Below are 62,113 nucleotides of genomic sequence, written 5' to 3' on the forward strand. Positions count from 1 at the left end.
CTTCAACTTCCATGGGCAGTAAAGCGAGTTTGGGAATTGGGCGCTTAATGGTGCCCGCCTTGATTGCCACGTCTGCCACACGTACCTTGCCGTCTTGGCCGCCACTTGTTGCGTTCCTGAAGGCCCGTCATGTAGGTTTTGGACCACTGTCGCCAAAACTGTTGCTTGAGACAGCAAACAAGTTGCCATCTCTCGCAGCAAAGAATTGGGTCCGTTGGCACTTGTGCTGGTGGCAGTGCTCGCAGAAGGCAAACGATTAGAAGGTGCGCTGGAGATAGTGCTTCTCCGTCGTTAGGGTCCTGTCCCAACGGTGCTAGGGAACGAGAATTCAAAATGGCCTCCACTTCGGCCAGTAGTCTTGAGAGCTCCTCCGTCGTGAGGAGAGCGTTGCCGAGTGCGCGAGCGATCAGATGCTTGGCGGACTTCACGGCCGCCTCCTATAATCCGCCGAAGTGCGGCGCCCTGGGTGGTATAAAGCCGAAGCTGAATCCTTCTTCGGCCGCAAACCCCATTAGTTCTGGGGCTTGCGCTAGGAACGCCTCCTTCAGCTCGCGCAGCTTGCGGTCGACGCCGACAAAGTGGGTTGCGTTGTCGCTAAATACTTTCTGTGGCATCCCTCGGCGACCAATGAACCTTTTGAGGGCGAAAATAAAAGAATTAGTAGATTGGTCCGAGACGAGTTCTAAATGTACTGCTTTTGAAGTGAAGCAAACGAAAACTGCTATGGGTGGTCGACCAGGTATTTTTAACGTTGTATATATGGGACCACAAAAATCTACGCCACATATCAGAAAGGGTCGTAAAGCTCGAAGTCTTTCAACTGGCAAATTTCCCAACAACTTCGGCTTGTAATGAAAGTAGTGTGTACAATTTCTTACGGTTCTACTGTAAGCTTCTCTGGCATTAATTAGCCATATGCGTTCTCGAAGAAGCGCAACCAACGGTTTTGCCCCAGCGTGGTGATTTCGAAAGTGCAGGAACCGTAAGTAAGTGATAACGAAATGCGAATTTTTATTCAGTAATAATGGGAATTTGGCATCGTATTGGAGAGGGGCATTTAATAGGCGACCTCCTACTCGGATTAATTTAAAAGAAAGCGACGTATCCGAGTACTCATGCAAGAGCGGGTTGAATTTTTGCAAGTTGGCGGGTGCGTCGTGCCTTTAGTCAGTTTTTTGAATTTCGCTCGCAAACTCAGAATGTTGAATCACCTGGACCATTTTCAAAAAACTCAATTTTAATTCGTCTACAGTCAGAGCTCTTCCCACAGTAGGCATTTTGGGTCGTCTGATCCATCGTAATAAATATGCGACCACACGAAGCAACTTTTGATGAGAAGAGAATTTTTCAATCAGCTCCATTATAGTGTTATCCTTCACATTTGCGGAAAATGTGGCAGCGTTTTTCTTCTTCTCTAAGTCTTCGTTTTCTGGGGAGAGTTGGAAGTGAGCGTTAATTGGCCATAAAACAGGGTCTTCTAGGAGGAACTGTGGACCGCCAACCCATATAGAATTATTCAATTCGTCCACGTTACAACCCCGAGACACTTGATCCGCAGGATTTTATTTTGTTGGCACATGTCGACAATGCACATTTTCAGTCAATTCTTGGATTTCGGACACTCTATTTGCGACAAAGGTTTGTAATGAAGATGGATGCGTTTTTACCCAATACAATTTCAGAGTCTGTCCAAAATGTAATTTTCTCGAATCGTCGACTCAACATTGGTGCAACTCGTGACCATAATTTGGCAAGAAGATGTGCTGCCGAGAGCTCGAGACGCGGAAGAGACTAGGTATTCAGCAGAGCCACTCTAGACTTTGCAGTAAGAAGCATACATTTAACACCACTAGCAGATTGGCTTCGTATGTATATGCAGCATCCGTACGCTCTTATTGAAGCGTGGGAGAAGCCATGGATTTGGCATGTAGCTGTCGACTCTAGGTTTACATACCGAGGAATGCTAATTGACGAGAGCTGCAGTAGGTTGGCTTTGAAATTCTGCCAGCTAGTGTTGAGGCGCAATGGAATCGACTCATCCCAATCTAGTTTTTGAATCCAAAGCTCTTGCAATATGATTTTTGCTTTGGTAACTAGTGGGTCTAATAATCCAAGAGGATCGAAGGCGAGCGGAGACTGACAATATGTTCCGTTTAGTGGCTCGCAGATCATTAAAGTTGGCATCCAAAACAAATCGAAACAAATCCTCTTTCGGCAACCAGTGGATTCCTAGTGTTTTAGTTGAATTTTTGTTATTGAAACTTAATGACTTTTCAGTGCAATCACTGTCGAAAAATTTAGGGTGGTTCGAAAACCACTTTGTTAAAGTGAATCCTGCCGAGTTTAATATTTTAATTACTTCACTTGTTATAAGATCTAGAGACTCAAAATTTTCACATCCTGTCAATAAGTCATCGACGTAAAAGTCTCTTTTAATGGCGAATGAACCGAGTGGGTATTTACAGTGGCGTGCACAAATGAGTACATAATTCATTTCTTTACTTTTCTGAACGATAAAATAAGTAATAACAAAGAAAATAATAACAAATATTTTTCCGTTTATTCTTTGTTCCATTCTAAATAAAAAAACAAAAAATTCAAAACATAAAGCAACAAATGCATAGAGATAAAAAACCATAACAAGAATAACTCGCATGTACTCAATTTTGCACTTTTGTATGTACTCAGCATAAAGCCAGTTTATACCGTTAGTTTTGAATTGTTTGCTATCGTTTACGACCAGTAATCCAAATTTATGTGTAAAAACGTGTGATTAGTAATTAATAAAGTGTTATATCAAGTGTACCGCAATAATATTCTGTATTTTAAAAAAATGAAAAAGTTATCGCGTGATGTGGAGAATAATGTAGTTTCCTTAACAAATAATGGTGCTTCATTTTGGGAAATAGCCAAGGAGTTAAATATTAGTCAATCTGTGGTCATTCGCTTTCAAAAAAGACGACATATTGCTCCCAAAGAGCAAACCAAAGGCCACCGCAAACTGTTGGACCGACGCGGATGCACGTCTTATGATGGCAATAATGAGGCAGAACAAGACCATCACACCGAAAAATATTTTAGTTGCCAAAAATAAGCACGTTAGTGAATGGACAGCACTACGAGCGCTCCACAACATTGGCTATATTTCAGCCGTTAAAAAAAATAAACCTGCATTGTTCAAAAAGAACCAAAAGGCGCCAATGAAATTTGCAAGAGAGCATAAAAATTGGACGATAAATGACTGGCAACGAGTTATTTGGTCAGATGAATCAAAATTTAATCGTTTCCAATCGGACGGTAAGCAGTACTGCTGGTGTCACCCTGGTGGTACCATTCAACGCCACCACGTCAAGCAAACTGTGAAGCATGGTGGTGGAAACATCATGGTTTGGAGATGCTTTAGTTGGTGGCATATTGGGCCATTACACAGAATTGAAGGTATAATGAAGAAGAAAGACTACCTCACCATTTTGCAGACTCATCTACCCGAGTTCGTTGACAAGTGTGCCTATCCTGAAGAAGAAGTCGTGTTTCAGCAGGATGGTGACCCAAAGCATACTGCGAAAATAGTGAAAAAATGGTTGAGTGAGCAAAATTTTCATCTGATGAATTGGCCAGCCCAAAGCCCCGACCTCAACCCGATTGAGAATTTATGGTCAATCGTGGGAAGACGGCTGGGGTTGTACCAATCAGCTCCATCAAACCTAGAAGAGCTGTGGGCACGAGTACAGCTAGAGTGGCAGAATGTACCAAAAGAAATAATACAGGAACTGGTTGAAAGCATGCCAAAGCGTATTAATATGGTACTAAAAAATAAAGGGTTATGGACCAAGTACTAAAAAAGTGCTCCACTAACAACTTTATTGAAAAGTGCAAAATTGAGTACATGCGAGTTATTTTTGTTATGGTTTTTTATCTCTATGAATTTGTTGCTTTATGTTTTGAATTTTTTGTTGTTTTATTTAGAATGGAACAACGAATAAATATTTGTTTTTATTTTCTTTGTTATTACTTATTTTATCGTTCAGAAAAGTGAAGAAATGAATTATGTACTCATTTGTGCACGCCACTGTAGTTGCATTAGCATCGCTGAGCATTTGTAAACACCGTGTTGCGAGAAATGGTGCAGGCGCAGTGCCGTAAGTGACGGTGTTAAGTCGAAAAATTTTAATATGCTCTGAGGGATGCTCTCTCCACACAATAAGCTGACAATTTCTGTCTTCGTGCACCAATATTTGGCGGTACATTTTAGTAATGCCTGCCGTTAAAGCGTACTTGTGTAGACGAAAACGAAGAAGAGTTGAGTACAATTCTTCTCGGATGGTTGGGCCTACCATCAAAAGTTCATTCAATGAAATTTGAGATGAAGTACGACTCGAAGCGTCAAAAACAACACGTAATTTGGTTGTTGTGCTTCCGGGTCTTAAAACGCATTGATGCGGAATGAAATAGTGTGGCTCACTCGGGATCTTATTGTTTGTTGGGCTCATGTGACCCAGCGCTCTGTATTCATTCATAAAGTCCAGATACATTTTACGAAGTTGTGGATCCTTCAACGTTCTTCTCTCCAGGGCCTGAAACCGCCGAACTGCGGTTCATAAGAGTGACCGAGTAACTTACGGTCAGCTTTAAATGGCATTCTGACTTGAAGCCGTCCTGAAGGCAATACTTGAGTTGTTTTCACGAAAAATTTTTCACACTCTTTTTGCTCTTGTGTGAATTTGATGCCATTTGTTTCTGAAGGTAATTCTTCTAAAGCCCAGAACTTTTGGACCACCGAATTAATTGACGTTAAGTCATCTTCAGATTGGCATAATGTGCTAGTTGCAGAAGGAGGAGGACGTACATAGATTGCTGGCATATTTGCCAGACACAACCCACCCTAAAAGGGTTTTCTGTAGCGTTGGTTGATTAGGGCCACTTTTAATTTGGCCATCACAAATCGAAAAAGGTTTCTGCACCCAATAAGATATCAATCTTTTTTGATTTATGGAATTCTGGATCCGCCAATTTATTATTATGCGGAATTTTCCAGCCATTAACATTTATGTTATGATCTGGATGATTAGCCGAAATGCAACGCATTATCCAGAATTCCGCCGAAAATTCGTAATTATTTACCCGCGACTTAACAAACGCGCTTAGTTTTGTCCCCACTTTCGTGTTGGAATTTCCAATTCCTATTATATTCAACATTTTGTGTTGGCGACGAATCTGCAACTTTTGTGCCAAGTCCTCCGTCATAAAGTTGACTTGGGAGCCTGAGTCCAATAACGATCTCGCAGGCAGGTATTCACCATAACTGGTCCTCACTTGAAGAACAGCTGTCGCCAACATTACCCGATCCGGCATACTCGCTGTATGCATGGCATGTGTGGTTTATGGTTGCGGATGAGATGCAGCGAAGAAGGAAACCGGGTACTGGTGCAACAATGTGTGATGCGATCGATTGCATACACGACATCGATCCGCTCTGCACTTGGATACCGTATGCCCCTTACGCAAGCAATTTATGCATAAGGGCACCGATTTCACAAACTCGAACCTCTGTTGTACCGGAAGTGCCTTGAAAGTGGAGCAGGCAGTTAAAGGATGTTCCTTTGACTTGCATTTTTGACAAGTTGGCTGCTTTGCCTCTGCAGCAACTAAAACTGATTTTGTTCTGTCCATGTGTGGCTGCTTCAAGTGGCTCCGGATTTCGTCCTCGAACAAGATGCTCCTTCCGCTGCTAACTGCTGAAATCTTCTATTTAAAGTTGCTTCGCAATCCTTCCATAATGGTAAGTGATCATAGTCAAGTTTCTCTTCCCACTTGGATCGGGTGGCAGAGTCAACCTTTGTCATAACTATATGTATTATAATGGCGTTTATTATTTGCTTCTCATCGCCCAGAGATAGCAAAGAGTCATAAACAGCAGACACTTCATCAATCATTGATCGCAATGAAGGCGCGGATGGCTTTGGGATGGTTGGCAGCTCAAAAAGTTTAGATATTGTATTGAAAAATATTAAACATTTATTATCATAAACTTTCTCGAGACTTGCCAACGCTTTCGGATAATTTTCATCCGACATCTGAAACGCTTTAACTGTTCCCAGAGCCTCTCCAGATAGACAATTTACCAAATGGTTAAATTTTTCTATATCTGGGATATTTGGATCATTATGAACCAAGCTCTCAAACAAACTCATAAAATTTTTAAACTCTGAATATTCTCCCTTGATTTTCGGCAAATTCATTTTAGGGAGCTTTGAGCTGTGAGAAGCTACGAAAGATGTTTCAGCAATTGATGTTCTATTTTTGGCTAAAATATTTTTAATTATTGATTTCGTTTCAACTATTATCTCTAACTCCCCTCGGGCCATGTCGTCTTCATCAATCTCTTCAATTTTAGATTGGCATTTCGTTAGCTTTTCGCCACGGGAATTTAAAATGTTAAATTCAATTGGATCTAACGACACGGTTTTTTCTAAAAGGCCCGTCTTTATTCGCAAAATACTTTTTTTTGCCACCGTCCTTTGACGCTTTAATGACTTTAAGTCGATTAACTCCTTACTTGGAGAGAGGTTGGCGATAGTTGGCTTTAGCTTGCTCATTTTGCGTGTTTAAATTGAATTTCCGAAAAAAAAGACTACAATGGTTGGCAACAGATATATTAAGAATCGATAACGAAAGCGAAAAAATATATATAAATCGATTCCCAAATATACGAAAGCCAAACCAATAGCAATAAAGGTTGGCAACAAATATATTTGGAATCGGTTACGAAAACGAGAAAGAATAATATCGATTCCCAAGTATACGAAAGCCAAACCAATGAGTTATGCAAATGAGCAAGAGCAAGCACAATTGAAAATTTAACGCTAATATGCGAAAAAACTGACCGAATTAAAATTTCAAAATTATGCGATTTGCAACAAGATCGCACCTTAATGTAGGCGAATCCGCAATCCCAAAATCCCTTCACATTCACTTCAATATACCCTGCAAACCGTCAGCGGGTAAAAAACCAGATAATCAGTGGGTAACATGGTGGTAAACGAGGGGATAAACATATAGAGTGTGTCTTAGGCCGAGTGAATATTTTACCCACTCACGTACGTATACATGTGATCATACAACAAAAAATAACCCGAAAATGTGCGTTGGTGTTAGTGCATAGAGAAAAAATGTGTAGTTGTATTGAAATATTTGTCACAAGCGGGTAGCCGTGGTTGGCTGGGTATGTATAGTATATAATACGTATATGTATAATACATTTAGAATATATGTATATGTATAAGTAAATAGGCGTGTAATGTGAAAAGGAAGAGCCAAAAACGGAAAGTGTGCGTTTGCAGTTTTATTATTATAGTTTGTTTTACTTTTTTTTTTGTTTGCACCACTTTCAATAATTCGCTCTCGTTACCTGGTGCGTCGGCTGTTTGCCGACGCTTATGTCCCTCTGGCACAGGATGCAGCGGCAGCTCATTCCCACAATGACTTAAGCAGTAGCGGATAGACGGCAGCAACGAAGTTATACCAGCAGCGGAGTTATAACAGCAGCGGAGCAATGACAGCAGCAGCAGAGTGACGACAGCAGCAGCGATACTAGCAGTGGCGGGATGGGAGCAGCGATGCGATGATTCAACGGATGAAAACGGTTTGTCTTTTTTACCGGCACTTTGGGTTTTACCGGTTTTTTAGCTTTGCGGCACTTTAAACAGTTCATAAAAATGTTTTTTTTTAAACTGTAACGTAATTATTATTTTTTTGGTATTTCAAAAACTTTTGAGCTTTTATTTGCGCCCACCACTGTTCCGCATAAATAATTCACCTTGCACTGTACTTATCAAGTACCACCTTTTATTTTAATTCGTTATTCTTCGCTTTGGTGAATTTTTCACTTTACACTACGCACACACTTCACAATTTTTCTCCTTTTTTCTTCTTTTGATTTTTTCTTTAGGCTGAGGTAAGTATACGAGTAAGTATTTCAGCACTCGATTTTACACTGTCTGTGTGTATATATATATTTTTTTTTCACAGATTTCCACTGCACTTATATTATATACATATGTATGTAAATGTATATTTTGTGTCCACTGCACGCACTATATATACATGTCGGTATATATTTTTGTGTTGGAAGTTTTCACTGTACGCACTTCAAATATATGTATGTATATGTAAAATATATGTTTGTATATTTGGATTTTTAATTCTTTTTATAATATTTTTTTTAACTTGGTTTCTTAGCTTGTCACTTTACTTAACCGTGAGAACCGAAGATCCGAAAACCGAAAACGGTATTTGGCAATTGGTTGCGAAAAAGATATTTTGTATTGTATTATAATTGTATGTAGTTATTTTAATTTTTTAATCACGCTCATGTCCCTGCTGGGGCGCCATGAAAATTCTCAAGAGGTTTTGAGATAAAAAATAATAATCGGGACACGTGAATTCACTAGAATTAAAATTCAACCAATTGCCTGCACCGAAAACTTAAACTTACGATATTGCGACGAAAAATTAGCGAAAGAAAGAAAACGCGTGCGATCTCGATGGCGGTCAAATAACAATTCTTTCTTTATTCTAGTTCATCTAGTTGCTTAGCCTAAATCTTAAAACTAACGGAATAAAACAGTTGGAATGGAAGTATACAGGTATGTACAAAAAGAGGTGAGTAATTCATTTTGTATAGTAATAGATTAAGGTAAGTATGTTTCATATTATTAGAGTAAGTAAATGAAAAGAAAACTTTTTATTTCAAATATAAGTAATATTTCAAAAATATATTTAAATTTAACTTAATTAAAATGTCTTAGCTGTGGACATAAGTCACTTGACGCAACACCCCCCCTGCTCGTTGATGCATGTGCGGCATCTTACCAAAAAGTTGTTCATTACTGCTTGGAGAGTTGAGACAGGAATAGCCGCAATTGTTTCTCGAATGGATTGCCTTAGTTCATTCAAATTTGTTGGTTTTGCTTTGTAGACTTCCTGTTTGCAATAACCCCACAAGAAAAAGTCAGGTGCAGTAAGGTCAGGCGACCTGGGTGGCCAACGGAATGTGGAGTTTCTGGATATCAGCTTATTGGGAAATTTTCGTCGCAATTCTGTCATAACAGGTTGGGCTATGTGAGGAGCTGCACCATCTTGCTGAAACCACACAGAGTTGAAAGAAATTCTCATTCGGCGTAATTCTGGATAGAAAAACTCTCTCAACATGCTCAAGTAACGGTCTCCAGTAACCGTAACGGTGTGACCGTTTTCTTCGAAGAAGTAGGGCCCGACAATGCAGCGTGATGAAACTGCACACCACACTGTGACACGAAGTGGATACAATTCCGTCTCATGGAGTATCTGTGGGTTGGAAGCACTCCATATTCGACAATTTTCTTTGTTTATGTTGCCATTTAAATCGAAATGGGCCTCGTCAGACATGAAAAGACAGTTCAACATGTTTCCATCCTCTTCCACCATTTGAAGCATCTTCTGGCAAAATTCCCAGCGAATTGGCAAGTCTGCAGCGTTCAGTTTGTTGGCCATTTGAGTTTTATATGGGAATAAGTCCAAATCTTTGTGCATAATCGACTGTAATAACTGTCTGCTTACACCCATTTGAGCAGATAAGCTTGTTGTCGAAACACATGGATTGTTTTGTATGGCAGCAGCTACGGCAGCGTTTGTTTCCTCCGTTCGAGCTGAAGGGTTTCGATGGTAAGGTCTTCTGTTGACTGTCCCATGCTTGGCAAAATTGTTTACAAGTCTCATTATGGTCCATCTGCTCGGGGGATTGCCGCCAAACGTGCGCCTATACTCTCTTTGAACCGAAACTACGGACTCCAGTGCGTGATAGCGGCGGACAATCCAAATTCTTGTTTCAGTGTACCAGTTATCCATTTTTGTTAAATGTAAAAGTTGGAGGATGGAGTCATATGTAGAAGTTCACGCAAGTGAGGAAAGTTCTCTGATCGCCATTCACTTGGGAGTGGCCAGAAACGATTCTTTTACATATGACTCAAGCAGCTCACGACTTCCGGTCTTTGACCAAGTATCCTCTGGGTAGCCTAAGAACATCCGTTTGAAGGCGAGCTAACGTGAGAAGGCGAAATATCCCCTACATAGGGTTGTGCGCTGGGTTTGGGACCCGCCACGTAAAAAAACAACCCCAGCGAATAGCAACAACCAGGCTCGGATGAGAGACCCCCCTTTTGATGACGACCATGGAAAACGAAATAAGGACTACGAATTGAGGGCATGCACCTGGAATGTCCGGTCCCTTAATTGGGAAGGTGCCGCTGCCCAGCTGGTTGATGTCCTCGTGAAAATAAAGGCTGACATCACCGCCGTCCAAGAAATGCGATGGACGGGACAAGGACAAAGACGAGTAGGTCCTTGTGGCATTTACTACAGTGGCCATATAAAGGAGCGCAAGTTTGGTGTTGGATTCGTGGTGGGAGAGAGACTCCGTCGCCGAGTACTATCATTCACTCCGGTGAATGAACGTCTAGCCACAATCCGCATCAAAGCGAGGTTCTTCAACATATCGCTGATTTGCGCCCACGCCCCGACGGAAGAGAAGGACGATGTGACCAAAGATGACTTTTATGAGCGCTTGGAGCTCGCTTATGAGAGCTGCCCCCGCCACGATGTCAAAATCGTGCTTGGCGACTTCAACGCCAGGGTGGGCAAAGAAGGTATCTTTGGCACTACGGTCGGTAAATTCAGCCTCCACGAGGAAACATCCCCAAATGGGTTGAGGCTGATCGACTTCGCCGGGGCCCGAAATATGGTTATCTGTAGTACTAGATTCCAGAATAAGAAGATTCATCAAGCTACCTGGCTGTATCCGGATCGAAAAACTACCAACCAGATCGATCATGTTGTGATAGACGGAAGACACGACTCCAGTGTTTTAGATGTGCGTGCGCTCCGAGGTCCTAACATCGACTCGGACCACTATCTTGTTGCAGCTAAGATTCGCACCCGCCTCTGTGCAGCAAAAAACGCACTCCAACAAGCACAAGGAAGGTTCGACGTCGAGAAGCTGCAATTACAACAGACAGCCGAAAGATTTTCCACTCGGCTTGCACTCCTGCTCTCTGAGAGTACTCGTCAACAACTCGGTATAAGGGAACTATGGGACGGCATTTCAAACTCTTTACGTGCAGCTGCAAGCGAAACCATTGGTTTTCGGAAAGTGCAAAAGAACAGCCGGTACGACGAGGAGTGCCATGTCGCAGTGGAGAGAAAACAGGCTGCCTACCTCGCAACGTTACGATCGACCACAACACGTGCGGGATGGGACAGATACCGAGAGTTGAAGAGGGAAGCGAGACGCATTTGTTGACAGAAAAAGAAGGAGACCGAAATGCGTGAGTATGAACAGCTTGATAAGCTGGCCGTCAGGGGTAATGCTCGAAAATTCTACGAAAAGATGCGGCGGCTTACAGAAGGTTTCAAGACCGGAGCATACTCATGTAGAACCCCCCAAGGTGATCTAGTCACCGATGCCCAGAGCATACTTAAATTATGCAGGGAACACTTCTCCAGCCTGCTGAATGGCAGTGAACACACAACGCCAGGAGAAGACGAACCCGATTCCCTAATCGATGACGTTGGAAAAGACGTTCCATTGCCCGACCAAGAAGAAGTTCGAATAGCAATTACCCGCCTGAAGAACAACAAAGCGGCGGGGGCGGATGGATTGCCAGCCGAGCTATTCAAACACGGCGGCGAAGAACTGATAAGGAGCATGCATCAGCTTCTTTGTAAAATATGGTCGGACGAAAGCATGCCCAACGATTGGAATTTAAGTGTGCTATGCCCAATCCATAAAAAAGGAGACCCCACAATCTGCGCCAACTACCGTGGGATTAGCCTCCTTAATATCGCGTATAAGGTTCTATCGAGCGTATTGTGTGAAAGATTAAAGCCCACCGTCAACAAACTGATTGGACCTTATCAGTGTGGCTTCAGACCTGGTAAATCAACAACCGACCAGATATTCACCATGCGCCAAATCTTGGAAAAGACCCGTGAAAGGAGAATCGACACACATCACCTCTTCGTCGATTTTAAAGCTGCTTTCGACAGTACGAAAAGGAGCTGCCTTTATGCCGCAATGTCTGAATTTGGTATCCCCGCAAAACTAATACGGCTGTGTAAACTGACATTGAGCGGGACCAAAAGCTCCGTCAGGATCGGGAAGGACCTCTCCGAGCCGTTCGATACCAAACGAGGTTTCAGACAAGGCGACTCCCTATCGTGCGATTTCTTCAATCTGCTGCTGGAGAAAATAGTTCGAGCTGCAGAACTTAATCGAGCAGGTACAATCTTTTATAAGAGTGTACAGCTGCTGGCGTATGCCGATGATATTGATATCATCGGTCTCAACACCCGCGCCGTTAGTTCTGCTTTCTCCAGACTGAACAAGGAAGCAACGCAAATGGGTCTGGCAGTGAACGAGGGCAAGACGAAATATCTCCTGTCATCAAACAAACAGTCGTCGCACTCGCGACTTGGCACTCACGTCACTGTTGACAGTCATAACTTTGAAGTTGTAGATAATTTCGTCTATCTTGGAACCAGCGTAAACACCACCAACAATGTCAGCTTTGAAATCCAACGCAGGATAACTCTTGCCAACAGGTGCTACTTCGGACTAAGTAGGCAATTGAGAAGCAAAGTCCTCTCTCGACGAACAAAAACCAAACTCTATAAGTCACTCATAATACCCGTCCTGTTATATGGTGCAGAGGCTTGGACGATGACAACATCTGATGAGTCGACGTTGCGAGTTTTCGAGAGAAAAGTTCTGCGAAAGATTTATGGTCCTTTGCGCGTTGGCCACGGCGAATATCGCATTCGATGGAACGATGAGCTGTACGAGATATACGGCGACATTGACATAGTTCAGCGAATTAAAAGACAGCGGCTACGCTGGCTAGGTCATGTTGTCCGAATGGACGAAAACACTCCAGCTCTGAAAGTATTCGACGCTGTACCCGCCGGGGGAAGCAGAGGAAGAGGAAGACCTCCACTCCGTTGGAAGGACCAAGTGGAGAAGGACCTGGCTTCGCTTGGAATATCCAATTGGCGCCACGTAGCGAAGAGAAGAAACGACTGGCGCGCTGTTGTTGACTCGGCTATAATCGCGTAAGCGGTGTCTACGCCAGTAAAGAAGAAGAAAAGTCAATCTGCAAAATAAAAAAAATTAACCAGATTCATTAAATAGAAAAAAAGTTATTTAATTTTTTTTGGTAGCGGCTTTTATCAGCCACCCTGTAGTTTAAATTACATTTAAATTTGAGTTCGCTGCAAGTATTACCCTATAAATTAGCAACTTATTCTTCAGAGTAAGGCGGGATCTTGACATGAGGAACCAGCATAGCGGCATCAACTTTGATCTTAGCTGAGTTCTTTTATATTTTACTGATCTTTCCAAGTCCGCCTCTTATCAATTGTAATCCCCAAATATTGTATTTTGCGCTTGTGTTTGCTGTTAACAACTGACCACATTAAGCCACTTGAGGGCGATTTTGGTACTAGAGGGTATATATTACTTTCGGACTTTTCGGTAGTGATACCAATGTTCCATTTGGTGAGTCACGGTTCTAAAGCATTCAGTGGCCTCTGCAGTTTTTTGGAAGCTGTATTAGGGTTGCTAGCAGTGCAGTATCATCAGCATACGTTTCCGTTATTGTGGAGTCACCACTGGAAGGTCTGCTTTAAAGTGCCCATACACGACACACAAGTGCGTTCGATCGGCATGTGTGCGCATGCGGTTTACTCGTGTATGGGATTGTGCGCGTACCGATCCATGTTCGCGAAAATGTTTGATTTTTTACGATCGGTGCGCGCACATGTGTGTCGTGTATGGCGTTAAGTGCGCACAAAATCTCATTTCCCTAGTGTCGCCGAACATTGAAGATCGCGGACGAACAAGGCAAGTTGGCAAGTGTTAAGGGGAGCCTGCTTTAGAGGCTTCAAAAAATCGATTTTTTGAGGGTTTTTTTGAGAGGGAAAGAAATAATTGAGTCAAGCGAAATTTCTAGGCTTTATAGTTATATATTTGAACATCTTTTACAAATTTTTTGGATACGAAATCTTTGATATTCTGCCTTTGGGCAGCAATTGCTCGGTGCGTCTCGCATGTGCATTTTTCGGACGGCGCGCAGGATACAGGTCGCATTTGACAAAAAAAATTGTACTTTATGTTGTTTAAAAATGTGCCCAAAAAATAAGGTGACATTTGAATTTAAACTGCGCTTGTCGGAGGATTTGGAGAATTTTTTTTTTTTAGGTTGGTAGTACTGTCAGTCAAATTTATGTCAAATTTCATGTCAAAATATTCATTAGTGTTTGAGATACGTGTCGTTTTGTGAGCTGCTAAAAGGGAGTTTTTCGTTTTTTGCGATGTTGCATGTCGTTTTCTGCTGCGGATACGTTGAGGATGGTGCAGAAAGCCTTTGGTGATGAGGCTATGTCTAAAAATAGTGTTTACAAGTGGTATAGTGAGTTCTAACCCGGCCGTGAACGTGTCGAAGACGAAGAGCGTCCAGGGCGACCATCAACTTGAACCGACGAAACTCACGTTCAACAAATCAAATATTTGGTGTTGAAAAACCGTCGATTAACAATTAGAGACCTTGCTGATGAAGTTGGCATATCGAAAGGCTCAGCCAATACCATTTTGAAGGATGTTTTGGGCCTCAAGTGCGTCAAATCTTGATTGGTACCGAAAACATTGAATTTTTTGGAAAAAAGGCGTCGCGTTGAAGTGTGTGAAACGATGCTTTCCGACTTGGATCTATGCTTACGACCCCGAAACAATCGATCAATCGAGCGAATATCGTGCCAAAAGAGAGTCGAAACCAAAAAAATCGCGCCAAAGTCGCTCAAAAATCAAGGTCATGTTGACTGTTTTCTTCGATTATCGTGGTGTTGTGCATTATGAATTCCTTTCAACCAGTCAAACAGTCAACAAGGAATATTATTTGAACGTTATGCGTCGTTTGCGTAACGCTATCCGCCTAAAAAGCCCGTAATTGTGGAAAGACAATTCTTGGTTTTTACACCACGATAATGCACCATCCCATACTGCCCTCGTAATTCGTGACCATTTCGCCAAAAACTCAACCCATATCGTTTCGCAACCACCGTATTCACCTGATCTGGCGCCGTGCGACTTCTGGCTGTTCACCAAGCTCAAAAGATCGCTCCGGGGACACCGTTTTTATACGATAGAGGAGATTAAAGCCGCAGCGAAGACGGAACTAAGGGCCATCCCAGAAAGTGACTACAACCAGTGTTTCGAAGATTGGAAAATCCGTTCGCATAAGTGCATTGCAACGGGAGAGGATTACTTTGAAGGGGATGAAATTGATTTGGAAGAATAAATAAAGAATTTTCAAAATAAATACAATGTCACCTTTGGGCAAAGTATTCGCTTTTTGCCCAAGCGCTCATATACATATCTGTTAGACGTTCGGTCACTGTTTCCCTTCTAGTTTCGACAATATTTCGAATTCCAATCTATAACTTTGGGGACATATTCTTAGACATTTTTTAAAGAGATTTAAGAAAAAAAATCGATTGTGTGAAGCTTCTAGCCGGCTCCCCCCTTAATAAAGTGTATGGGCGAAAGGAATTCACACAGATCGAACGCACATGTGTGTCGTGTATGGGCCCTATTATAAAGAATGTGAAACACAGGGCGAGTACAATGCTTTGGAAATGAACAGGTCTCAAATCCGATAACTTTTGCTTTAATTTGAATAATAGGCCTAGATGCCAGACTTTGTCAAATGCTTGGCGCACATTAAGGAACACAGCAGAGCAGTATTTATTTTTTTCCATACCATCAGTTATAAATTGTTCTACCCTATTATATTGTTCAATTGTGCCATGAAATGAAGCCAAATTGATGATTCGGAATAGGCTGTTCGTCAGCAGTTTAAAATTGAGGGTATCAATGTGAACAGATAGGAGATCCGAACAGGTGGTAGAGCACATGGATCTTGAATTAAAATCTTTCGAAATAGCAAAATCAAGATGTCCTGCTATAGATTGTGTCCCGGAGGAAAGTAGAAGACAGATATCGTTAAATTTCTAAGAGGAATGTTCAACATTACCATTACTACTTGAACTCAAGGATATTGTAAAAGTTCAAGTTCCATATAAGAAATACCAGATTTTATAAGAACTACAGCTCCGCCTCTTGATTTGCTACTAGGATGATTTAATTGTATAAGATCGTTCCGTGCCCTTTTAAAATATGATAGATCATTGAAATGAGTTTCTGCTACAAGTAGAACATCGATGTTGTTAGATTTGACTTAGTGTTCGACTGCCATTCGCATTCCCTATGGTATTTTTAAGTCTTGATTAATTGATGTCATGAGTTGAGTAATCATTTGTGTAAATTGAGCTGTCATCTGCTTTATCATTTGCTGAATAGGCACTTCCACTTTTTTCAATATTGATTCCCAATTAACGACTGACGAGGACATGGGTTGAGAAGGGTTACATCGCTGAACCTCAGCACCTTTTTAAAACTGACATATTTAGCACCAGCAATAAATTGGCTGGGTGGAGTAGACCGAGTTCTGGACTGATAGTTTCTTCAATTAAAAAATAACTTGCTTGGCAACTTCACTCTTGATGTATTCGAGAGGAGTTGTGTAATGTAGACCTTTCAGCACTGTTTTATACGCATGCTCTTCTTTCAGTTGATATGTGTGGCAGTCTAGTTTAACATCAGTGAAAGCTCTTTCTACTTTTCTATAGGCACCACTATATTGAACATAACCCTTACCTTGCCATCCCTACCTGACTTGTAGATAAAAGTGTCTTTACCCGCAGCTTACTCAACCGTAGTTAACAGGCCTATAAGATTACTTACGTTATCCACACAAATTGGTAGCGGTTGCGGCGCTATACGAACGGGCACATCAGTGGATGTTTCCTTATTATTAACACTTTTGGGAATAAAATGGGTATGGTCGGATAGAGGAGATTCCAGATCAAGAATATATATAGTTATAGCCGCAGGAAGCTTATAGATTTCGAGATATTCGCGTTTAAAGTTGAAAATTACCACTATTTGAAGTACGTATTTTCTCGATATAAAACTAATTTTGCACATATATTTTGCACATTTATTTTACATCATATAGTAAAAAAAAAGTTTTAAGTCAATATTTAACTTATTGTTAAAATTTATTTAGCTAACAATAACGAAAGAGCTACAAACGGTCAAATATGATCAGATGTTAGAGAGATTGTTATACCCTATATGACAAACACCGGGGTGTTTCAGATTTTTTTCGCGTTGAACTCCCGCGTTAAACTCCTGCGTGGGCGGCCTTCGGGCGCGCTTCAAAAAAAAATAACTCTGGTCCGTCCAACACGGGGGTGTATCAGATTTTTTTTCACTTTGAACTCCTTTTTGTGTACCCTGGTCTGTCCAACACCGGGGTGTATCTAATTTTTTTCACGTTGATTATTTGACAGTTTGTAACTCATTTGTTATTCTTAAATAATCAGAATTCAAAAATAAGTTAAATGTATAAAAAAAGCTGTTTTTGCACTATATTATATAAAATAAATGTGTACAAACGAATTAGTGATGTGTCAGTGGATACAAAAGTGCAAAATATTAAGTGCAAAATTAATTTTATATCGAGAAAATACGTACTAGTGGTAATTTTCAACATTAAACGCGAAAGCCGACCCGAACTTTTAGTAAAGCAATGCGTAGCGATTCGAGCAGCTTGAGAAGTGGAATTTCTTGCTTTTTGATTCTATTTTTCTGTTGAATCAGTGTCAGAATTTGTATATTTATCTGAGTTCGTTGGGCTCTTCTTTTAACTGTTGCCTTCGCAGACATACTTTTGCATTTAGAGGGTGCCGTCAGCCATTTTGTTGGTAACTGCCAGGAGACCAGCTCAGGATCTGACATCAGACACTAAAAAAAACACTATGACACCAAACAACATATGGACTTTGTTTGACTTTTTGCCATTGATTTTTGAAAAAATTTTTACGATAGAAATTTACGAATTTATTTTTTATTTGAACAGAACCGAAGAAAAAACATGTTTTCCTAATACCGAACGGTACATTTTTTCCTTATTATGAATCCAAAAATGTATAATATACTGCATTCGTATTATTGGACATTCGCACGAAAAAGCTTTCGTTTACTGGACGTCGATTGTATTAGCCATTGTAGCGAATTGACCATTTTTGAATTTTGCGCCCAAATACTGCTGATAAGTAATATGTTCCACAATTTTCTTTGCTGTAACAACCAAATAATATCACAACATTTCACTTGTTTATAGATTTCAAGGCGGCAAACGATAATATAAATAAACCGAGTCTCTACGAAGCAATAAACGAATTAAAGCCACAATGGCGAATGTACCGAATCGAAAACACTGTATCAAGTGAATTCATTTCGAAAAACAGCGACAAAGGGTGGACTTTCATACCTACTATTCAATTTTGCGCTTGAAAAGGTTATAAGAGGGTTTGGAGTAAATACCATAGGTATGTCGGATCTTAACTTATGGTAACCAGTGTAAAAGCCTCAAATCAAACACATGTGCCACATGACAATTCTAATTTCTGTATTCTAACGGTCGTTTGTTGGTACGCTTTATTCCATCTATTCGCCAGATGGTCAGAATAGTTCGATGCGAATATGAGAAAAAGACGTTGCGTGAGATTAAAGGTTTGAAAGAAAGATACGCACTACGACCGTTGTGCGTGTATGCTTGAGCCACTGCGAAAGACAAAGACACAAGTATGTTCGTGCAACATTTTCTGAATGGCATTCTCGGTATGCTAAAAATGTTGGCGGCATTCTCAAGTTGACTGTGGCGTGGATAAGTATACTCGCCATATACGATCAGTGTAAAAATGGAAAATAATAATGATAACCCTACATCAGAAGTGGGATCAGTGCCAACTCCTGCATTTTCGGAAAATCAGTGGCGTACCATTATGGAACTGCAAAATCGAAATTTTGTCGAGATGTGCAAAGCAATGCAAGCGTCAGTGCGTTCACCAAATCAAGTGGTTTTGCCAAAATTTAACCCAGATGTAACTGGAGCTGATGCGACTCAATGGTGTGCAACGGCAAGCATTATTATGGACGAACAGCAGATTGAGGGCAGCGCACTCATCATGATGCTGAGTAGTTGCATGCAGGGCAGTGCTTCAGCGTGGATTGCACAGATCTGCTATCCCGGCATTAATTGGGAGCAGTTTAAGGAGTTATTTATACAGCGTTTCGAGATTAAGGAAACGCCGGCAGCTATGTTCCTGAATCTGCTGAACAGCCGTCCAGCCCACAACGAGTGCCCTGCAGTGTACGCAAGCCGTATGGTGACGTCATTGACCACAAAATGGCGCAATATGAACGCCGAGGAAATAGCTGTATCCACGGTACTTGCGCATATGGCCGATTTTGACAACCGTTTGCAGCGTATGGTGTTTTCGTCAACTGTACAAACCAGAAGTCAACTGCAGATGGAACTAAAAGCACTTACATTTGACAAAAAGCGGAGCGCTGGGAGCACTGATAGTAATGGCGGCGACTACAAGCGAACCAAAATTGTGTGCAACTTATGCAAGAAACCAGGACATAAAATGGCGGAATGTAAATCACAGCGGTCTGGATTGGAAAATAAACAGCATCGCGAGTTGCAGAATGTGACCTGTTACCGGTGTGGACAACTTGGGCATCTTGCGAATCGGTGTACGAGCAATGCAGCTAAATCTGGAGCAGTTACTGAAAAGAAATGTCATCAATGTTTTGTGGCTGAGCTAAAAGGAGTTTTGACACACCAGGGTGAGATCTTTCCTATTCGGTTTGACTCTGGAGCAGAATGCTCGCTTATTCGAAGTAGTGTTGCCGATAAATTTGATGGCAAACTTATTAATAATACTGTCATAATGCGAGGTATTGGCGACGCTGGCATTTCCAGTAAGCTACAAAAACTATCTAGATGTATTATTAATGGAAATATGGTAAAAATACTGTTTCATGTCATAGCAAAATGTGGATTCTTAAAAACTACTGTGCAATACTTGGGGTATGAGGTTCGAGCTGGAGAGTTAAGGCCTAATCCGCGAAAGATTCTTGCGTTGAATTCCTTGCCACCACCGCAAACAGTTCGTAGCGTAAGACAGTTTATAGGATTGGCGTCTTATTTTCGAAAATTCGTGCCTCGGTTCTCACAGATTATGAAACCAATATATTCCTTAACTTCGAGTAAAGGTGTGTTTAATTGGAATAACGAGTGGGAAAATATTAGAAAAAAAAAAAAATATTATTGCTATCCTTATAAATGAGCCTGTACTTGTCATTTTTGATCCACAACATCCAATAGAGTTACACACAGATGCAAGCTCTTACGGTTATGGTGCAATGTTAATGCATCGAATCAATGGTAGTCCTCATGTAATCGAGTATTTTAGTAAAACTACTACCCCTGCAGAGTCTAGATACCATTCATACGAATTAGAAACCTTGGCCGTGGTAGAATCCGTTAAACAGTTCCGTCATTATTTAATTGGTCGTACGTTTGTAGTGTATACTGATTGTAATTCTCTTAAATCATCGCGGACAAAGATTGATCTAACACCAAGAGTGCATCGTTGGTGGGCGTATTTACAGTCGTTTGATTTCAAAATCGAGTATAGGGGAGGTAAGCGCATGACGCATGTGGATTTTTTATCAAGAAATCACATTCAGGAAGCCACCAAAGTTGAAAAGTCTTTAGTCCCTGAAAAGCGTGTAAACTTGGCAGAAATCTCAAGTGACTGGCTTGCTGCGGAACAGCGCCAGGATTCTGAAATTACTGATATCATTAATAAACTTAACTCTAAAGAATTGACAGATGATGTTGCGCAGACTTATGAGTTGAGGAAGGGTGTCTTGTTTCGTGAAGTTCAGAGAAATGGAAGAACCCATTGTTTGCCAGTGGTACTCCATGCATTTCGATGGTCAGTAATAAATCAAGTGCACAAGTCCATCATGCATTTGGGATGGAAAAAGACTCTTGACAAGACTTACCAATATTATTGGTTTGCTAAGATGAATAAATATGTTAGGAAGTTTTTCGATAGCTGCATTACATGTAAAACCGTGAAGGGTTCATCTGGAATACAAGCCGAGTTACATTCAATTCCAAAAGTAAATGTGCCATGGCACACGGTGCATATCGACATTACTGGAAAATTAAGTGGGAAAAATGATCTTAAGGAATACGTGATAGTACAAATTGATGCCTTAACAAAATTTGTTTATTTGTTCCATACCTTAAGATTAGATTCTGACAGTTATATTCAGGCAATGAAATCATCTATTTCTTTGTTCGGAATACCACAGCGTATAATAGCTGATCAGGGTAGATGTTTTACTAGTGGGAAATTTTCAGAATTTTGTACATCACAAAAGATTAAGCTTCATCTTATAGCTACAGGAGGAAGCCGTGCAAACGGTCAAGTTGAACGTGTGATGAGTACACTTAAGAATCTACTGTCAGCGGTCGAATCGAGTCACCGATCTTGGCAGGATGCTTTAGGTGAGGTACAACTTGCCTTGAATTGCACAACCAGTAATACAACCAAGGCAAGTCCCCTAGAGTTGCTTATCGGCAAGGAGGCTCGTCCTTTGGGTTTGATTCCACCATACGATACAGAGATGGAAGTAGATAAAATTAATGCTAGAGATAGGGCAATCGGAAATATGAACAAGCAAGCTGGCTACGACAAAATAAGGTTCGATAAAAATAAAGCAGCAGTTGAACGACATAAAGTTGGAAATTTTGTTTTACTAAAAAATGAAGAACGGCATCAAACTAAATTGGATGCAAAGTTTAAAGGGCCATTTTTGGTTAGTGAAGTTTTAGAAGGAGATAGATATATCTTGAAGTCATTACATAATAAGAGAACTTATAAATATTGTCATGAAGATTTAAGAAAGATGCCAGATGGTTATGTTCCCAGTGAATTCGAGTGCCCGCCTGAGACTTGTTGAAATTGTTATAATATATCCGTGCGAGAGGATATGGTATGCGAAAACAAAATGTCCATATAGAGTATGGAATGGTTGAAATGAAGTTGCAATAGACTTCGATAAGAAAATGTTTGTGAATGGCGGATGTGTTTAGGAATTCAAACGGAAATAACCTGGCGGATGCAAAGTTTATGCATGGTTGATATATGACAATATTTGACTGAAATGTATAAGTTGGAGCTATGATTTTGAGATTTGAGATATCTGCGTCATTGAGCAAGCACAAGTGAAAGACGAAAGTTGGAACATGGCGTGTGGCGCTCTTGATGGGACTATGCTCTTAATCAAAAGGAAATCATAGTGGCAACAACTAGAGTCGAATTTTGAATTGCTGAAAAGCAAATGGAACGAATTAAATGTTAAAACGAATTTGGTTATGTAATGACAATAAGAATTGGAATTTGTTTACAATGTTGTGTAAAACGTAAAATAATAAAAGATTAGTAAATAAGGGAAAATGTTAAGCGTAAGGTAATATATTGGATAAACATGTAAATGATATTTGAAATTGACGAGTAAAATAAAACACAAGCTATAATCACAGATTTATAAATCATATTTGTAATATTACGGTTACAGTACACGAGGACGTGTAATTGTCAGAATGGCCGTGTCGGATCTTAACTTATGGTAACCAGTGTAAAAGCCTCAAATCAAACACATGTGCCACATGACAATTCTAATTTCTGTATTCTAACGGTCGTTTGTTGGTACGCTTTATTCCATCTATTCGCCAGATGGTCAGAATAGTTCGATGCGAATATGAGAAAAAGACGTTGCGTGAGATTAAAGGTTTGAAAGAAAGATACGCACTACGACCGTTGTGCGTGTATGCTTGAGCCACTGCGAAAGACAAAGACACAAGTATGTTCGTGCAACATTTTCTGAATGGCATTCTCGGTATGCTAAAAATGTTGGCGGCATTCTCAAGTTGACTGTGGCGTGGACAAGTATATTCGCCATATACAATCAGTGTAAAACATGGAAAAACATAATGTTAACCCAACAGGTACAATATTTTTCAAATAGACTCAAATTCAGGCTTATGCTGACGATATAGACATCGTTGCAACATTTGTTGACGATTTAAAAACTGCATTTATAACAAGTAAGAAAGGGCCAAGTTTGGATGTAACTGAACATATTATACTTGCAAAAATCAAGTTCAGAAATCAACCATAGGATCGAAATCTAACAATTTTATATATACATACATATACTCTACATAACTAATACACTAACCGACAAATTCGATCATCATTATAAGCAGTATATGGGAGTTGGAGTAGTATCAACCGGATTATATTTATAAACTATTATCATTAAAAAAATGTTCCTTGAGTTTCATTAAGGTAACTCACAAATAATCACCAACCATATGGAGCAAAGTCCGGCGGATGTTCGAAAATCCTTGCAATATTTATATAGCGTGTAGGTCAAGTTTTAGCCCAATTGTATCTATTTTAGGCGCAAAGATATATTGTTATGATTTAAACATATTTTTTATTTTTCATTGAGATAACTCAAATATTGACCAATATGTCCAGCACAAAGTCATTTGGATGATCGAAAATCTTTATATTAGGTATATGAGGCTCAAGTAAGTATCAAAGAACTGCAACGAGTAATACATTTTTGTTCATAATCGGGTATTGATCCGTTACTCTGTCTAATTCTGAGGTGTGATTCATGTACACGAATCGAACCGTTTGTCTTCAAATCAGCGATAGAAAACAACTTTGAATCACTAGCGGTCAGCTTATACTTATATGATTTGTTTATGAACATTCGCATTAGCAGAAAATACCCGAATACTCATGCTTCAATGATTGAAAAGATCGACTGCGTTCGGTTTTTATATCATCCCCTAAACACTTATTTACTCGTGCTGTTCTGTTCTATTTTAAATACATATGCATGTATATTCATATGTTATATGTATAATGGAAGTTCTATCGAGTACATACATACAACAAATGTACATATGTATATCCATACATATGTACATATGTATAGAATTTCCATTGTTTATGCATCGAAAATTTGTAACATCAACCCAGCAGAAAATTGTTGTTGTTTGCTGTTCTCGTAGATTTACTCGTAGTTTACCCGCAGTTTCACATCGATTCAAACAATTGTCGCAACGCTATGAACTGCCATGATACGATTTGAACCGAAGCCCGCCATACCGTTTACTCGATCGTGATTGCCGAAGAACAGATTGTTCATATTGCATCAAATCAGTTGTCGGTGGCGGGTACTCGAATAGATCAACAATGTTGTTTATGATGAACTGAATTGATTTGATTGTGTTTTTGGCACGAGTGTTTGTTCTAATTTAATCATACTCGTTGCAGCTCTCTGGTAAGTATGAACTCAATTCAATCCATTTCTGATACTACTATCAGGTAAAAATTCTCTCTGATTTTCAATTGCATATCTCCCGAATTGACCGATATTTTCGGCCAAAAATCAACTATAGAGGTCCACACATTCGGTACCCAGAGGCTTGAAAAGTTATGGTTAGATTAGAACAATTTTCGGTCAGAAGGTGACATACTTTAAGAGAATTATTACTGCAAAGTTTTAGGCCGTTATATCAATTGCTTCCTGATTTGTGCACTGAAAAGTGAAAGAATCAATTTAATTTAAAATTGTGTTATATGGGAAATAGGCGTGGTTGTTATCTGATTTCGCGCATTTTCACATTGAAACGTAGGAATATGAATTTGTGGGCGTGGCAGTTGTGCGATTATCCCCATCTACGAACTCCTTATTGTTTTTGCACCCGCATACCGAATTTTATCAAGATATGTATCTCAATTTTTACTCAAGTTACAGCTTGCACGCATGGACGGACGGACAGACAGATAGTCACCCTGATTTCAACTTTTCTCGTGATATTGATCATTTATATATACATATATAACCCTATATCTATCTCGATTATTTGTAGGTGATGAATACAACCGGTAAACAAAACTATTTTACTTTGTAGCAACAGGCAATAATAAAAATAGAAGAAGCTGTAAAGGTTATTGGTCTTACAATAAACGAAGAAAGAACGAATGTACTAATATATTCAACGACGATATCAGTGTACCATAGTACGGACAAACCTTAATATTTGGCGAGCATAACTTTGAAATGGTTGTCGGGTTTAAGATCTTAGGATAATATTAATAATACGAACAATATATCTATGGGAATAAACCAAAGATAATAGTCGTTAACAAATGCTATTTAACGCAAAGCAAACACGTAAACCGTCGCATCCTCGATAGATCGGTGATAATTTCAATCTATAGCACACTGATTGCTCGTGAACTGACACCCCTAATGAAACGGTTTTAGACTCATAGTCTCCTAGGTAAAGTTGTTTAGAATGATCCGTAGAGCATTTGCCGTATTTTTCCGTTTTTGGTTCCTAGTAAATCGACTCGCTTTATGTCCATACAGCCGTTGACAACTACTTAGAAACGCTCTGTTTTTGTAAGTTCTCGTTTAGCATAATAATAAAATGAGCAAATTTTCCGTTATATTTTCTTTGCAAAACTCGCACTGCTTTTGACACTCAATTTACTGCTCAATATGCCGAGTTTTGTTATTGTGAAGTTTAAGTACCGTTATTATTTTCCAGCAATGTTTATGCGTTACTTAGTAACAACAACGTGAGTAAAGTGTGACATCTAATTACAAACAGTTGTTCAATGATAACATACACATAACCCTGTGCTGTTTTAAAAATAATATTACACATTTTTGGTAAGTATTTGCTTTACATTTATTGGTTAGGGAAATGTTTAGTATCGCGCCGGTTTAGTATCGTTTATGGAGAAAAACAGGGGAGGGCTACCCCCCCTCACGCCCCCTTATTGGAAAGAGGAAGGATCGAACTTTTAAATAAACCCTCCTCGACCCCCTATAGACCTGTAGGGAGCCCTTTGAAGATGACCAAAAATCAGTGTTTTTGCTCATTTTTCCATACAAACTGAAACCAATGCAACCCAGCCAGCATTTTTGTATGGACAAGAAATCAAAATAAAGAAAACAAAAATGTTTCAGTGCAATGTATATACATATTTAATTGCATCTATTAATGATATAAAGGGATCCGGGGTGACCGAAGTACTTTCGTGTAGTACTCCTTTCTGCGTTGGCGGCCTTCGGCCGCGCTTCAAAAAAAATAACTCTGGTCGGTCCAACACCGGAGTGTATCAATTTTTTCACATAGAACTCCTTTCTGCGTTGACGGCCTTCGGCCGCACTTTAAAAAAATAACTCTGGTCGGTCCAACACCGGAGTGTATCAATTTTTTTTCGCATAGAACTCTTTTTTGCGTGTGCGGTTTTCGGCCGCGCTTTAAAAAAATAACCCTGGCCGGTCCAACACCGGCTACGCCATCCACAGTATTTTAGCACTGAACACCTTTTCGCGTTCACTTCACAAATTTGTTGCTAACTGGGTTTAATTTATTCCCTTTTGTTCGTGCTTTCTCGGCAATTTGACAGTTCAAATTAGGCAGTCATTTTGGTTTTTCGCATTATTGCACTTAATGCAGAAAAGGTGTATTTTATTTAAAGATTTACAAAGAAATTAACAATCAAAAGCAATTAAAAACAATACTAGTGGTTTTTATAATTCATAAGTAATATATGTGCGTGAAAATGTATCCATAATTGGTTTGGTACAATGCACAACAGATGAAAATACACTAGCATTAGGGGTATAACTTTTAACAATTTTTTCAAAAATAAAAATTTACATGGCCATACATGATGAGCAATGGTGAAAAAATATTAACTGCGTTTTTACTTTTTTGTTTTCTTTCAAAAAGTTCCCGCACCAACGCAATTGAATTTTTTTTATTTTGATAAAAAAAAAATGTGCAAAAAACGCGTTTAAAGTTTTCAAATCCCATAAGCCTAAATGTCAAAATTTGCACTATTTTGTGGATATCTCAGAAACCATGCATGATATTGATATAAAATTTTGATACGATATAAAACACCATAAAATCTACGTTTCGGCATAATTAACTCAAAAAAAAGTATTTTTTGATTATTTTGCAACAAATATTATTTATTATTATTTATATATAAGAAAAAATACAGTTTTTGTTAATTCATTTTCTTTATTTTTTATTAAACATATATTTTATCTAGAGTTAGAAGCAATAAACTTAAGATTTAAACTGCGCTTAGATTTACATTTCGGATAAATGTCTTGTATCAATTTGATGGCTAGTTCTGCGCATATATTCGAGCGCTGTTGGTTTGCAATAAATGAGTCTTCCTTCACCCAGTGTTTTAAAAAAACATTTGTGCGCTGCTTTAAAAGGCTTTACCGATGCTTCTAATTTTGTGAAGTCATTTGCATGAAAACGGTGGTCGGAAAACCATACGTCATACCAAGCGCCGCATATAAATTGACAAATAGGCAACAGTTTTGTTCAGTGTTTGGCAATGAGTATGAATGTCAAAATGCAAAGTATAGCCCTTGAGTTCCAACGGGCGTTGCTTAACGATGGTAGAGTCTTAAATTTTATATAAGGAAAGATTTTATTTTTTTCATAATATTTGAACGCTTGTCCCAGCTCATACAGATACTGCATGTCATCGCGCCATTTGATGCATCTTACTTTCAATTTTTCTTTGCCTTGAGCGAAACTTTGTTTTAGAGCATCGAAATTATTGATCATTTCTGAAAATATATCGTAGGGAATATTTGGTGATATTGATTTTCCATCCAGTGACTCATCCATTACATGTCTTAAAATCAGATCTAAAATATGATGTTGACAGCCCACATATTGCGGTGAATGTAAACCTTTTGTTGAAAAGTATTTTTGGAGTGAGACAACAACTCCATTTTTATGTCCTGTATTGACGGTTGTTGTATCACACACAATCATTTTGATGGATCCCCACAGTTGAAAATTATCGAGAACTTCCTTGATGCCTTCAAATATGGTTGAACTTCTTCCATTATCAAGATCCAAGACCGCCAATCTTACTTCTCTGAACTCATTTTTTAGCACCACGGCCTGTATTTCTCTTTTACCGAATTTCTTCCCATCAAAATGAAGACACCAAATATTATTCTTGAGTGAAGTCTTATAATCTTCTTCCAAACGTTCTGCTGCTTTTTTTGCTGCTTTTAAAATTCCTGGCTGTGTTGGTGTTGTTATATTAACTCCTGATTTCGCCAATTCTTTGCATATTTTAGCAGCATTTTTGGTGGTCACATTGGCAGTTGTTATTATTTTCACTGCTGCCTTTGTTGAACAATTCGCTTGTTTAAGCCTTGAAGGTACTTCAAATTCTTCATAATTCGGGACGCAGCAATCATCGTTCGCGTCGCTTGATGATATTGAAGATATTGATGAGTTTAATATATTATTATTTTTGACGGAGGTATTTTCTTTCATTTTGAAAGCTATGGATGGGTGAAGCTTTACATCCTTAGTAGTTGTGTACCCAACTTCTCCGTTCGTTCTTATTTGGAGTTCATACAGCTCTTTATCTTCAGTACCAAGCCACATACCGTTTTTATTCGTTACATCAAATAATTTGTTGAATGCGATTACCATGTTTGTTTCACTGCGTTCTTTTACGTATTTGATAATATTCGGTGATGCTTTTTTTTCTATTTATGGGCGTATTATTTTTTTTTCACAAAATGTAGAAATATTTCTGCGTTTTCTTATCGGAATATTGCTCCCGATAAAGAAATCATACCTACTCAAAAAAAAACGTTTTTCGTGTCAATGATGCCGAAACGTAGATTTTATGGTGTTTTATATCGTATCAAAATTTTATATCAAAATCATGCATGGTTTCTGAGATATCCACAAAATAGTGCAAATTTTTACATTGAGGCTTATGGGATTTGAAAACTTTAAACGCGTTTTTTGCACATTTTTTTTTTTATCAAAATAAAAAAAATTCAATTGCGTTGGTGCGGGAACTTTTTGAAAGAAAACAAAAAAGTAAAAACGCAGTTAATATTTTTTCACAATTGCTCATCATGTACGGCCATGTAAATATTATGTTGCAAAAAAGTTATACCCCTAACTAGCATATATTGAGAAATTTGCAAAAAAATAGCATTTTTTAAAGTGAAGTTTTGGAAAAATTTGTGAACCGATTTTTATAAAATATGTTTTAAAATAAATTTCAATAATTTAAGTATACATGCGTGTTTAAAATTTTCAATTTGGTTCTCTCGTTTAGGTACTGTGAGCCAAAATTAACCGGCGCGATACCAAACCCAACCCATTGGTTACTATAAATTTAAATTTTTACCTTCAAGATTTATAATGGGAAAGATGCTGCAGTTGTTCACCTGCTATACGCAGCTCTATTTTTGACAGGATAACGATCCAGAGCACACGGCAAAGTTAACGAAAAAGTTGTTTCACGAAAATTCCATCAATGTTTTGGAATGGCCATCATCCAGTCCGGACTTGAACCCCATTGAACATCTCTGGTGTGATGTTAAAAGAGTCGTCAGCGCCAAAAATGTACCTAATATGGATGTCCATTTTGAGGAAGTAAAAACGTCGTGGGAAGCAATACCAGTGGGGCGCTGTCGAAGTCTTATTACATCAATACGTAATCGATGTGAGGCAGCGTTAAAATAAAAGGGATATGCAACCAAATATCAAAGGTAAATACATACATATGTATATTATTTTCTCTAGTATCATAATTTTTTTTGATAAAGTATTTGAAAAAACTCGTGGATTTCACACATTCAAACAAAAAAACTTTAAAAACGCATTTTCAATAAACCATTTTCTTTTTGTTTTTAAGTTTCATCTAAGTATGTTTAAATAAAATTTACTAACAATATTTCATTGTATGTATTTTAATAAAAAAGAAAGATCATTAAATAAAAAATAAGGATGGTTTCTAATTAGTTGCCAACGGCTGTATGTACTTCGTATAAAATGTTAATACATTCCTTATGTATGTACATATGTATATTTTGGTACAAATATTATTATTATTTGTTTTTTAAATTATGGTTTTATGAAATCTTGTGGAACTTTAAGATTGTTATTCATATGCAAGAATTATAGTATAATTTTCACAGTTACTTTGCACAACCCTATCACTTCTCATAACCTACTACGACTAACATTTTTTCGTAAGTACATACATATACTTGTAATCTTTATGAATCGATATGAAAATTCGTTCTCGTTGTGCCGATATTTATTAGTAACGAAATGAATATAAACATAAAGTTATTCCTTTGTGCTTTACAAGTTTTGAAAGTTTAGTTTCGATTAAATTTTTCTCTTTTGTCTGACTAGTAAGCTTCTGCAGTAGCTTTTTCGCAAAGCTCATATGAAAAAGCTTTTTTACTCGCTCTGCTTATTATATTTATATGGATTTGTATGAGCATAAGTATGTAGTTACATATAAATGTGTTGGTGCTCACTGGAATGGCTTATCGCCAATGACACGCAACAAGTGGTCAAAGCTTATTTTCACAGCTGATTGTCAAATTATCGAACTACATTGAAGATAGATACACCGGCGCGTACGTGTTCCGAAGTTAATTATTAGAAATCCATAGTATATTATATACATTTATTGAAGTAATGTCGAAAATAGTTGTGGCCAATGAATTAGAGGTGATCGAGCGACTTACAACCGAAATTTCGAAATGCGCAAAACGAGCAATTGTTGAAAGCGGCGTCTTTCGCGTTGGACTCTCAGGTGCGTTTGTGTTTTATTCTTTCTGGTTGCTAAGCAGCAATGTTTGTGTACTTGAGTGACCTTATAACCCTTATTCTGTATACCGACCTATACCCTGATTTAAACAAAATAACAGTAAAATATGTTTTAATTATTAAGGTGGTTCCGTGTTAAATTTCCTAAGCAAAGCAATTCCACGTATTCAAACTGACTTGAGTAAATGGAAATTTTTCTTCTGTGACGAGCGATATGTTGATGAAACAGATCCGGAATCAACTTACGGCGCTTATAAAATTAAACTGGTGCCACAAACAGAACTACAGTTACATCAATTTGAACCAATTAACGTGAATTTGCCACTGGCAGAATGCGCCGCTGACTATGAGAAAAAAATAAGAGCAGAGTTCGGTGCAAGCATTGGTTCAATACCTGAGTTTGATTTGTTACTTCTGGGGATGGGGCCTGATGGTCATACCTGCTCGTTATTTCCCGAACACGCGCTGCTCGATGAGAAAACGCTATTGATAGCACCCATTGCCGATTCACCTAAACTGCCGCCACAGAGGGTCACGATGACCTTGCCGCTTATCAACAATGCCAAGTGTTGTATGTTTGCTATGTGCGGTACAAGCAAAGCAGAAATGGTTAAAGTGAGTATTGCCAATAATAACAATAACAATTCAAATAAACTTGTTTCGTTTGTTAAACATAGCGTGTCTTCGTTGATATGGAGAATTTACCAGCTGGAAAAGTTTCGCCTAAAAATGGTGAACTACTACTCATACTTGATGCTGAAGCTGGCAAGTATATACAAAAATAAATCCACTTACAAAGATATGGAAATCATAGGCTACATCTGTACATATCTTCATAATTTCGAAATAGTCTTTTGAGTTTTAATATTATTAAATTTAATAAATAATAGGTAGCATTTGGTTTTTGTTAAAAAGTTTTGAGAAATGTTTTTTATTTAAAGCTTGTACTGGCGAAGTATTTTAAATTATGGTAAGTACATGTTTAAGATAATTTAGATAATAAGTTTTCACATTTATTTTAATATCTATAATACAAAAATTTGGCAAGCCGTAAACAGCACCCGCTGTTTTAAAAATCACTTGATCAAAATGGTTAACCAGTTAAGTTCTTCTTGATTTTACTCCAGCAACTTGTGTTACTCGAGTCGTTGTCGTGTGCCAGATCTTTGTTGTATTGTTCGCGAAGTAAGGGATCTGATGGACCCCAGTTACTTACGGGTCTGAACGCACCATGGACTTTTTCGGTTAAACTTTCTCCTGGTTGGCGTATAATAGCCACTATTGCCCATATTGGAACTTGGAGCACACCCAAGGCAGTAATTGTCCAACCCAATGCTGCAAATGCAGACAAAATAAATTATATTTTTGTTATTTTAATTCTTATGTAAGAATTTACAATGCACTTACCATACGCCCAGCTTGGATAGTGAACATTGTTGTAGGTTAACGATTCATATGTCGCATAAAAGTAAATCAGAATCAATGTCATAATGCCGGGTGTGATGAGTGCCCAACACCAACGCCAATAGTTGCCTACTCTATGGCCAATCATGAATTCGATGTCCGTGCATAGCCGATCCACGCCATAAACCCAACCCAAAACATAGAGTTCCAGTATGCCTAAGATCAGTGCGATCATAGAAGCGCCATAGAAGTCCACCAAAGTCAAAATAAATTGGCCTCCCTAGAAGTGTATACGACTAACTAAGCATAAAGAACTTTGTTATAACTGACTCTCTTACCGGTGTCACATAGGCTAACCCAATAAAGAAACTAATAACGGATATAGCCAATGCACAGTGCCATTGCTTAATGTGGGGAAAGCTGTCTCGTATTGCCGTTATGGTACATGATGTCATTGCTATGTTTGAGCCGATGCCAAGAATGAAGAGCATCAAGAAGAACAGTACTGAAAATATTTGCGGCAACGTTTTGAATTTGGAAATCGCATCCGGGTACGAAATAAATGCAAGTCCGGTGCCACCTTTAACTACTGTACCGATGTCATCTGTACCAATTTCATAGGCCAAATTACCCAAAATGCCAAATATGGTAAAACCCGATATAAGGGATGTGAACGTATCCAATGTGGTGACAATCATTGCATCGCGATGGATGTTATGATCAAACTTGTTGTACGAAGCGTACATGATTATGTTACCAAAGCAGACGGATAGTGAGTAAAAGCACTGAGTGACGGCGGCATACCAAACCTACAAAAATGATTTATTAGAGTTTATTGGTTAATGCATTAACGTATATACACACCTTGGGATCCAGAATTTTGCTCCAATCGGGTTTTATAAAGAAGATTATGCCGTCCGCGGAACCGGGTAAAGTGACTGCGCGCACCAATAACACAGCCATGATTACATAGGGAAATAAAGCCAAAAAATACGAAGCTTTGCCTGAACTTTTCACACCTCTGTGTACAACCAAAAATATTGTTGTCCACGATACAAGAAGTCCTAACACCAGTTCCCAGTTCGGCAAACCAATACCGTCATCAATGTTATCCTTCTCGCGCAGTACATCCTTGCTGCAGTTATTCAAGTTTGATTAAATCAGACAAAAAAATAGCTAATGATATTATTTTAATCCACAACCTTAAAAAAAAAAACAATTTCCATACAACTCTTAGGTGTAACTTACACAAAATAAAATTCCGAACTCGAGATTATGCGCTTATTATAGTCCTTTGTTAGATTACTGTAAACCAAACTCCAATTGGCAGTTCGAACTGTGTCTATGAATTTGGTTCCATCGAGCCAACTACGAGGCGCAGAATCAAAACAATTCGATCCCCACTCCGGTCGACAGTAGGACCAGGGCAGCGGGTCACGGAATGATTGCACCAGATAGTATGCGATAAGTGCACATATGGACTCGTAATATGTAGCCAATAGGTATACCATGAAAGCCTGCCCTAAGCCAATACCTTGAAAGTGTTATATGCAAATAGAATGTAGTAGTGAATAGCATTATGTATAAGTACAAGCGTGTACATACACTCTTGTAGATAAAACTGTGATATGAATATATGTGTTTTAGGGATATGAACTAAAAACGAAATTAGAAGTTTAAAAAATAAGGTTAAAACTTAGAAAGCGGTATGCAATATGACAGCGACGTACTCTGCAACATCACCGAAAATGAACATATGACGGGTTTCAGGTACAAATCTCATGGAAGAAAAAATTATAAAAGGAAACTAAATTTTTTATAAGTCATCTAAATGAATTATATATATTAGCCAATTGCACAACTATGGCATTTCCTTTAAAGTATTTAGTTTATATACTATATTTGGTAGTAGAATATATACATTGGTATATATGTAAGTAATAAGAAGTAATGAAGTTACTGATAATATTTTAGTCGCATGCGATACATATTTTTTAGTTTATTGCATGATATATTATTGTTGATGATATTTAGTCTCATGCGAAATACTTTTTTTAATGGCAAGCGCTTCCATTGACGAACATTGTAAAGCGGTAACAGCCAGCTGATAGTTGAATTGTGTGAGAATTATATTTTTTTGTTTATGCATAAACTATTCACAAAATAGGTTTAGAACTATTTCTTTTTTTATTAAAATCGCACTAGTGAGAAATGAGATTTACACAAATTTTTCGAAAAGCAGGTTTACTTTAGAATCTCATTACGTCGGGCAATCAATTTTTTTCTGAAAAATACCGAGGATTTACACAAAATACAGATTAAAATGATTACAGGAAATATTAATTTAACTAGCTACGTTTGCTTCTGTTCTGAAGCAGTTAGTAAGTGGTATATTTCTGCACAGAATTTGATAATTAACATTACGAAGGATACAAACACATGAAAAATACCCGGCAATTAACAAACTACAGTGGCTAGCAAAAGTGAGTGCATGTTTGAAAATTCTATGTTTCAATATCTGTAACTTCCTCAATATTAAATCAAATTCAACCAAATTTTCAGCATTAATTATTTATTATGTACTTAAAAAAATTACATTTGTAAAAAAGTTAAACTAAAACAAAAAAATTGAGTTACGGTCAAACACTTAAAATATGAGCAATGCACTCAGTTTTGCACATTATGAAATCTTCGAATAAATTGAGCATATACACAAGAAATTTAATATTTTGTCCAAAGACCTTTGTTTTTTTTTTCACACTTGCGATGCGTCTGGGCATACTTTCAACCAGATGTTGTATGGTTTCCCGAGGAATGTTTGTCCATTCGTCCCGAACGCGTTCCATAAGTTCTGCCATATTTTTTGGGGCCCTTTCGTTAAAACCCAATCGTCTTTTTACCAAGGACCATAAATTTTCGATTGGGTTTAAATCTGGGCTTTGCGCAGGCCACATTTGCTTCTGGAATTTCTGTTCGTCCAACCATTTTTTCACTATCTTGGTCGTGTGTTTCGGGTCCCCGTCCTGCTGAAAAACCATTTCTTCCTCTGGATATGTGCACTCGTCCAAAAAATCCGGCAAATTTGTTTGTAATATTTGAAGATAGTCTTCCTTCTTCATGATGCCTTCAATTTTTACGAGTGGTCCCATATGCCACCACGTGAAACACCCCCATATCATTAAGCTTCCACCACCATGTTTCAAGGTTTGCTTGACGTGGTGTTTTTGAATGCGTTCATGTGGTCTGCGCCAATAATATTGTTTGCCGTCGGACTGAAATCTATTAATTTTACTTTCATCAGACCAAATAACCCTTTTCCAGTCATCCTCTGTCCAATCCTGATACTTTCTGCAGAATGCCAAACACGCTTTTATATTTTTATCAGACAGTGCTGGTTTCTTTTTTTTATTGCGGATATTAAACTAATTCTGTGTAATGCTCTCTGAGCAGTCGAGGCACTAACGTTCTTGTCCAGCATTTCTGCGGCTTTTTTGGGTGTTACCCGCTTATCTTTTTTTAAATTTTGTGCCATTGCACGAGCATCCGCATCTGTAAGCAGTTTTGGGCGGCCACCGAAATTGGATTCAACAACAACTAATCTTCTTTTTTTACAGCCATAACAGTTTTTTGACTTATTTTTAAGTTTTTTGCAATAGTGCGTGAAGATAAATTATTTTTTAGTATTACCACTACACTATCTTCAATTGATTCTGAAATTTTGCGCATTTTTAATAAATTTGTCTTCACAAATAAACAAAGCCCACTAAACTGATAAGCAGAACTGTTAAATTTATTTATAAGCACTCAATATGTCAAAAGGTAACGGTTAATTAGACTACTTATGGAGAATTATTGAGTATATGCTCAATTTATTCGAAGATTTCATAATGTGCAAAACTGAGTGCATTGCTCATATTTTAAGTTTTTGACCGTAAGTCAATTTTTTTGTTTTAGTTTAACTTTTTTACAAATGTCATTTTTTTAAGTACATAATAAATAATTAATGCTGAAAATTTGGTTGAATTTGATTTAATATTGAGGAAGTTACAGATATTGAAACATAGAATTTTCAAACATGCACTCACTTTTGCTTGCCACTGTATATAGTTCGGCTTGCGGTTTATCCAAGTTGTAAAGCAGTTTATACTCGTGTTTAGTTGAAGTAACTGCCCCGTGTTTTATTTGTTTTAATATATTTAACTTCTATTTGATTCGCACTATAAGACAATTAAGACGGGCATACTCGATACCACTGCGAGGAGTGTCAGTCTCTTCTTTAGGAGTAATCTGTGAATCCAAATTAGCCAGCTAAATTACTTTTGCTTGTTGCTACTCGTATAATAAGTGGAAACTAGTATTAAAATGAAAATTACAATAAAAGTTTATACTAAAAATACATCTGTGTTTTAATCGCGGTTTGAGTCATGACCTCTTGATTGTAATAGACGCGAGGACGATTGTTTAGAGTTTAAACTTTCAATCACAAAACCGATTTACACTTTCGTTTTTCTTAATCGACCTATTTTTTAATGCTTCGTACACACATCCATACATGGTCGAAAATATAGAAAAGTGAATATCGCGATACAAAATTCTCTCTTTTGGTAAAGTGCCGAAGCATTTTCCCGACAGGGTACCTACGCAAAATGTTTTGTGAAAATATTTCAATTTGACGTGCCGGCTCGAAGCAATTTTTATTGATTAATTAAATCGATTTGATTTACGAATGTCTCACGCAATAACTGTAAAATCAGCATCAGATACATATGCATTTCAAATGGGGCTTGATTATAACTGAATACCAAGGAAATAAGCGAATTGAATGGATGACAGGGAAATTTTTGAAAGCACAAATATGTTATATTTTACTGAACATGTCGGTTAGTAATACAAATACAATCTTACTGTAATTATTTAAGAAACATATATAATATTAAACTTACATAAAATACAACTCTGCAGATGAAATGGTTTTGGTATGATGAGGCATAACACTCGCGTTTATGAGCGTACTGACATTGTGTAATGTGTTGTTGTTTACTACTGATGACACTCCAGTTGAAATTTCTATTATGGGTTCTGGCGCGGGCATTGTGCCAGATGCAACGCAGGCTTCACTCCATGCATCGTCACAGACTGTCCACGGTAGCGGGGATTTGAATGAATCAAACAAATAGCGTACAATCATGCCCATAATGGCCACATAGTAGGTGGTCACAAACGAAATGGACAACACTTGACCAATACCAATACCTTTCGAATGATCAGAAGCATTCACAAATATGAGAGGAAATTAAAGTATTACATGGTATGACAAATTTCACAAAAAATTTACGAACGAATCCATTAAAATACTTAGAATTGAAGGAAGAACATGCCTTGATATAGGTATATTCATATGTACGTATGTATATACGTTTAGTTGGAAATTGATTTCATAAATGCATGTAGGGGTTTCGACTTTAAAACAATAAACTATATCCACTTCCGGTATATAATCAACTATGTTCATATCCTGGTGTTTACTAGTTATATTATCTATACGAACACAGCACCTTTTTCTAATTTAATTACAATTTGTGGATACTTACAGTTCATTCGGATTATGACCTTGTAACTCACAAGAGTTTTTTTACTACTATAACCTAACTCGGCTGTCTTTAGATGCATACTATGTCTATAGATCTCGTCTGTGGTCAATGCTATCAAGGAGTAGCTTTAAACTCAACTAACATAACTGATATAAAGTATAAAACTTGCTTTGTAATTAAAATCTCTACATGAAATATCAAGTATTTATATATCATACAATCCCTTAGGTAGCGCTGCTGTCATATACATATGTATGTATTTCTAATGTCTCCATTCGGTGCTGTGTTCTTAGTATAGCCTATGAAATTGTCTTGACTCTAAATTTTAACAATGATAAATGATTAAAGGAGAATATTTCATAAAATAAATTAAATTTTCTGGAAAACCGTACTACATACATACAATCAAAATGTTATAAAACAGTTTCCTTCAATTTGTATGCTACATTTTTAATTCTGTTAACTTGTTTCTCAACTTTTTGTAAGATACATAAGCATAAAATATGTATAACTACGTACGCAGGCATGTACTCCAGCTAAAATTCATAAGATACAGATGCAAATGAATATATTTGCAACTAAAGATGCTTCCTTACCCTTCATCGCTGGACACAAGTTGAATACTTTCACTGATCCACTGCTCGAGAATTGTCCTATCGCCATTTCCAAATAATAAATCGGCTTACCAATTAAAAATAATACTATTAGATAAGGTATCAAGAAAGCACCACCGCCATTATCCAACGCCGTAAAAGGAAAGCGCCATACATTCCCCAGTCCCACAGACATGGCAATACAAGAGAAAAGAAACTCTACACCTTTGCCCCACGTGGCGCGTTCATTCTTCTTAGAATCATTTTCAGAAAGCTTCTATTTGGACAAAAACAAAATTGATTTGAGTTTTATTTTACAACCATAACACAGCAGTACTTACTGCCTCTTCATCCGAATTTCGCAAGACTCTCGGTTGGCCGCGTGCAGATTTTCCGTCATCTCCAATAAAGGCTGGATTTTCATGAGGTAGCTCCATTGTATGTTTGTAAAGAAAGTGTTCTAGAAGTAAAATGTAAATGCATGAAACCTAAGTAACCAAGAAATGAATAAATAATTTTCTTGTTTAAACTAGTAAAAGTTGTTGAATTCCAAACGATTCCTTGCGGTCTTTATGTACAGTGGGTTAAAAAAATAACATTTCGGGTTTCCAAAATGTAGGTAGGGTTGTTGTAATTATAGAAAATACATTGTTTTGTTATAGCTGACGTTTATTTAATACTTTCTCCAATCTCACGCGTTGTCAATTATAGTCTGACATCTTTGAGGCAACTTGCAACTAATTTAGCTGAAGAAAATTTTTTGTTGACTTTAAACATTTTCTTGATATTTTGGCTTTCATTAAAGCCAAAAAATTCTCTATTGGATGGTGACTGTGATGGTTAATCTAATCTTGTTTTCATTGGGTACATAATCTACTTCTATGCTTCGGATGATTGCCTTATTTTTACCGTGAAGCATTTCAGTGAAACCTTTTTATAAAATTTTATCATTCTAACGGTGTTCAATTTTTCTATGAAGCACCTCAAAGCCAAATTAATGAGAAGTGAGATGCACCTTTTACGGGTGCTTAACACTCCTTTGAATACGAGTATATGTTTGTCCCTTTCTTAGACATACGCGTATGAAGAGGTTGAACAATACAAAAGTTGACGCGTCTGTAGAAATTACAAAAAGGTTTCATTATTGTACAGCTGTGTTCAATACTACATCTAATTTTAAATATTTTTTAATTGCTCTTTGACTGGCGAGTCGTTTTATCTCAAACAGAGAAACAATAGCTTTGTCCTCACTTTTAGATGATTAGTGATTCCTTCCTCTTTCTGGTTAGTCATTTACAATTTCTCCAAAATGGTCGATCACCACTTCCAAAATATACAACTCGTATTTAAATACTTCGCGATTTTTAAATAGTCAATTTGGGATCTTATGAATGCTTCGTTAGAAAGGTCCTTCAAAACGTTATTTATTTTGAGCATTCACGAAGGCATCAACATAAAGAGATCGAAAAAAGTGATCGAATTGGACGCGTCAGTGACCACAATTGAACAAGAGACGATTTAAAAAAAAAAAGTTTTTGAAAAGCACAGTATTTGTAGATATTTGTATTTGTCTAATTTTATATGTAATGTGTAAAATTTTCGTCACGATTACACAGCCTGAATATAATAAAGTAAAAGTATTTATTTGTATGGATTGTACGTGTCAGTGACCACAATTGAACAAGAGTTCATTAAAAAAAATAAACATTTTTTTCTCGAATTAGTCGCGTAAAGAAAACCGGTATTTTTAAAAAGTATTTGTAAATGTTTGTTATTGTCTAATTTTATATGTAATGTGAAAAATTTTTGTCACGATTTCGCAGTCGACGATTACTACAGCCTGAATGTAATAAAATAAAAGTATTTATTTGTAAACTCCCACTTTTTTGCACGCAAATATTATTCTCTGAACTATACTTTATAATTTTTTGTTACCCTTTAGGGGGAATTTTATTTCATCCAGTTTGTGATTCATCTCTTTTGACTAGAAGCAAAATTTGTTATTTTTCAGTATCATACTGATTATTTTCTCGTTAAATGTTAAACGATGAATGCTTCTTATATTATTCAATAAGTGTTTTACAATTATTGCTTTGAGCGCGCTTAAACTTGCACATTATGGTATTAGTACTGCTATAAAATACTCTAAGTTCTGATAAAGTATACGCTGTATGGTGCCATGATCGTGACTATATGATTCATTAATTACTTTGTATTATTACTTTATAATTTTAAGATAATATGTATCAATTTTTGCATCTATTTATAGTCCCTTTTTTGTCAAAATGGGCGATTTACATAAATGAACAAAAGTGATGTTAGGAGTAGAATTATTTGTATTGGCTTCACTTAATGGGGTATTCTAGTCTAAGAATTTGTAAAAATCAAAAAAACTATTTTTCGCAATTTAATAGCTTAGATATTCAAAAATGTCTCCTTGAAGGGGTTTCTCAAAATTCAAATTCTTTCAGAAGATATAGCGTGTTACTAACCAACAATATTTTAATTTTGCAATTCAATATTATCGATAACAAGTTGACAAGTTGAGTTGCAATTATCTTCCCTATACAAATCAACGTGATTGTTAGTTGATTCAATTTCAATTCAATTTTGTATTTGAACTCGAACATAAATATCGCAATATATATTTTAAGTATGATGGCCAAATCTAACTTCTTTTAAATTTAAAAAGGGACCTATTAAACGTTTTAGCAGATATATACTATAAATCTGTTCTAGTATACAAATTTTAATATTTGAGTGGACTTCTCTTTTTTGTTCTGTATCTTACATATCTCCAAGCATACTGAGATAAAACTGCGAATAATAAGTATTTATTTTCGTTGGAAATATCCGGTTTTTTAATTGAATTATTTTATGCCAAAGATCGATTACCTGTTAATATTGCTACTAAATGAGATAAGGCCAATGATATGAATATCATCAACATACATCAGCAGCTGTACACTCTTATAGAAGATTGTACCTCTCGATTTGCAGCTCGAATTATTCAATCTGTTTGTTGACGGTGGGCTTTAATCTTTCACACAATTGCACTATGGGTCGAATGAATGGTTTTTGAGGCAAGAAATCACAGGAAGCAGCTAGAGCTTCAAAATTTGGAACAGGTGACTACGATGGGCATCTTACTCTTCGATAAAAATCTCAAGTCGATCCGCCCTAATCACGCCCACTTCTAGTAACTATATTGTTTACCACGTTAAAATTATTATAATGCCCACTTGCATTGACCGGAAAAGTAAGCTTAGCGGTGGGAGAATTAATAGAAAACACGGTCCTTGGATAATGGAGCATTCTGCTAGAAATAACATTTATTTACTAATAAAATTATTAACATAAAACCATGAAATTAAGTAAGTCTTCTTTTGCTAGGGATCGGCTTACAAGTTAATTTGTGCTTCCAATGCCATCAAGATTTAATTCCACTAAAAAGAGAACATTAAATTTTATAAAGGTTAGTATATTATAAATAACTCTTACTTCAAAATTGTCCCCTGTTTCATCACCTTCTAACTCTATATTAAAAAGAGATAGATCCTCTGCCTCCCATTCGAAATCAGAAAAATTTTCATTTGCGATAGCATTTGACGTAGTCGGCAATTGATATTCAGGAACATCTGGAATCTTTAAAAGAGAAATAACTTCCCTTGGAAGTTGCAAGTTTTTTTTTTTGCTGAATGACGGTTTTTAGGCATATACTGGATAAGAATGGGTCAGAAGAATCCATGGCTCTTTTAAAAACATCAGATATATTGTGTTCTTAGAGTCTTTTCGTGCATGCTCAATGCGATCCTTTTTATAAAATTTATTTCTCGCCTCAGAAGCACTTTCTCAAGCGCATCCAAGAGGCATGATTGAGGCTTGTACTATTTGTGAAGAATGTGCTAAAATTTTATGTAACGTAGCTGACATTGGGTACCATTCATAATATTGAAAATATATTTCGGCAGTTCTATAACAAAAACTCTTCAAGTTTTCGACACTTAACTCAAAATTACAAGAAATTGCAATTAGTATGACTTGTAAGTGTTTTAAAAACTCGATGTTAACGTTTGTTATTGAAGCAAATAATTCCAGATTTGAAAATGCTTTTCGCGCCGTATTGCCGTCGTTTGTTGATCCACTTCCGTTACTTTTCGGTTTATGGACATGAAGACCCATTTTCTCCCAGAATTGTTGTTGAATTTCACTTTTTCTTTGTTGCATTAGTAATTTGTCCTCAGCATTTCGAATTTGCCATTTTTTAATATGAAGTCTAAATGAAAGATTCAGAACAAATTCTAGGCATCGAATCCAAGCGTGTAATGGGCTTATGCCATATTTTAATGAAGTTGGTTTTGGCTGAAACACTAATGAGCTTAAATCTTTTATTGACAAAAACTGCTTCGGATTTCCACCACATATTGGGCACGACTGAGAAGACTTTGTTTCCGTAAGTACGTTCAAAATTTTCCATCAATTAAAGTCATTATAAATTCATATTTTACTGATATTTTTCTACCATTTAAAAAATATTCTAAGGGCTCAAGGTTTTTTATTTGCATATCCAGATTGTTTTTTTAAATTCAATTTTAAGTGGTCGACAAAAACGAACAGATTGAGGTGTACGATTAATACAAACGTTTCATGATGCGATGTGATTAATTTTAGTGATATAATTGATGTCACAAATAGCGAGTTATCTAAACTTTCTGGGGTATTGCTGCTGAATATTTGTTTAAAAGAACTTTGTCCTGTAGAACCGTCGAAACCATAACTTAAATCCAATCTAACATCATTCAACTCTTCTATTTGCATCAAAACTTCTTCTTGGTATGACAAAATTCTTGTTGCTGTATGGTTAACCAAGCTCTGCAAAGGAATTTGTGCTGAAGATTCCGTTACCGATAGTCCATCAGGTCGGCATTGCAGTTTGCACTCTTGAATTTTTTGGTAATGTGGATAAATATTACAGTTTCGTGACTTGCTCATTAGCCGAATGTTTATGTACTGTTGCTTTGTTAAATTATTTTCTATCAAAAATAGTAATGCTTCCTCGGGGGATAGTGGTAAAGGTTTTTTGTCATTGGAGGTTAAAGTTTTTCTCATTTTTGTAGCGCTAGACGGAGATGAAGCTGCTTCCTTTAAAACAAAGTTTAAATCATTTGCTTTTGATGCATAAGCTGATATTGAAGCAGCATGGACCAATAATTTGGTATCTTCGGAAGCAAGTTTTCGTTCGCACTTCCCTCGCTGTATCCAACATGAGGGCGACCTCTTTTGTTTGCGACATCACTCTCAGAAATTTTAAATTTAGTCACATTTGATAGCCATAAACTTTCGTTGTTCTCAAATCTCTTCGCACATCTTTGGTTCTTGTTCCACTTTTGGGTAGCAGTTGCACAAAAATTGTTAATTTTCTTTTTGATTGATGCCATACATTCGTCATCCACACTTCTATTAAATTTCTTGAAAATCCAGTTGACAACAATCGTAGCATTTCGGTTATTATCTAACCAAAATTTAACTATATCCGTATTTTTTATTTTTACGGAATCTTAAAAGGAAAATATAAATAATTTAGAGCAGTTGGGCTGCAGTTGGCTGCAGTTGAAATTACAACCACATGAAAGTACACATCATTACCTTTCTCCACATATATATTGTTCAACAAATACGTCCCAATAAACAAAGTACTACTCCAAGAAACATCAGGTCAATAACCAAAACTCCACAGTAAATACGACACACTTTGATGCAACAAAAAATTTACAACAACAACATTTTTATGAAACTTATTAATAACATTTTTTTTTACATACCTGAATTAATATTTTCCATTTTATAAAAATTGTATACAATTATAATATTTTGTTAAACAATGGATTAAATGTTAGGCACTATAAAGGTGAATGTCAGAAAACAAAACAAACCAAAAAAAACTACAACTTTGACAGCTTGGCTTTAAGACATGGGTTGCCACCTGACTCTAATTTTTTTTTTTGGGTATTTCAAAATGTTTGTTACAAAATGCCATTATCCTTTTTTTGAAATAGTACACTTCAAAAATTGATTTTTTGCCTCAAAAACCATTCATTTGACCTATAGTGAATTGGAAAGAAAATGCAATCGATAGAACCTTATATGGGATATTTAGGAGACTTATTCTACGGTAGTTGGCGCAGATTGTGGGGTATCCATTTTTGTGGATTGGGCAGAGCTTTCGTCTGTTCGTATTTTACAAAGAAGCTGATGCATGCTCCTTATCAGTTCTTCGCCGCCGTATTTCAACAGCTCGGCCGGTATTCCATCGGCCCCCGCCGCTTTGTTGTTCTTCAGACGGGCAATTGCTATTTGAACTTCTTCATGGTGGGGCACTGAAACGTCTGCCCATCGTCATCGACTGGGGAATCGGGTTCGCTTCTCCTGGTGTTATGTGTTCACTGCCATTCAGCAGGCTGGAGAAGTCCTCCATAATTTTAGTATGTTCTGGGCATCGGTTACTAGATCACCTTCTTGTATCCTACAAGAGTATGGTGCGGTCTTGAAACCTTCTGTTAGTCGTCGCATTTTTTCTTAGAATTTTCGAGCATTACCACTGTTGGCCAGCTTGTCAAGCTCTTCATACTCACGCATTTCGGCCTCTCTATTTTTCTGTCTGCAAATGCGTCTCGCTTCCCTCTTCAACTCTCGGTATTAATCCCATCCCGCACGTGTTGTGGTCGATCGTAACGTTGCGAGGTAGGCAGTCTGTTTTCTTTCCGTTTCGGCAAGCCACTCCTCATCGTACCGGCTGTTCTTTTGCATATTCCGAAAACCAATGGTTTTGTTTACAGTTGTACGTAAGGAGCTTGAAATGCCGCCCCATAGTTCCCTTATACCGAGGTGTTGACGAGTGCTTTCAGAGGACAAGAGTGCAAGTCGAGTAGAAAATCGTGTGGCTATCTGTTGTCTTTGCAGCTTCTCGACGTCGAACCTTCTTGTGTTTGTTGAAGTGCGGTTTATGCTGCACAGAAGCGGGTGCGAATCTTGGCTGCAACAAGTCGATGTTAGGACCTCCGAGCGTACGCACTTCAAGAATACTGGAGACGTGTCTTCCGTCTATCACAACATGATCGATCTGGTTGGTAGCTTTTCGATCCGGAGACATCCAGGTAGCTTGATGTATTTTTTTATACTGGAATCTAGTACTACAGATGACCATGTTTCGGGCCCCGGCGAAGTCGATCAGCCTCAACCCACTTCTTACTACAAAAAGTTAAAGTGCCAAATTCTCTTTTTAGAAATAAATCCAAATAATCGGTTACTTCATGAATTGTAAAGAACTTAAAAAAATATATGAGGGACCATGTAGAATTGTAAATTTTCTACAAAACTATGAGATTTCCAATTTATACCAATTTTTTTCATTGATTTATATAATTCATTAGAAAACAAATTTGCATTAAAATAATGAAATTACAAATTAATGAAATAGATACGTGCATTTTTTCAAATGGTTGGTAGTGATATTTAAGCTTTTATATCTGATAATAAGAAAACAAAAGAAAACTGTAAAACGGAGGATCTTCCCGTTAAAATTAAGATATCATAATTAGATATATTTTCTTAGAGTTGTCTAAGAACCAATTTTTCAGAGTACCAAGCAAAGAAAATAATTTATTGACCCACCCTAGTATACATATATTATTACATTTATATATGTATTTAGGTCAAGTTAGCTTGAGCATAACTTTTCAAAAACCATTTATTATTTTGAGATTTACCTGTTGGGATATCTCAAATTACTTCCAAAAAATGAAGACTTTTTTCAAATAAAAGTTTATAATATGCGAATTTTTGAAGTTGAGTAGTATTAAATAATACATATGTATGTATACTACAGTTTATCTCAGTAGACAATTTTATTGGCCATGTCATTAACCATTGTTAGACTGATTGCACATTTTAAAATTATTGCCGAGATAAAAGCATTCATAAACAAGTACATGTATAATTGCTATGCTTATTTATCATATGAATGTGTACTTAATGTTTTAGTGGCGTACACGATAAATATATCAAGGAGGTACTACGTATATTCTGCATTTTCTTATAATTTCGTTTAAAATATTATAAATTCATATCTTTTCAGAATTATTTTGAATTATTTTCGTTTTTTTTTTGCCTATTTATCCATAAATAAGGTATATAAGCACTTGATTAATCTTATAACCTCCTGTTACACCGAGTTATTCGAGAACACAGAACTCTTTATACTAGTTTAGAAAAAAAATAATAAAGTGCTTTAGTCTGAAGTTGCACAAAATTTCATATTCAGCTGTTCAAATAGAGTATGTCTGTGTGGACGGAGATATGTTCAAAGTACCCACTCTACTGTCATAAGAGACTATACAGAAAGTACACAAGTGCATGCATACAGAAGTGTCGTAAGTATTTGCTTGTTAAAAGTCGATTTTTTTCTGCTACAAACAAAGTAGTGCTGGGGTGGAGAAAAATGCTTAGGCTGAAAATTTTACTTAATAAGGACGGACACAAAAGCGCCTGTTGATTTTTTACCATGGTTGAGGGAGACTAAGAAAAAAACCATAGTTTTTTCCATTTGCAAAAATTCGTTAATGTGATTCGTTCCTTTGAGAGAATCTAATGATAATTCAAGCTATAAAAACTTCCGCGGTGTTTTTTGTGATTCGTTTGCTAAGTACGGTTGATTAAAAATTTAATAAACCAGTACTTCACCTTTGATTATGATGATACAGATTTAACGCAACACTTATGCGGCTGTGGTTAAGGCACCGTCGTTTTACAAGATATCTCAAAAATCAAGCTTGGAAAATATTCCGACGATTGAAAGAAGCATGCACAATATCGAATGGGGACTATTTGGATGGCAACAACATTGACATAGACAGATGAATACATATGTATTTTTTTCAAAATATGAAAATTCCAGTCAAAAACCTGATATACTTATAATCAAAAAAGTACGGTAATATAAAGAAAACAGCAATTGCTTCTGCGCACAAATTAATTGCAGATATGGATGTATGTGCATACGTTCGTATGTATGTATGTACATGTATGAAGAAATTTTGTTGCTGTCATTGTCGCTTCGTTATGTATAGTCAATTCATGACCGCGAGTCACATGCGTTGCTAGGCCCTAGTTTACCTACGCTGACACAGTGAATACCCGATCAGCAACATAAAATGCAGCCATCTCATACGTGGAACCGCTAGCAATAACACTAACTCTTAGACATTCGTTCGAAATCAAGGAAATTGCATATGCGTCATACTGAGCTACTAGGTCTCGGTACTGTTGAGCAGTCATAGCCAGTTTTGCGCTTACCATTCACTTATTCCCTGATATACTTATGTACATGCATAACTACATAAAGACGTATATGTACGTCTTATTGTACGAGTATTCATAGCATGTTACCATGAATGAATAAAGAAAATAATATTTGGAATTTTTTTAACTATGATTATGGTTCACGCTTAGATGCTTTCATAATTTTGTGGTTATAGTTATAAGATGCAGGGAAAAATTAAACTTGATTATTTGAAATATCATATTTAAGCGATAGGAAGGGCTAAGATCAGGTGCAACCGAACATTGTACACTCTTGCAACTTGCAAAAATCAAAGCCAGGGAAACCGTTAACCAGAGGATAGGAATCCAAGCAATTATGTATACAGTTGAACTTCCCTAACTCGAATCACTATAATACACAAAAAACTTCGAGTTATGAAAGAAATTTGTACATATGTAATTTGACTTCTATTGCCAATTCGAGTTATGAAAATTCAACTGTATATTTACTATATACATACATACATATACTCGTATATACATATGTACATCATGTAGTAACTATACCATCACCAATCATATGGAGTTTTCACCCAATTTTATCCATTTTAGGCACAAAGACACGCTGTTACCGGCAAAACACGCTCTCTCATTTTCATTAAGAGTGCTCATACTGGAAGTTCGAAAATCGTTGTGTTGGGTATGTGGAAGCTAAAGGAAGGGAATAGGCGTGGTTGCAGTCCGATTTCGCCCATTTTCACACTCTGAAATAAGAATGTTATGTATCGAATTTCGTGAGAATCAATCAAGCAGGTCCTGAGGAACGTGATTTTACTTAAAAGTGGGCGATGCCACGCCTATTGACCAGTTTTTACACCGGCTCCTATAAAGATGTCGCATACCATCACGGGAGTAAAATTTAAAATCTCTGAAGTAGTTAGCTGTTGATTTGTCCTGTTCGCGATTTTACCCATTTTCACATTGTCGGTGGGGGTTTTTGTGTTATTTATCTTGAGCTAGTTTAGGTATTTTAGCTTGAATGGTTTGGGAGATATTTTATATGTACTCAGTTATGCTTTATGGTATGGTGATATCTTTAGGTGGCAAAACTGTTATACTCTGTAGCAACATGTTGTAAGAGTATAATAATTAGAGATATATCAGCACAGCAGTATGTGTAATATGAGTACGGGAGGTATTGTTAACGTATAGAAATTGACATTGACTTATGTATTTATTATTGTTTTTAGTACTGTACGTCTATTGTACTGTCTTTCATAATTGCAACTTGGAAATTCACTATTCAAAATATAGAAAAAAATACGATTTAAGCTAGGAAGATCCAATTTTGTACAATTATTATACACCGTATAATCCTTGAACTCTTTGCCTCTCTGTGTCAGAGGTTACCATATCATTTTTTGGATTCACATGGAATTATGTCGAATAGACCTTCTAACATTATAAAGTAATCAATAAATAATATCTTTAGTAATATTGTCCTTTCAATTGACTATGATTTCCACTGAAATGTTCAACCTTTTTTTATTCATTAAGAAGTGGTCTGTACCAGACTACTAAACACTTTAATAAATTAAACATTTACAGAATCTTCATATCCTGAAGCAACATCCGGGTAAATTTCTTTTTTTGTATTTCATTCTTTTGTTAAAAAGGGCAGAATGACGTTATGGCACTTATACATATGTACATATACAAATGTTTGTTTATACCGGATATTTCCACTGAAATAGTGACGTTTAAATGGATCCAGTTGAGTTCTTTTTAATGTTTTTATTTTTGCTTTAACTTTGCACTAACAAAAGTTAATAATTCTTCGACAGCAGGTAGCTTTTGATGTTGCTGAATAAAGTATTGAGTTAATGCAAATGAACAGTGCTACCTTGTGACTTCGCCAAAATATATACATATAGTCGTACATATTTGTCTTTCTATATGAGTATATGTACATTGTAGTTCAATTACCTAGTTAGAAACTATTTTACTATACAAAAAACTGCTATTTTTTACAAATTAATTTACTACGAGATGAGCTACATAATTGCCAAATTAATTTAAATATGTACGAGTATGTACATATATACTCAAGAGTAGAGTGATATTTTGAACTTTATTCAACTCTTCCGTGCTTTTATCAAAAAAATACTCATCCATCGTTCAAACTTTGAAACATAAGCAAACTTACATATACTTCATATGTACTTTAAGCACATACATATTTACAATACCTAATTCTAACTCTTTTGTGGGGAAACTAAAATGGTTCAGCCTTGGCAAACGCCGGAATAGTAATTAACATTTTCATGTGTGTGTACGCTTAGACATTTCAAGTACACATGTTGCAACAACGCGCTAAGTCAGTGCAATTCATAGAGTAAGTGTTTAATTAATGCAAATCTATTCAGACCTCTAGTATGTGGTTATTAGCCAAGAACCTGAAACTATTTGTTGTGCTTATTAAGGTATAAAACTAAAATTGCTAACAGTATTCGCATAATAAATCGCGCATTGACGACTCACCTTCTACTCCTATGTTGTTGTTATGCTTCGCTGCTTCACGGCTAATCTCAGCACTTCAATTCACAACTGACTTTTTATTCTATTTGTGCCGGTGGTATTATTGGTGTTGGCTTGGGTAAACCTCACGCGAAGCCAAAGGAAATGTTAAACAAAAACACGGTTATTGCGGAACTGGTTGAAACCGCTTCAAACTGAAACACACAATTACATTTCAATCAATACGTAATAAGTATGTGATAAACTTTATGCAGAGGCGTACGTAAATATATAATTTTAAGTTTTGAATTTATTGAGTCAATCTTTTTTTATTATATCTTCATATTTTTATGTCGTACGTACATATGGCCATAATTCAATTTAGAACTGATAATTTAACAACGGCACGGGGAAAATATGCTGTTTATCGAAGAAATTAAAATTTTTGTATTTTGATATTTGTAATATTTGCACAATTTTAATTAATATAATTATTTAATATTCGCGCGTTTGCTTTCGTTACATAGTTTACCGTTTCACTAATCGTTACTGCAATTCATAGGCCCGGCAGCCAAAACCAACTGAGCACAGATTTTTCTCAGCCAACATTTTTATAGCCAACAATTTTGCGCCTCCGCTCAATTGAGGAGTCGATCAGTGTTTACCGTGCCATACTCAGTGAATCAACAGGCACCTGGGTCGGAATCGCAGACGGCGTTTATATATTTTAATGAGAGCGAGCGTTAATAAAGCATCATCAATGAAGGGAACGGAATACTTTAGATATAATGCCGATAAAGAGGTGTGTGCTTTTAAACTTCCGCTTGAAAGCTCCGCATTCAATGTTATATTCCAAAAGCTTGTCAAATTAAGTTTGAAGTCTAGTGTAGGTACATACATAAATGCGCTACCCGACTCTGGAAAGGTATACAATACGTTACATAGGTACATAGCTTTATATATTTGACATTTAGTAAAATTTTCATATTTGTTTCGAATTTTTCAATTTGGAGTGCTATTTTTAAAACAATTTTAGATGCATTCACATATGTTTTGAACATTAACAAAAACTACGTAACCTATTAACAACTCAACTTTATGTTTACAACTGAACTTCATTTCAGTTAAAGCTTCGAAATTTGATATGTGTTATTAGAACTCACATTTACACTTTTTTCTGGTATTACCGTTTACAACATTCTTCTGGTGCGATTGTCGGCAATATTAAAATAAGATCAACAAAAACAAAAAATAATGATATTTTAAGTATTTCTCGTATATTCCACTTTTTAGTCATGACGCCTTTCCAGAATTTATCAGTTGTTTATTTCTTATTAAAATATATACTAGTGCGAGTATATTATCCACAGGGTAACTGTGTGTATACCAAAAAATTGGGTAGTCGAAAAAGATTTTCGTATTTCTAATCAAACTTCAACTTATTTATTTTTCTACCCTGAACAGGGTATATTAAGTTTTGAAATTTTGCAAACGTCATTTTCTCTTCAAGAAGCTGATCATTTGTCGGAAATGCTGATATCGGTCCACTATAACATACAGCTGCCACACAAACTGAACGATCGGAATCAAGTTCTTCTATAGAAAGGTTTCACATTTGACAATGTATCTTCACAAAAGTTGACACAGGTTATTTTCTAGGGCAATAATATAATCTCCGAAAAAATTGTTCAGATCGAATTACTAGAGCATATAACTTCCATACAAACTGAATGATCGAAATCAACGCCTACGCTTCTTCTTCTTAATTGGCGTAGACACCGCTTACGCGATTATAGCCGAGTTAACAACCGCGCGCCAGTCGTTTCTTCTTTTCGCTACGTGGCGCCAATTGGATATTCCAAGCGAAGCCAGGTCCTTCTCCACTTGGTCCTTCCAACGGAGTGGAGGTCTTCCTCTTCCTCTGCTTCCCCCGGCGGGTACTGCGTCGAATACTTTCAGAGCTGGAGTGTTTTCATCCATCCGGACAACATGACCTAGCCAGCGTAGCCGCTGTCTTTTAATTCGCTGAACTATGTCAATGTCGCCGTATATCTCGTACAGCTCATCGTTCCATCGAATGCGATATTCGCCGTGGCCAACGCGCAAAGGACCATAAATCTTTCGCAGAATTTTTCTCTCGAAAACTCGCAACGTCGACTCATCCGCTGTTGACATCGTCCAAGCCTCTGCACCATATAGCAGGACGGGAATTATGAGAGACTTATAGAGTTTGGTTTTTGTCTGTCGAGAGAGGACATTGCTTCTCAATTGCCTACTCAGTCCGAAGTAGCACCTGTTGGCAAGAGTTATCCTGCGTTGGATTTCTAGGCTGACATTGTTGGTGGTGTTCACGCTGGTTCCAAGATAGACGAAATTATCTACAACTTCAAAGTTATGACTGTCAACAGTGACGTGGGAGCCAAGTCGCAAGTGTGACGACTGTTTGTTTGATGACAGGAGATATTTCGTCTTGCCCTCGTTCACTGCCAGACCCATTCGTTTTGCTTCCTTGTCCAGCCTGGAGAAAGCAGAACTAACGGCGCGGGTATCAATATCATCGGCATACGCCAGCAGCTGTACACTCTTATAGAAGATTGTACCTGCTCGATTAAGTTCTGCAGCTCGAACTATTTTCTCCAGCAGCAGATTGAAAAAGTCGCACGATAGGGAGTCGCCTTGTCTGAAACCTCGTTTGGTATCGAACGGCTCGGAGAGGTTCTTCCCGATCCTGACGGAGCTTTTGGTGCCGCTCAACGTCAGTTTACACAGCCGTATCAGTTTTGCGGGGATACCAAATTCAGACATCGCGGCATAAAGGCAGCTCCTTTTCGTGCTGTCGAAAGCAGCTTTGAAATCGACGAAGAGGTGGTGTGTGTCGATTCTCCTTTCACGGGTCTTTTCCAAGATTTGGCGCATGGTGAATATCTGGTCGGTTGTTGATTTACCAGGTCTGAAGCCACACTGATAAGGTCCAATCAGCTTGTTGACGGTGGGCTTTAATCTTTCACACAATACGCTCGATAGAACCTTATATGCGATGTTGAGGACGCTAATCCCACGGTAGTTGGCGCAGATTGTGGGGTCTCCTTTTTTATGGATTGGGCATAGCACACTTAAATTCCAGTCGTTGGGCATGCTTTCGTCCGACCATATTTTACAAAGAAGCTGATGCATGCTCCTTATCAGTTCTTCGCCGCCGTGTTTGAATAGCTCGGCCGGCAATCCATCGCCCCTGCCGCTTTGTTGTTCTTCAGGCGGGTGATTGCTATTCGAACTTCTTCATGGTCGGGTAATGGAACGTCTGCTCCATCGTCATCGATTGGAGATTCGGGTTCGCCTTCTCCTGGCGTTGTGCTTTCACTGCCATTCAGCAGGCTGGAGAAGTGTTCCCTCCATAATTAAGTATGCTCCGGTCTTGAAACCTTCTGTAAGCCGCCGCATCTTTTCGTAGAATTTTCGAGCATTACCCCTGTCGGCCAGCTTATCGAGCTGTTCGTACTCACGCATTTCGGCCTCTTTCTTCTTCTGTCTGCAAATGCGTCTCGCTTCCCTCTTCAACTCTCGGTATCTATCCCATCCCGCACGTGTTGTGGTCGATCGTAACGTTGCGTAGGCAGCCTGTTTTCTCTCCGCTGCGACACGGCACTCCTCGTCATACCAGCTGTTCTTTTGCACTTTCCGAAAACCAATGGTTTCGGTTGCAGCTGTACGTAAGGAGTTTGAAATGCCGTCCCACAGTTCCCTTATACCGAATTGTTGATGAGTGCTCTCAGAGAGCAGGAGTGCAAGCCGAGTAGAAAAACGTTCGGCTGTCTGTTGTGATTGCAGCTTCTCGACGTCGAACCTTCCTTGTGTTTGTTGGCGTGCGTTTTTTGCTGCACAGAGGCGGGTGCGGATTTTGGCTGCAACAATATAGTGGTCCGAGTCGATGTTAGGACCTCGGAGCGCACGCACATCTAAAACACTGAAGACGTGTCTTCCGTCTATCACAACATGATCGATCTGGTTGGTGGTTTTTCGATCCGGAGACAGCCAGGTAGCTTGATGTATCTTCTTATGCTGGAATCTAGTACTACAGATAGCCATATTTCGGGCCCCGCCGAAGTCGATCAGCCTCAACCCATTTGGGGATGTTTCGTCGTGGAGGCTGAATTTACCGACCGTAGTGCCAAAGATACCTTCTTTGCCCACCCTGGCGTTAAAGTCGCCAAGCACGATTTTGATATCGTGGCGGGGGCATCTCTCATAAGTGCGCTCCAAGCACTCATAAAAGGCATCTTTGGTCACATCGTCCTTCTCTTCCATCGGGGCGTGGGCGCAAATCAGCGATATGTTGAAGAACCTCGCTTTGATGCGGATTGTAGCTAGACGTTCATTCACCGCAGTGAATGATAGTACTCTGCGACGGAGTCTCTCTCCCACCACGAATCCAACACCAAACTTGCGCTCCTTTATATGGCCACTGTAGTAAATGTCACAAGGACCTACTTGTCTCTGTCCTTGTCCCGTCCATCGCATTTCTTGGACGGCGGGGATGTCAGCCTTTATTTTCACGAGGACATCAACCAGCTGGGCAGCGGCACCTTCCCAATTAAGGGACCGGACATTCCAGGTGCATGCCCTCAATTCGTAGTCCTTATTTCGTTTGCCATGGTCGTCATCAAAAGGGGGGTCACTCATCCGAGGCTTGTTGTTCCTTTTCATTGGGGGTGTTTTTTTACGTGGCGGGTCCCAAACCCAGCGCACAACCCTATGCAGGGGATGTTTCGCCTTCTCACGTTAGCTCGCCTTCAAACGGATGTTCTTAGGCTACCCAGAGGATACTTGGTCAAAGACCGGAAGTCGTGAGCTGCTTGAGTCATATGCAAAAGAATCGTTTCTGGCCACTCCCAAGTGAATGGCGATCAGAGAACTTTCCTCACTTGCGTGAACTTCTACACATGACTCCATCCATGGATACCGAACGCCTACGCTTGCTGCATATATAAATGGATCTAATAGAGGGGTATCAATACTACTGAGACAAGCAATAGAGAAAATAAATGCTGGGAATTACTCCACTAAAAAAACTGCAGCACATCGGAAACCAATTTGTAAACAGATCGGAAATATCGGCTCAAGAAGCAGCTTGAAATATTTTGGGACTGCATTTATCGGAGGCAAGCAATGGGGAGATATTTATAAATACATCATATCCAAACAATCGAGTAAGGATGCTAAGGCCCACCCGTGAATTGGATGCTTTACAGGAGAATTCTACGGACATATATGTATGTACCGAGTGTTCTGGAGCACTACTCTCAAAGGCCCGATTAATTGGAAGAACTATGCTTAGCAGATTTTGCAGCATGGTTCAGATTTTCAAAAACAAATAGGAATATTTCTGTTAATAATAAATACTACAATGAAGTAGAAAACGATGATGACACGACAGCTGCACTTCCAATGGCATTCAAAAATGGATAAGGATTTTAAGGAAAAGAAAGCAAGCACTTATTCTGCGCTGGAAACGTTTGAGCGTTGAAAATTCAAGAGCTGATTTCTTCAGAGAAACTGCCATGATGTTTCAACCATGGAGACCGAGCTTTTAAATAATAATGTCGGGTGTTTGCAACGCACACAAGGAACAAATTGAGCAGAATAAGCTCAAATATGACAAAACTTTATCCAACGAACTTGAACAGATTCTGAAAACCCTGTTACAACGGAAGAAACAGCTGATCAGAGAGCTGCCTCTCAAATTGTGGATTCGGTTTCAGAGCTGTTCCAGAGCAAGTAGGAGATGTTAATGTTTTTCACGAGGACAACAATAGAGTGCAAGGGGCGCTTCGATTAATTAAACTACCACCTCTAATATTAGAAGCAGATTTACTGGCAATGGTACAATCTCTTAACAACCAATAGAGAGAATATTTTGCTCATGCAATGCACAATGTCAGTAAAAAGGTAATCTTCTACGAATATGTCGGAGGTGGAGTGGGCAAAACGACTATATATCAGTCGTTGACATTGCCGCTAATAATGTACCAGGAACTAACCCCAAAACAGCCAAGGTGTTACTCTGCGCACCCACTGGCAACGCAGCATTTGGAATTGGAGATCTAACACTTTATTCCGTTTTTTCACTCCCCGTCAACCAGTCCTCCGCCGATCTTCGGCCCCTCAATAGTGGCACATTGAACACTACTCATGCTAATCTCATAGATATTGGTCTTATAATAATTGATGAAATTTCAATGATTGGAGCAAAGATGTTTGCGTATTTAGATTGTAGGCCAAGCAAATTTTTAGGAACAGTACTTAATTTGGAGGTGTTTGGTGACTCAAAACAGTTTCCACCAGTAGGAGATCGATGGGTATTTGCGCCGAATGGGAATTATCATTACAGTGCAATTACAGGAACCTCGCTTTGGGATCAATTTCGAAACTTCGAGCTCACCATCGCATTAAAAACATATCAGAGGGAAATATCACACACGCTGACATCCAATTAATCAAAAGCAGGGAAAAGACCTCTAACGAGATACCCAACGAAGCCATCCATCTCTTTTATTCAAATGCTGGAGCAAATAATTTCAATACAACAAAACTGGCGAACACGATAACAGACGAGTTCATTTTGACTGCGAACGATACAATTAAGTGAAGTTCCTTAACAGGACGCAGCCGGGCAAACATATTAGAAGCTGTGAAGAGTTTCAAGCCATTAGAAACACAAGCACGAATGATGGATTAGTAAATGGTGCTACAGGGGAACTAATTCAGGTGGATACCGAACCGCCTGGACCTGAAAGCACAGTGGTGCGACTATGGATGAAATTCGCAGAATCAAGAGTTGGAAGCTTTGTACGTTCCAAGCAGCCGCATGGCCTCATTGCAGATTGGACACCAATCATGATGGTGGTCCAATCATTCCAATACATGCGAAATGAACAAATAACTATAGAACGTAGACAGTTCCCTGTCATTCCGGCTGAAGCCATCAGGATACATGAAAGCCAAGGTGGAGCATACGCTCAAGTTGCGGTTCATCTATGTAAGGAGTCATATTCTGTGCTTTGCTGAGACTTGGTATTTATCTTAAGAAGAATTTCCGACAGAGGGCTATAATGTTATTGCACACCTTGATGGAGACACAAGGTTATCTTGACGACGCCCGGCCAACGACCTTATAATATACTCTAAACAAGGTCGGTGCCCAGATCTATTAGAAGCATCATTCTCAAGGAACGTCACAGGTTCAGCAAAGGTTTACCAACTATTAAACGTAAGCAATTCGATAGTTTCTTTATCACTTGTGTAGACGAACCCCACGTATAGACTGCCATAATTTAGAGAGCAAGTGGTAAATAATATCCGTCAGATAAATGAGCAGTTTAAAGGGCCATCAGTATTCCTTGGACACTTTAACATATGTCGCCTCACATCAACTGACGATTTAGAGGCTTGATTACACCAGATGGGATTTCAATCTACATTGGACAAAGTTGCCACAACAAAACAGCAATATATTGGGTATGGACAAACACGGATCCAGCAATGACCTCATGTATCAAATATGAAACACCAAATAGTGATCATGACAGAATATTTTTAAGTCTTAGAAAATAGATATGTTATATATGTAGATATACATATATTAGATTCAATATTAATATAACTTAGTATAATAACATTAGGTGTAAGATACGAGTAATATAATTTATATAGCATAAATATGTATTATCTTTATATATAAAAATCACGTGTCACGTTGTTTGTCCGCGATGGACGCCTAAACTACTGAACCGATTTTAAATTTGATTGCACACCGTGTGTATAATCACAATATTATTGCAAATTATTTGTATATTATTTGACAGTCAGAATTACTTCTTAGCTCCAAAAGATTCTAACAGATGGCGCTAATTATTGATTGGATAGAGTATGTATTCAATAGATGGCGCTATGTTGTATTTGCCTAAACTTTTTTAGTATGTAATCCAACAAAAAATTTTTTACACTAGCATACAAATTTATGATTTTATGAATTTACGATGCTTTATGACACGTTGTGAGTACCCCAAATGTAATACTTGTATAACAAAAACTTAGCCACAGCAATGCGTGACAGGGTCTGCTAATAGAAATTTAAATATACATACATATATTATATTTGATGTGTTTTTTCAAGCAAACTGTAAATATATATGTACATATTGGTTGTCAAAAAAGTCTTGCGGTATTTTTATTGAATTTTTTTTTTTTATTTAAATTAAAATTAATTTTTGATGACTCATGCCCAGCTCTTGACTGGTGCTACGGCTGCTACTATGCCGGTCTCTTTCGACCAATTCAGCGATTTTATCGCAATTTTCGACGACAGGCCTTCCGGAGCGTGGCGCATCTTCGACCACCTCTACACCAGAACGAAAACGTTGAAACCATCGTTGTGCGGTGGAAATGGAAACTGTATCGGGTCCATAAACTGCACAAATTTTATTGGCGGCTTGAGATGCATTTTTGCCTTTATCGTAGTAGTACTGTAAAATATGCCGTATTTTCTCTTTATTTTGATCCATGTTTGCGACGCTATAACTCACGAACGACTTAAAGGAAACGACAATCAATCAAACACGTGTTAGCGCGTGAAATGAGCTTTCCAAAAAGGTATAGCATGACCCGATGCGACGAATAAAACTAGAACTACGCGCTTTCAGTGCCAACTAGCGAAAATACCGCAAGACTTTTTTAACTACCCAATATATGATATGTATGTAATAATATATAAATATTATAATCATTAAGTTTATGTTCATAATAAATTTTCTTAAAATCTTAAATAACTATAAACGTCTAAAATATCTGTTTTCTTTATTAAATAACCTTAACGTTTCTAGCAAGCAACTTGGCTAAAAACAGGGATGGGCACATTTTTAGCCCGCAAAGTTAGCAAAGTGCGCACGGCGGCTAGATGAGGGGAATATCAGTTTACGGAGAGAAAGGCATAACAAGTTGCGAAAAGTTGCGAAAAAAATCAATTACATTCCTCCGCAACTTAATGTTCATCGCAGAGTCAGGGATAAAGGGTTGTTAAACTTATTCCAGTGTGAGAGCGCATCAAAATAAGCGTTTTATATAACATTTTCCATTATGGCCAGATCGAACAAAATAAGAATTTTTGGGCATTTTAAATTGAAACACCCAATAATTAGTACGAATAAAAATTACTATGTAGTGGTTATTTATTATATGGAGAAACTATTTAAATCTTTTTAAAGTATATTAGAAGAACTGAATTTTGACCCTTCAATACCCAATAAAAAGTTTTAAACTTGTTAGCTGTCATTCATTAAATTTTTTTAATAATTTTCCATTGAAAATAATACTATGATGCTTCAAATTACCAAACGTTTCATCAAATACCTTTAAATATCACATACTTATTTACTTAATTTTCATTGTTTTAAATTTTTTATAAGTGGTCTTGAACGATGCAACAAATCCCTCCGTTTATATATTTTTGGGTAAGATTTCAATCTGGCCATCGCTCGCTTCCAATTGCTAAACGTCAAAACCACCTAAACTTTGACAGTTGCTCGAGTTTAGGTGGTTTTGACGTTTAGCAATTGCTCTCTCACTTCCAGTGAGAGAGGAGTTAAACATCTCTTTATCTCTGGCAGAGTGGTTGCGCCAATACTGACCAGGGATAATGGGATGCCCAACTTATTCCAGTCTGAAAGCGCCTCAAATTAAGCGTTTTTTATAACATTTTCCATTATGGCCAGATTGAACAAAATAAGAATTTTTGGGCATTTTAAATTAAAATGCCTAATATTTATTACGATTGCAAATTGTTATATATTGGACTTTTAATATATGGCGAATCTACTTAATTCTTTTTTTATGATTTTATGGTATATTAAAACAACTGACTTTCGATCTTTCAATACTTAATAAGGTGAATTAAGCCTGTTAGTTCTCAATTAATAAATGTTTTTAATTAATTGTAATAGAAAATTAATTTTATTATGCATCAAATTACAAAACGTTTCATGAAATATATTTAAATTTCGCATTTCTTGATTTTCTTGTTTTAAATTTTTATTAGCGAACTTGAACGGCGGCAACAAATTCCTCCGTTCACAAATATTTTTTGTATAATTTCAATCTGGCCGTTCCAGTCATTCCAATTGCAAAACGTCAACACCTACCCAATCCAGTCAACTGTCAAAGTTCGGTAGGTGAGCGGCTCTCACATTTCCAGTGACAGGAGAGTTGGGGATCTCTTTATCTGCGATGAACATTAAGTTGCGGAGGAATGTAATTGATTTTTTTTCGCAACTTCTCGCAACTTGTTATGCCCTTCTCTCCGTAAACTGATATTCCCCTCATCAGCCCGCGTGCGCACTTTGGTAACTTTGCGGGCTAAAAATGTGCCCATCCCTGCTCTATGGTATGACACAATGTGATTGGTACTAGAGATACACGACTGCAACGTCATATATTGACATAATACAAAAAGACTTTTTCGACTACCCAATATGTAATATGAAACGTTATCGGCTGCCTATCATAAAAAGCTAAGTCGCAAGTGGCCATTGTTTGTTTATTTTTTATTACTATCATTCCTAAATATACAAGGTGCGGTCCAAAGTAAAGAGGACTTAAAAAAAACAGAACTAATGGTTTTTTCGACAAAATCAATTTATTTTATTCAAAATAGTCTCCTTCTGCTTCAATACAACGTTTTGCACTGACCTGCTTGTTGGTCGGTATGGCCGCCATCTGCATAACGCTTTACTTTCATGGGCAAATGCATTTTTCCGAAAAGTCGCGCGGTGCCATATCAGGTGAATACGGGGAGTGGTTAATGGTTAAAATGTGATTTTTAGTAAATTAATCGGTCACAAGCGTCGATAAATGAGAGCAATTTTTGGTCGTCAGTCAGTTTGTGCAGAACAAACCGTGCACACATCTTTCGCAAGCCCATATGTTCAGTCAAAATGCGATTAATCGATGTTTTGGAGAGTTTCAATTCCATTTCTATGAATTTCAATGATGACTTCGGCTGATTTTTGATGAATTCACGCACAGTTTCGATGGAATTTCCGGTGATTTTGATTGGCCCACATGTTGATCGTCATTTACATATGTCCTCACGACCACTTCGAAAACGTTGAAACCACTCGTGCATTCTGCTACGGGGTAGGCAATCATCGCCATAAACTTGTTTCAGCAATTGAAACGTTTCGGTAAAAGTTTTACCAATTTTAAAACAAAATTTAATATTGACTCTTTGTTCGAAGCTCATTTTCGCCCCGATAAAACAATCATACTGACACTTATTAGGTCTAAAAGTTTGCTTCCGCCGTTTTTGTTTTTGTAAATTTAAGGGTTTCTTACACGCACTCATCTTTTTTCTTTTCACACTTCAAATTTATGTATGGTTTTGTTATTTTCCGCGCACTCACCTTCTCGGTTACCACGACAGCCTTTTCCAAATGAAAAGCAACGAATTTCTTTAAGTAGGTGTATGTATAAAAGGGTATATTTAATGCAGCTTTGTGTGAGTCGATGTATATATAAAACGTGTATATTTAATACGGGTTTGTGTGATATGTAAAATTAGTAAAAATTTCCGGGGCGATATTCGCATACGCATAGAAGTCGCTGCTGAGATCGAAAGCGAAGGAGTTGCTGATCTCCTTGAGGTTCCTTTTTTCCCTTTGCTGTGTGGGATCAGATGGTGTGATGTGGTTGGTTTGTGTACGTGTATGTGGGTGTCGATGTCTGGTGCTCTCATGTGTAGTGTGGAATGTGGGTTGTAAGCCCTGATGATAGGTGAAGTGAGTATGGTGAAGGTGCGTGTCAGTGTTGTGGG

The 62,113-nt window shown here is 37.6% G+C and overlaps 2 protein-coding genes across 4 annotated transcripts; one reads left to right on the forward strand and one right to left on the reverse strand.

The window, feature by feature from the left end:
- Positions 1 to 30,585: 30,585 nt before the first annotated feature.
- LOC105228674 (probable 6-phosphogluconolactonase) lies at positions 30,586 to 31,752 on the forward strand. Its single transcript, XM_011208586.3, has 3 exons — positions 30,586 to 30,813; positions 30,952 to 31,442; positions 31,505 to 31,752. Exons 1-3 carry the CDS (start codon positions 30,696 to 30,698, stop codon positions 31,610 to 31,612), a joined length of 717 nt encoding a protein of 238 aa, XP_011206888.2. The 5' UTR covers positions 30,586 to 30,695; the 3' UTR covers positions 31,613 to 31,752.
- On the reverse strand, positions 31,724 to 50,925 carry LOC105228677 (sodium-dependent nutrient amino acid transporter 1). Of its 3 annotated transcripts, none has more exons than XM_011208618.4 (9): positions 50,783 to 50,925; positions 50,275 to 50,465; positions 38,757 to 38,875; positions 38,419 to 38,692; positions 37,175 to 37,484; positions 33,096 to 33,366; positions 32,570 to 33,040; positions 32,235 to 32,511; positions 31,724 to 32,162 (listed from the first exon to the last, which is right to left on the reverse strand). In XM_011208618.4, the coding sequence occupies exons 3-9, from the start codon at positions 38,850 to 38,852 to the stop codon at positions 31,921 to 31,923; spliced, it is 1,941 nt and encodes a 646-aa protein (XP_011206920.2). In that variant the 5' UTR covers positions 38,853 to 38,875; positions 50,275 to 50,465; positions 50,783 to 50,925; the 3' UTR covers positions 31,724 to 31,920. The 3 variants fall into 3 exon arrangements, with proteins under 3 accessions (XP_011206920.2, XP_011206929.2, XP_011206903.2); XM_011208627.4 differs by lacking the exon at positions 37,175 to 37,484 and adding an exon at positions 33,480 to 33,765 and having other exon boundaries at positions 50,614 to 50,846; XM_011208601.4 differs by having other exon boundaries at positions 50,614 to 50,846.
- Between the last annotated feature and the right edge of the window lie 11,188 nt (positions 50,926 to 62,113).

Source organism: Bactrocera dorsalis, chromosome 3, assembly GCF_023373825.1.
Source record: "Bactrocera dorsalis isolate Fly_Bdor chromosome 3, ASM2337382v1, whole genome shotgun sequence".
Taxonomy (NCBI): Eukaryota; Metazoa; Arthropoda; class Insecta; order Diptera; family Tephritidae; genus Bactrocera; species Bactrocera dorsalis.

Excerpts from the sequence above, each read along its gene's own strand:
- LOC105228674 (XM_011208586.3), top strand. The coding sequence starts at position 30,696 with ATGTCGAAAATAGTTGTGGCCAATGAATTAGAGGTGATCGAGCGACTT. Across the intron at positions 30,814-30,951 it reads CTTTCGCGTTGGACTCTCAG|GTGGTTCCGTGTTAAATTTC; the intron begins GTGCGTTTGTGT and ends TTAATTATTAAG. Across the intron at positions 31,443-31,504 it reads GCAAAGCAGAAATGGTTAAA|CGTGTCTTCGTTGATATGGA; the intron begins GTGAGTATTGCC and ends TGTTAAACATAG.
- LOC105228677 (XM_011208618.4), bottom strand. The coding sequence starts at position 38,852 with ATGGAGCTACCTCATGAAAATCCAGCCTTTATTGGAGATGACGGAAAA. Across the intron at positions 33,367-37,174 it reads TCTGCAGAGTTGTATTTTAT|CAAGGATGTACTGCGCGAGA; the intron begins GTAAGTTTAATA and ends GAATAACTGCAG. Across the intron at positions 32,512-32,569 it reads GGTTAGCCTATGTGACACCG|GGAGGCCAATTTATTTTGAC; the intron begins GTAAGAGAGTCA and ends ATACACTTCTAG.